General features: G+C 44.7%; 1 protein-coding gene and 1 pseudogene across 1 annotated transcript; one reads left to right on the top strand and one right to left on the bottom strand.

The window, feature by feature from the left end:
- The first annotated feature begins 19,719 nt into the window (after nucleotides 1–19,719).
- LOC130296197 (sperm protein associated with the nucleus on the X chromosome N2) lies at nucleotides 19,720–48,618 on the top strand. Its single transcript, XM_056547496.1, has 2 exons — nucleotides 19,720–20,122; nucleotides 48,324–48,618. Exons 1-2 carry the CDS (start codon nucleotides 20,118–20,120, stop codon nucleotides 48,616–48,618), a joined length of 300 nt encoding a protein of 99 aa, XP_056403471.1. The 5' UTR covers nucleotides 19,720–20,117.
- Nucleotides 48,619–54,032: 5,414 nt separating this feature from the next.
- Nucleotides 54,033–54,111, bottom strand: LOC130343145 (U2 spliceosomal RNA; annotated as a pseudogene).
- Nucleotides 54,112–72,089: the final 17,978 nt, after the last annotated feature.

Raw genomic sequence — 72,089 nt, forward strand, 5'->3', positions numbered from 1 at the left:
GCATGAGGAGACCATATAGCAGCACAATGAGAGAGCCTGGAGGTGGCAGCATCAGCATGAGGAGACCATATAGAGACACAATGAGAGAGCCTGGAGGTGGCAGCATCAGCATGAGGAGACCATATAGCAGCACAATGAGAGAGCCTGGAGGTGGCAGCATCAGCATGAGGAGACCATATGGCGGCACAATGACAGAGACTGGAGGTGGCAGCATCAGCATGAGGAGACCATATGGCGGCACAATGACAGAGACTGGAGGTGGCAGCATCAGCATGAGGAGACCATATGGCAGCACAATGAGAGAGCTTGGAGGGGGCAGCATAAGCATGAGGAGACCATATGGCAGCATGGGCTGTGCCGAGCTCCCAACCTTTTCAATTTTTTTTTTGCAGATTTTGTATTAGGGCGCAGGACCTGCATGTTTTGTCTTTCAAAAGAATTTTACTAATACCATTTTTGTTCCTGCTGCCCCCCGTTTAAACCTAAATAAAAATTCCATATTGTTTTTTAATGACCGGAATTGCTGACTGAAGTAATGAAAAGTAATGCAAATACAAGCCGTCAGTCATCACAATGAATCCCATAGGACTGACCAGGATTGATGGACGTAGCATTGCTCTTCCTATGGGCAGGTATTCAAATAAACTCTACTGGCCGGACTAAATACACAATAGCATTGCCAAAGCAAATGGGAAACATCTATCTCTCCATCTGTAGATATAATATATAGATAAAGGTATACAATAGTGTTACAGAACCTGACACTACCCACAGCATTGGGAGACGATCCTATTTCCCTGTAAACCCCGGGGTCATGTGTGGAATCTCCATCAATTCCAAACTTCTGTCCATTGTGTCCAGGTCTTTGAACTCCACCACCTGTCGGCTCTATGTGCCCGAGAGGACAGCGAGACGTGTGAGAGCTGACAAAGAAAATATTTTCATGGCAAGCGCACAGTAAGGGCAGCCATAACAGTAACCTGATCAGAGAGTCCGCTGACAGAAATACCGAGGCATGTCATAAATGTGAATGGATCCAAACTGTACTACAAAAAGATTTTGTAAACTGCCTTAATCTGTATGGGATACTGAAAGTTTTTTTTTTTTTTTTTTGCAAATATGTGAATTGCCTCTAATTCATTGCATACACTGAGGTCATAGATAGAAAAGGGTTAACATTTGTGCATTACTATATTACAGATGATTGATACCTTGGTCACGTGAGCCTCCCAGCCAATGGTTGTGGTAGAAGTCCCAAGTTCAGCCTCCCTCTCCCAGAAGAAGGAGTGGACCCAAAACCTGTAGGGACAGTTCTTATTTGGCCTTGGCCAGAGCAAAGTTGTAAGTACCCGAAAGGTTAAACATCCCTGAACTTTTGTTATTTTGGTTGCTGGGTTACGCCTAGCTGTCTGGCTGTTCAGCTGACCTTGTTTGCTTTGCACCTGTCTTGCTGGCTATATAAACCTGCAGTGTACGCTCAGACCTCGCCTGCGAAAGAGGTTGTCTCCAGTAGCTAATGTTTATATCTGGTATTCCTGATTTTTCAGCTTGGCTTTCTGACCTTTCTCTTGTATTTGTTATTTGGCACCTTTGACTTATCCTGGTAAAGACCGGCTAGCTGACCATGACTTATTGTGTGTGTTTGTTTTATATTATTTCTGTTAGTTTTAGTGCTTCCTACTATATCCCGACCTGTGTCCGTTTTTGTAGTTTATTTTGTTGACAGTCACTTCCTTCACTTATTTAGGAAGGGACTGTCACCATGGTTGTCAATCCGCTTGTGATAGCCTGGGGAATGTAGGGTATGGGGAGTGTAGCTGTGCGGTAACTAAAGGGTGCTTGTTAACCCTTGCTATTTGTGACACCAGGGTGAGGGCTCCTCAATAAAGCTTTTCCTACCGCCACCCTTCCCAAGAGCGATAGGGAGGTACATAAGAAGAATAGATTGTCCACAACCGGAGAGTTTCTGAAACAGCATTAATGTTTACTGAAGATTCTCTGCAAGCTTCAATATTACAACAGTCTCTGAGTATAACAACAGCGTTTCCTTGATGATTGACAAAGGATAGGACTTTAGCATTAAGAGTCTTTTAAGACTATGCGTTGCTCCACTGGATTTAGGGGTTAGTCCGGCATCCACGAAAGCAGCAACCCAAGAGAGCGATAATTGGATGCAGCTCCCTTATATGGGCAGGGGCTGGACTAATGCTAATTGGTCCATACTGATGTCAATCAGCATTACAGAGATTTGTGGGTAACACGTGACCCAAGGACCTCCAAAGGTCCTGCAACATACCATAGAGGTTACTAGCATGGTCACATGACTGAAGGTCCTGCGATGCTGAACAAGGTAAGTACTATACATTACTTATACATTACTATAGAATATATATAATTATTAAATATGTACATTTATTATTACTAAAGATAAACTTTAGGAGAGGCGACTAGGGGCTGTCCCACCTGAGGAACCCTACCTGAACGTAGCTACTCTGACTTTGGGGACCTCTACACTAGGTACTGTATGCAATACTTTACCGGGACACCACACGCTGTTTAGGGCAGATAGGCAAGTAGGCAGGGTCCGTGGGATTGGGTGAGAACAGGGTTGCACTCCTTTCCTACCCATATGTGACAAAAATTCCAGTTGCTTGGTAGCCCTATCAGTCAGTTCTAGGCCTGTCTTTTGCCAAAGAAACATCTTCTAGCCCCTGCTAGAAATACTTACACCTAGACGATATGTGTCTTACTAGGTGAAATCCTGTCTACATTCTAGTCTTTGTTCCTGTCCATGCTGTGAGGATAAAGTGATCAAGTTCCTAATCTCAAAGAAGAAAGTTTTTTATTTTCATCAGAGAGACTAAGGATGAACAAGGACCTCTCTGCAATACAATAATCTCTTCATTGGTCTCTGGTCGGTATTACTGCTTTTTGACTGTAACATCATGAAAGTTTTCCTGCTTAGGTCCCTACAAGTATCATGTTGCATATCTGAGTCGTCTGAGTAAAGAAAGTCTACATATTGCACCACAGTAAGCCAATCTGTAAAGATCCTCATCAGTCATTTCACTAAATTGGATTGAGACCATTAACATCTACATCTGCAACTACATTACTGATACATGTACACGTGCAAAAAATCCCCATAGATATTTTTTCTAAATTCAGTAAATCTGATTTAAAAGCTAAAGGGACAGTGACCAAACATCCATTCATCTGGTTAACAAGCTGTCACATTTCAACCTGTGCTGAAAGTATCTGTATTATGTTCTATTAGCAAAAGAAGTTCAGTCAAGTTCTTAAAGTTGTTTCATGGAATCCTAGCGTTTAGAGGTCTCTTTCCTGCACTATGTTTCTTGTACTATGGGAACAACTCAATTGACAAAAAAGTAGTTAGGTCAAAGGAAACATCAGGTAAGCTACGTTATACCACCCTGCCACATGCCATATTAGTTGAAGGCAGGAATGTTGCTAGAGCACAAAAAGATCAGGGGCGATTCTCGAATCTCAGGGGAGATTTACAACTGCAGTATCTCCTGATCCCATAGAGACCGCAGCAATATACAGATAGAGCTGTATAGGGAAGGGTATAACTACGGTATATCCTAATCCCATAAAGATAACAGCCATATACAGATATGGCTGGAGGGGAGGTGTATTACTATATCTATCCTGATCCCATAGAGATAGCAGCAGTATACAGATAGAGCCAGAGGGAAGGTGTATAACTACTATACATCTTGATCCCATATAGATAGCAGCAGTATACAGACAGAGCTGGAGGGGAGGTGTATAACTACTATATATCCTGATCCCACAGAGATAGCAGCAGTATACAGACAGAGCCAGAGGGAAGGTGTATAACTACTATATATCTTGATCCCATATAGATAGCAGCAGTATATAGAAAGAGCTGGAGGGGAGGTGTATAACTACTATATATCCTGATCTAATAGACATAGCAGCAGCGGTATACAGATAGAGCTAGGAGGGGAGGGATAAGGAAACTAGTAGAAGGGATCCAATAGGTGATGAGGTCAACCTTTAGTTCACAGAAAGTCAACTGACCAAGGACTGAAACACATGGATGAAGCTGCGGCTTTCTATCTAGGAATTTAGAGTTAGTGTGGTGACCACTGGTTGAATGGCGGGACCACGGATGTTGCGGTGAGAGTGGTGGGATCTGATGTTATTAACCCCGGGGGTCGGATGTTATTGACCCCTATGTGTTCGTGGCCCCAGTGTGGTTTTTTGGTTCCGGAACACCACACGCCCGGATTCTCCGCTATCCCACGGGCAAGTAGTGAATAAAGAGTCCACAACCCAGTTATGGTCAAACAGAGGCTTTACTGAGTAGAAGTCAGGTGTAATTATCTTCACAGCTGAGGCCAGAATTCCCAGAGAGGTGGTCAGGACCCAGAGGACCTCGCAGCTTGCTGGACCAATACTTGTAATAAACTTGACTTGTAATTAGACTTGACTTGTAATTAGACTTTACTTGTAATTAGACTTGACTTGTACTATGTGCAGGACTTGACTAGTTGTAGTGACACAATCATAGACTTGTAGACTTACTGGAGAATTGTAGCTTTGTGGCCTCCAGATGCTGAACACTTGTCCTGAGATCTCTGGTAGCTGCTTCAGCAAAGACTTAGATGTTACAGCTATGAGCACACAATTCAAAGAGAGTGAATTAAAGATGGCTGCTCCTTTATATGTGTGTGGGTGGGGGGGCTGGACTAAAGCCCATTGGTCAAGCTGTGGGTCATAGGTTAATGCTGGTGCTCTCTGGGAGTACATGTGACAACAAATCATGTAACTGGATAACATAACATGGGAACAACTTACAGACACAGGTCCTTGAGACCTCCACAGGTCCTGTATACTATCTAGACATAAGGATCATGTCTATGCTCTTAAAGAAACATACACCACATTGATTAAATTAACAGGAGAACAAGGGGAGTCCCTGCAGGGGAGATCCCAGGTCACTGAGGAACTAACCTGACAGGGCCTACAGGTAGCACAGGAACGTGTACTGTACTGGGACATCACATTAGTATAACTATAGGAGGTGTAGGTGCAGCTGTTCTATGCCCTATTGTAAGACACTGGTATTATGAGTGGCACATAGTAGGTTTGGAGACCAGGGACCTGGAAAACGAAAAAAGCCAACTCTGCAAATGTCCCTCCAGCAGCAGAGCGCGTCAAAAAGCCACAAAACATTGTAAAAACAAGCAGCTCCATCAGGTTTAAAAAGCAGGAAACACACGAGTTCCTGGTGACTGCAGCTCCATCTATGTAAAGAAAACACATTACTGACCCATCAGTGCACAGACCCCCACCACCGGGCGTCATCCATCTGCAAAACCATCAGCAAAACCAACAGATGCTATTTATCCAGAGACAACCGCATCCAGGTAAGAGCTTCTCCATCTGTGGTCACTCTGGCCTCCATCCCCTGGTGTCTTCCTGGGGACAATGGAAAATAGACAGTCTCCAGCCCTGAATGGGGTGAACCGGGTCAAAAGCATGAAATAACAAAAGATTAGTGCGGACAATACACACCAGGGAAAACCCCACAGCAAGCAGTGGAGGAACAACGGAAAATAATCGCTCCAGGAGAAGGGAACTCTGGGTAATGGTTCATGGAACAAAGCCACGGCCTAGGAAAACACTGTACGGTGATAAGGTGATAAGTATGGGCTTCTGGACCGGGCCCTATAGCAGATAATTCACTTTTCAGCCATAGTTAAAACATCCAGACCCAAAGTAGTTGTCTACACAACAAGTCTTCACAATACATTTTACAAGTTGGTTATCAATAACATCACATGAGGCTGAGGAGTAGGGGAACAGAGGCGAACACGTCCTTCCAATATTATATGTATGGAGGCAGCCATATTGGAGACACACCATTACTGCATTGTCTGTATAGGGCCAGTGGAAATATTGTATTATATATTTAGGGCTAGCCATTTTGGAGGCACTCACGTTCATCCTGCATTGCCTGTATAGGGGGCGGTCATATTGGAGACCCACACATCCTTCCTGTATTGACAGTTTAGGGTCAGCCATATTTGAGGTGTACACTTCTCTTCTGTATTTTCCATATAGGCTATGTGAAAATACACACTTCCTTCCAGTATTGTCTGTCTAAGGGTAGCCATACTAAAGGCGCTCACTTTCTTTCTGTATTGTCTGTATAGGGGTGGTCATATTGGAGACACACAAGTCCTTCCTGTATTTTTTTTGTATGGGAGTAGTACACTTACAGTATTGTCTGGATAGAGGCGGCCATATTGGAGGCACCCATTCTTCCGGTATTGTCTTGCCATATTGGAAGCATACACTTTCTGTGTCTGTATGAGAGTGGCCATTTTGAAGAAGCACACTTCCTGTATTGTCTGACCATATTGGAGATGCTTCTTTCTTGTCTTGTCTAGATAGAGGTGGCCATGTTGCAGGTGCACAGTACCCTCTTGTATTCGTTGCATTTTGGAGACACACTTTCCTCTTGTATTGTCTGTTAGCTGTAATGAATAGGAGCCAATTGACAAATGTACTATAGATGATCACAGTCTCGAGGTAGTGATGACGTACAGCCCCTCCCTTTAGAGGCCAGTTAGTGCCAGGGAAGCTGCCTACAGAGCCTTATCTATGTACAACTTGTTATTATCTTCCATTATATAGATCTCCAGCAGTAAAACAAAACTGTCAGCAACCCTCCTACCTTCTAATGAAAATGAGTTGACTCTGCTCATTCTGTGCCAGCCTATACAGCAAAACTGATACATGATCTGCAGGATAATGATGTAGTAGCCTATTATATGTAATAATGGCCAGTGTAAGGGCTGCAAGAGTATCAGCTAAAATAAAAAGTATCCAGAAATGTCAAGAAATTAATTGGATAAGAAAAGGCTGTTTTAAATACCGTATTTTTTGCCCTATAGGACGCACCAGCATATAAAGGTGCAAAATCTAGAAAAAAAAGATTCTGCACCCAACAGTGATCTTCAACCTGCGGACCTCCAGATGTTGCAAAACTACAACTCCCAGCATGCCCGGACAGCCGTTGGCTGTCCGGGCATGCTGGGAGTTGTAGTTTTGCAACATCTGGAGGTCTGCAGGTTGAAGACCACTGGTATAGGAGGTATTACTCATGTGTCCCTGCCGCTCCAGACCCGTCACCGCTGCCCTGGATGTTACTCCTTCGCTGTCGCCGCGTCCCCGTGGTGTCCTCCCCGACGCTCCGGACTTCTTCTTCCCCGGGATCCACGCTCTCCGTCGCCGTCATCACGTCGCTGTCATCACATCGCTACGAACACAGCTCCTATTGGATGACGGCGTGCGCGACGGCATGACGTCGAAGGAGAGCGCAGGGGATCCCGGCACGGAGAAGACACTGAGGAGGCAGGTAAGGTCCCTCCCGGTGTCCTGTAAGCTGTTCGGGACGCCGCGATTTCACCACGACAGTCCCGAACAGCCCGACTGAACAGCCGGGTTAGTATTATTTTCGCTTCAGACGCGGCGGTCAGCTTTCACTGTAAAAGTGAAGACAATGCTGGCCTGAAGGTGGAAGTGTGCGGAGTTAATGAAGGGGTGGTGGGATTTAACAGGAAGTGACCAGGGGTACACAACAGGAGTGTTTATCCTATTGTTCTTTTAGCAATTGTGTGGTGTACAACTGGGGTGATGCACAGTTCGTGATTCCAGGGTAGCGTTAACCACCCCGCTCCAAGGTTTAGATAGTTCTCCTGAGCCAAGCGCTGGGAACAATAATGACCACAGATGCAGGGTTACGAAAAACTATCTTTTACTGAGGCAGGAATGATGGTAAAATGGAGGGGCCAGCTGTGCATAACTAGCTTGCCCCCTGACTGGTGAGCAGTTAAGGGGTTAAGAAATGTACAGGAAAGGTTTTTAGCCCCCTCCGCCGCCTGTAAAAACTTGTTGGTAACTATAGTGGTATGTCCCATGGGTGGGGGGGAAGGAGTGCACCAATCAGGGGTTTAATCGTTTCCCGGGCTTTCAGGGGCCCTCCCCTCGGTATTTATAGCTGTGGTGCCTCCCTTCCCCCCTCAATCTGCCCAGGACCCGGAGTTTTGCCCTCCCTCCCTCCCTTTTTTGTATCTCTGTTTATTGTAAGTCACAGCTTGGCGGTAAGAAGACGGTGAAAGCGGGGTCAACCCGGGGTAGACCTCCACACAGGACAGTGTGGCAGCAAGAAGCCAATCGGTGTCTTTGTTGCAGTTAAATTGTTATTTATATAAGTAATTTTATAAATAAAGCTGTGGCCGATTCCCACCCATAAAAAAGTTGAATTGTTGTTGTGTCAGTTATTATTTAATTAATTATTGTAATAAGGGGGAGGGGTAGTTATAGCCTGCTAGGAGCTAATTGGGTCTCAACAGTCTTGTGGTGTTCCAGCACCAATGGCTGTCCTGTGACTTTGGACTGCTTTGGGCAGCTGTTGCAGCACAAAGTGTTGGGCCCACCAGAGACTTACTGTAATATCAATTATGGTTGCACTTTATTGAAAAGTAAAATATTTTCCTGATTAATTCCATTATTATTTGTATATATGTTATTCCTGTGATACTGTACCCTTAACCCCTTAACGACAATGGATGTAAATGTATGTCTTGGTGCAGTGGTACTTAACGCACCATGATGTACATTTACGCCCCGTGATGATCGCGACGACCGGACTGGTCATGCATGGCAGGTCCTGGCTGCAGCCAGGGACCCACCGGTAATGGTGGACATCAGCGATCAGGCTGATGTCTGCCATTAACCCCTCAGATGCTGTGATCATACAGATCACGGTATCTGCGGCAGTGCGGCACTTAAAATGGATGATCGGATCTCCCGCATCGCTGCCGCGGGGATCCGGTCATCCAGCATGGTGGCCGGAGGTCCCCTCACGTGCCTCTGCCCATCTCCAGGGGTCTTCTGCTCTGGTCTGAGATCGAGCAGACCAGAGCAGAAGATGACCGATAACACTGATCAGAGCTGTACCCTATGCATAGCACTGAACAGTATTAGCAATCAACTGACTGCTATAAATAGTCCCCTATGGGGGCATGAAAAGTGTGAAAAAATTGGAAAAATCCCCTCTCCCAATAAAAAATGAAAATTGTCCCTTTTTCCCATTTTACCCCCCCAAAAAGTGTAAAAAAATAATCAATAAACATATTTGGCATTGCCGCGTACGTAAATGTCCAAAATATCAAAGAATAATGTTAATTACCGTATATCGTATGGTGAACCGCCTAAACATAAAAAAGAAAAGTCCAAAATTGCAGCTTTTTTTTTATCACATTTTATTCCAAATTTTTTTTATAAAAAATGATTAAAAAGTTAAATATAAGCAAATGTGGTAACAATAAAAACTACAGCTCACGGCACTAAAAATTTGCCCTCATACCGCCACTTATACGGAAAAATGAGAAAGTTATAGGTGGTCAAAATAGGGCATTTTTAATCATACTTATTTTGTTAAAATAGTTTGGGATTTTTTTAAAGCGTACAATAATAGAAAAGCATATAACATGGGTATGATTTTAATCGTATTGACCCACAGAATAAAGAAAACATGTCGTTTTTTCCCTCAAAGTGTACAGCGTGAAAACAAAACCTTCCAATTGCGGTTTTCTTTTCAATTTCCCCACATAAATAATGTTTTTTGTTGTTGCGCCGTACATTTCATGTTAAATGAGTGATGTCATTACAAAGTAAAATTGATGACGCAAAAAACAAGCCCTCATATGTTATCCAACAGTTATCCGTAACCTGGCGTCGGTGTGTTCATTTACTTCTCGTGTTGGGCCCAGGAGAAGCTGTCTCCAACCTCGGACTGTTTATAGGATAACGGTGCCCTGGCGTCACAAAGTGATAAGGTATTTCTACTAACACCCCTGTGGCACCACAAAATCCTTTACAGTACAGATCAGAGTAAGGGAGATGCAGAGTAACCCTTGGGAGCCTGTTGCCTTGCTACACTACTTAAGGATTAAGAGGGGGGGAGGCATCCCATTGGGGCATTAAAATCCCATGGTTTACTCTGCATGACTTTACTAAGGTTACAGTAACACTGACATATGCATAACACAAGAACACATTGGGGAAGATTTATCAAAACTTGTGCAAAAGTTGCCCATAGCAACCAATCAGATCCCTTCTTTCATTTTGCAGAGGCCTTGTTGAAAATGAAAGAAGCGATCTGATTGGTTGCCATGGGCAACTGGACAACTTTTCCTTTGCACAGGTTTTGATAAATCTCCCCCCATTATAACGTAAAAAATATACCCTGGAGTAGTGGGCCCAGAACAGTGAAACTGGAAGTGCCTGAAGCAAATGTGGTATGGGATGTGAGATGTAGGGCAGGTGGAATTACCCTAGGGGCAGATGGCATTAACCCCATGTATTCGTGATGCCAGTGCGTGGTTTATCCTCAATACCACCCGAAGGTATACCGCTGGATCCTGTGTTAGGCACGGGGCAATAATGACTCCGACGCCAAGTTACGGACAACGGTAGCTTTACTGAGTTTAGACAGGTGGAAAAGTCTATACAGTTCAGCCAGGTCCACGGAGGTGACCAGTGACTTCAGAGACCTTAGGGCCTGCTGGGACTTGTAATGGACTGGGACAAGATTAATGCAGGCCATGCTGACTGAAGACAGATGACTTGGACTTGACTGACTTGAATGGGACTGACTATTCCCCATTTGTAGCTTACTTGTAGACTTGTGGCTGCAGGACTGACTTGAAGCCTCCTAGGACTCCAGACACACTCTTGGATGTGACCTTTCTGCAACTCAAAATAAGCAGGAAGAGAGTAAGACTGAGCTAGCTCCACCCATGGCTTATATGGGGGAGACTAGGAGGGGTCCCATAGGTCACCCTTAGGTCACATGGTCACTGATACCTCCTGGGTTACACTCACAGGACAACTGATGTTCACATGTTAACCTCTCTTAAAGTAATAACACTTTCTATGTTCATTATACAGTATAACACATGGCAAACAATATATACATAAGGGAACAGGTGTAAGGGGGGCCCAGGGGACACTGCATGGAGGCTGCCTGACAGGGCAGCAAGGGTACGGGGTAACAACTCCAATACTGGGCCACCACACAATGTTTACCTAACAGGACAACATCCTGTACTGAGTCACCACAATAGCACCCTCTACCCACAATGTAAACCCTATGTTATCAGTTACAGTTTGCAGATCTGTAAGGGGATTTTACATTGTCCCTTGTCAAAGCTGTCACAACATTGTAACACTGAGGGGAGGCGTCCAATGAACAACATTCACACGGGATGATGGATGGCGGTACGTTGTGTTTGGCAGAGGATTTTAGATTCCATGTCGCATTGTTGCCAAAAGATAGTTCAGTCCAAGGCCATAGGGAGAACAAACCGCTCGCCCGGCCCGCTGCCGCCCGCAGCCACTGCTGTTTTGTTGATGTTCTGGGTAAAATCTACCTCTTTTGTTTTGCAGACAGATGAACCTGACTGCTCGGCCGTGGGGTCAGCGCTGGGAAGAGATGCTGTATGAGACGTCTCCCTGGGCCGCCGGGCGCTGTATGAATGGCAATGCGGAATCTGAGAGGGATCACAGTCATATTTTTTTTGCTGCTTCAGTAAAGAACTATTCAGATAAAACACATAAAACACAACAACAAAAACATCTGCATGCTGGAGCGGTCACCATCATACAAAAAAATACAAAAAAACATTTAATCAAATAGTGCGTATGTACCATCCCACCGCGGTACAGTGACCACATAAGGATGGACCCCACACTATAGATCTGCCTTTCCTGGGCTAGCACAAAGCTTACAAATGGGCATGTAGGATCCAACATACGATGCTTTTGTATGTCGGGGCCATCGCATATACGGCTATCTGACAGCGCAGACTGCTTCAGCTGCCGCCGGATAGCCGTTTACGGTGCCCCGTGTGGTCCGCTGACGATCACTTACCTGTCCTCGGGGCTCCGGCGCCTCCTCTTCGTGATCCCCTGCATCGTCTGCACTCTCCATCGTCGTCATCACGCCGCTGCGCACGCCGTCCCGTCATCCAATAGGAGCGGCATGCAAAGCGACGTGATGCCGGCGACGGAGAGCGCGGATGCCGGGGAAGCAGAGGCCTTACCGGAGCGTCGGGGACACACCGGGGACACGGCGACAGCGATGGAGGGCGACATCCAGGGCAGCGGTAACGAGCGGTGACAGTCCGGAGCGGCCGGGACAGGTGAGTACAACTTCCTATACCAGTGGTCTACAACCTGCAGACCTCCAGATGTTGCAAAACTACAACACCCAGCATGCTCGGACAGCCAACGGCTGTCCGGGCATGCTGGGTGTTGTAGTTTTGCAACATCTGGTGGTCCGCAAGTTGTAGACCACTGTCCTATACTTTACATTGCACGGATCCCTCAACATGCGATGGTTTCAGATGGTCCGTTTGGAACGGATTACCATCATATGTTGAGGGATCACTGTATTGAGCAGCACAGGCAATTATTAGAAAATAATGAAGAGGTTATTGTGTACGCCTTGTGCTTACCTGTTTTAGCTGATGTGGCAGGCATTGCTTTGCACCCATATTAATTGCTATTTCCTCACTAAAATGATTTCCTAATGCTGCCTACATTTCCCATGAATGCTTTGGCTTTGCAGAGAGAGGGGGGTGGAGTCTTATTACTGCAACTGGTCATCTAATTAGGCTGTTGGTACTGGAGGTCATACAGGTGAACTGATTAGACTCATAAGTGGGTTAAAGTGGTACTCCACCCCTAGACATCTTCTCCCCTATTCAAAGGACAGGGGATAAGATGTCTGATCATGGGGGGGTCCCAACGGGGACCCGCTGCAATTTCCAGTGCGGCACCTCAGTCACCTGCTGCATGGAGCGGACTGTGTCGGATGACAGGCGACCACAGCCGTCACGCCCCCTCCATTCATGTCTATGGGAGGAGTTGTTATGCTATGTACTAGCCGTTACGCCCCATCCCATAGACATGACATGAATGGAGAGAGCATGGCGTGACGAGCTTGGAGCTTCCTTGTTCAGATCGCCGTGGCGCCGGCCCTGAGATCGTGGGGGGGTCCCAGCGGCCCGACCCACTGCGATCAGACATTTTATCCCCTATCCTATGGATAGGGAATAAGCTGTCTTGGGGCGGAGTACCCCTTTAAGTTCACATTATGTGCAGTTTTTATGCTTTTTCTTATTTAAAGTGCATTATTTTATTATAGAGAGATATTGCCATGAGGCGAAAGTGTCTAGACCTATGCTGTAAAAAAAATATTGTGCTGGGTTTTACTTAAAAAAATTGAGACAACTATTTTCATTACCTTTTTGAATAACTTCAACTAGACCGATTATTTGTTTAACTTAATTAGACTTCAGTCAATCTCCAGTAGTAGTGGATAGGGCATAAGTTAGTTTTTTTAAGTTAGTTTTTTGGCTGGAGTTCTCCTTTAGTTTGTATCAGTAAAAAAAAATGTGTAAATCAACTGGTGCCAGAAAGTAAAACAGATTTGTAAATTACTTCCATATAAAAATCTTAATCCTTCTAGTACTTATCAGCTGCTGTATGATCCACAGGAAGTTATTTTCTTTTTGAATTTCCTTTCTGTCTGACCACATTGCTCTTTGCTGACACCTCTGTCCATATCAGGAACTGTCCAGAGCAGGATAGGTTTACTATGGGGATTTGCTTCTACTCTGGACAGTTACTAAAATGGACAGAGGTGTCAGCAGAGAGCACTGTGGTCAGACAGAAAGGAAATTCAAAAAGAAAAGAACTTCCTGTGGAGCATATAACAGCTGATAAGTACTGGAAGGATTAAGATTTTTAAACAATTTACAAATCTGTTTAACTTTCTGACACCAGTTGATTTAGAATTTTTTTTTTCCGGTGGAGTACCCCTTTAAAAAATATTACGCCAACTGTTTTCATCACTTTAATTGATTATTTGACTTGATTAGACTTCAGTCAATTTCCATTGGACAGGGGATAAGTTCGTTTTGGCTGGAGTTCTCCTTTAATTTGTATCAGTAAAGTGTGTTTTAAGAACGAAAAATACAAGTAAAAGTACTCATCATATCAAAGTTAAAGGGGTTATCCAGGAAATAACTTTTATATACATATATATATATATATATATATATATATATATATATATATATATACCTTAACTGGATCCAGAAAGTTAACCCCTTAAGGACTAAGCATTTTTCTGCACTTTTTATCCTCATCACCCTTTAAAAATCATAACCCTAAAAATCCATATGAGGGATTATTTTTTGCGCCACCAATTCTGCTTTGTTATGAAATCAGTCATATTACCCAAAAATCTACGGCGAAACGGGGGAAAAAAATCATTGTGCGACAAAATTGAAGAAAAAAACACAATTTTGTAACTTTTGGGGGCTTCCGTTTCTACGTAGTACATTTTTCGGGATAAAAATGACACCTTATCTTTATTCTGTAGGTCCATATGATTAAAATGATCCCCTACTTATACAGGTTTGATTTTGTCGTACTTTTGAAAATAATCATAACTACATGCACGAAAATTAATACATTTAAATTTGTCATCTTCTGACCCCTATTACTTTTTTATTTTTCCGTGTACAGGTTAGTATGAGGGATCATTTTTTGCGCCGTGATCTGATGTTTTAATCGGTAACATTTTTGTTTTGATCTGACTTTTTGATCGCTTTTTATTTCTTTTTTTTATGGTATAAAAAGTGACCAAAAATACGCTCTTTTGGACTTTGGAATTTTTTTTATGTGTACGCCATTGACCGTGCGGTTTAATTTACAACATATTTTTTATAGTTCGGACATTTACGCATGCAGTGATACCACATATGTTTATTTTTATTATGTTTATATATTTTTTATACGGAATTTGGGAAAAGGCGGGTGATTTAAAATTTTAATAAGGAAGGGGTTAGTGTGTTTTTAAACTTTTTTTTAAACTTTTTTTTTTTATATTCTTAGCCCCCTTAGGGGACTTTTAGGAGGAATAATTTGATTCCAGATACAGATCAATGTGATTGTATAAAACTACATTGATCAGTGTGCTCTGCGCTCGATTGATAAAGCCTGGCCCTGCCAGGCTTTATCATTCTGAGCACCGGAGCCGCTGCAGCAGGAGAGGCCCTCAGGCCACCTCAGCAGTGGATTGCCCCCCCCCCCCACGCAATCCCGCTGCGGGGGTGGGGGGGGGTGGGGCGATCCACACCACTGGACCACCAGGGAGGGAATAAAGGCACCTTTAGACGTCGCTGTCAGCTTTGACAGCGGCGGTCTAAAGGGTTAAAGGGGTTATCCAGGAAAAACTCTTTTTTATATATCAACTGGCTCCAGAAAGTTAAACTGATTTGTAAATTACTTCTATTAAAAAATCTTAATCCTTTCAGTACTTATGAGCTTCTGAAGTTGAGTTGTTCTTTTCTGTCTAAGTGCTCTCTGATGAAACGTGTCTCTGGAACCGCCCAGTTTAGAAGCAAATCCCCATAGCAAACCTCTTCTAAACTGGGCGGTTCCCGAGACACGTGTCATCAGAGAGCACTTAGACAGAAAAGAACAACTCAACTTCAGAAGCTCATAAGTACTGAAAGGATTAAGATTTTTTAATAGAAACAATTAACAAATCTGTTAAAATTTCTGGAGCCAGTTGATATATAAAAAAAAGTTTTTTCCTGGATAACTCCTTTAATAGCCGCCCGCAGCAATCGCCGCATGTCGGCTATTAACGACCGACCCCCAGCTACATGAGTCAGCTGGGGGCCGGCCTGTATGACACGGGCTCGAGTCGGGAGCCCGCGTCATACCTGCTTAATGGCACGTTAAGGGGTTAAACAGATTTGTAAATTACTTCTATTAAAATATCTTAATCCTTTCAGTACTTATGAGCTGCTGAAGTTGAGTTGTTCCGTTCTGTCTAAGTTCTCTCTGATGACACGTGTCTCGGGAACTGTCCAGAGTAGAAGCAAATCCTCATAGCAAACCTCATCTACTCTGTGCAGTTCCCGAGACAAGCAGAGATGTCAGCAGAGAGCACTGTTGTCAGACAGAAAAGAACAACTCAGCTTCAGCAGCTGATAATTATTGGAAGGATTAAGATTTTTTTAATAGAAGTAATATACAAGCCTGTTTAACTTTCTGGAGCCAGTTGATATAAAAATAAATAAATAAAAAGGTTTTCCTGGAATACCCCTTTAATTACTAAAAATTTTAATTTGTTAAAATTACAGCCCAACAGAATACATTTTACCAGTGTATGATTGAATAAAACTATATTTCCATAGATCAGTGTGCCTCCAGCTGTTGCAAAACTACAACTCCCAGCATGCCCGGACAGCCTACGGCTGTCCGGGTCATGCTGGGAGTTGTAGTTTTGCAACAGCTGGAGGAACCCTGGTTGGGAAACACTGCCATGGGTGTTAGCAATGTGTAATTTAGCAGCACTTAGAGGGAAAAAAAACATTTCCTAGACTCTTCCTGGCACAATTCACAGGCCCCGTCCGCACCCATGATCTCCCAGACAGTCACAGGATTATCATGCCCCCCGGTCTTGTGATATCGGTTCTTCTCCTAATGGTGCAGACACATATGTATCTACACAACGGCTCCTATAGGCGACGTATCTCCTCCACCGCAGCTCCTCATATCTTATCAGAAAAACCCGCATTAAGGACTATAATGGGGAACAGATCGGCCGCAGTAAAGTGAACCGTCAGCGTTGGCCGTGGTGTTACTGACTGAGACATTGCAGGGATTTCCATTCATTACGCTTAGTCCTACGCCGAGCCCTTGGGTAACCTTATTTTTTCAGTCTTTGTCATGTGTATTGTACATTCCAAAAATTACGTCCAGGCGAAGGCAGCCCAGACAGATCTCAGTATTGAGGTTTTGCTGGGAGAAGCCAAAGCTATCCGTATCCTCTCCGCACATGTTAGCCATTATAGACTCTGAAGTGACCCTAAAATTTATGGGTTCAAGGGTGTTCTCCATAGGGGGCGCACCAGGGGAGGTAAGTGTTACAGAAATGTGGTGGCCCAGTACAGGAGTTGTCCTCCTGTACACCTGTCCGTCCAGTGTGTCGGATTCTCTGTCAGTATCTCCCGGGTCCACGCCCCTCTCATGGACTGTCAAGTGTTAATAATATCTTATGTTATATGCTGGTTATTCTTTTGAGGCATGTGTGCCTTTAAATATTGTTGTTAAGCCCCGTGTAACCAAGGAAGGTGTAAGTGACCAGGTGACGTGTTGGTGACCTAAGTCCCAGCAAGCCAACAAGCCTCCTGAAGTACACTGATCATCTCCTTGGGTCTGAACTGAGCTGTAAAGACTTTAACATCTGTCTGCCTCCGCAAAGTGCCGTTGTTCCGTAACCTTGCATCGGAGGGATTATTTGCCCCGAAATCATCGCCCTACCTCGGGTGGTGTAAAGGTCAGAGGATAACCACGCCCTGGCGTCACGAACGCTAAGGGTTAATACCATCTGCCCTAAGGGTTAAAAACATATGACCTTCCAACACCCTCACCACAACTTTTGGCCTTATACCAAAAATACCCCCCGGTCTGAACTGTGTCCAGTACAGTGGTCCCTCAACATATGATATTAATTGGTTCCAGGAGAACCATCATATGTTGAAACCATCATATGTCGAGTACATATGTCTATATAAAAATGGTAATTGGTTCTGGGGCCTCGGAACCATTGTATGTTGAATACATATCTCTATGGGAAACTGCTAATTGGTTCTGGGATGACCATTGTATGTGCAGTGTATGGGGAGTGTTTAACAAATCAGGGTGCCTCCAGCTGTTGCACAACTACAACTCCCAGCATGCATGTACAGCCATTGACTGTCTGGGCATGCTGGGAGTTATAGTTTTGCAACAGCTGGAGGCACACTGATAGGGAAACATTGATGTATGGGGTGTATAGTGTGTATATGTATTGTATGTGATGTGTGACATCTCATACAGTACTGTACAGTTCTTTAAATTCCTTCAGGGGGGACAGAATGTCCTCCATTACGATCCTGCCGACTACAGCTCTATAGGAAAGGAAGGGGAGGGCAGCCAGCAGCTGATTGGATGCCTGCAGGAAGATGCACCAGGCTATTGGCTATGGCTGCACTGGGGGGGCGGGGCTTACACGGAGCTCACAGTGGAAGCCTGTGTGAGTTAGCAGGACAGCATGTGAGTAACATGATGCAGAACGGGGCACACGGGGCACATTATACAACTATCTGTCAGTTGCTGAAGTTGTCAGCGCTGTCAGATAGCTGTTTGTACGATGGCCCCGACACACAGCAGCATCATATGTCGATGCTGCCTTCAACATACGATGGGCTCTGAGAGGCCATCATATGTTGAAATGATCATATGTCGGGGCCATCATAAGTCGGGGGGTCACTGTATTGTAGAAACCGCACATCCGTGCAACAAAAATTATATGGGACTTTGTCTGTAAAACTCCTATGTTGAGAGGCACTTGTGAAATAGAGGGGGAGGTGAAGAAACGTGTGATAGCCTGGGGGAGTTGGGTGTAGGGAGTGTAGCTGTGCGGTTACTAAAGGGTGTTTGGTCAACCCTTTCTATTCATGACGCCAGGGTGAGGGCTCCTCTGCGATGCTTGTCCTACCACCACCCTTCCCAAGAGCGATAGGGAGGTATAGAATAATTGAATGTCCACAACAGGAGAGTTTGCTGAAAACAGTTGGAACTTTTACTGAAGATTTTATGCAAGCTTCATAACCGGAACAGTCTCTGTACTTTTGACAGTCTCTTAGCGATTGACAGCGGTTGGGACCTTAAGCAATTTAGAGTCCGTAGACTGATATGCGCTGTTCCACTGGATTTAGGGGTTTTAGTTGCGGTCCAGTAGTCACGCAGGGATTAGTTTAGAACTCACGGTTTAGTTTAGGCTGAGGCCGGTAGGTTTTCAGGCCCAGCCTGTTTTGAAAGTTGCGCAGATCCATCCTGCTAGTCCAGCATCCACGAGAGCAGCAACCCAAGAGAGCGATAATTGGCTACAGCTCCCTTATATGGGCAGGGGCTGGACTAGAGCTAATTGGTCCAATACTTCTGTCAATCAATTTCACATAGAATTATGGGTAAAAATGTGACCCAAGAACCTCCAACACACCACAGAGGAATCAACATGGTCACATGATCGAAGGTCCTGCAACGCTAACAAGGTAAGTATCCTATACATTATATTAAATATACATGTTATTAAATATGTACATATAATCATCCTAGAATTAGAATAGAAGAGAGGCGACTAGGGGCTTTCCCACCTGGGGAACCCTACCTGAATGTAGTTACTCTGACTTTGGGGAACACAATACAAGGTACGCTATGGAATACGGTACCGGGACACCACAAACGTTTATTGTCTGCCATTGTGAAAAGTATTGAAGTTGTGCCAACCATATGTAAAATCCGTTTAGAAGCTATGCTGCGTTGCAAAGTGTTTGCCGTACCTGAAGGGGTTAAAGCTATGGAAGAAAAAAGCACAAAAAAGTCCCGCGCAGGTCAGCGACCCCCCCCCCCCCTCCCCCCCTGGGCGTTGAAATCAAGTTGCAGTCTCGAATCCGAAATAGAACCAGAAAGGTCCGCCCCTTGTTGCCGGGGGGTGTGTGTGTGTGTGTAAGTAAGGGACCTGCCGCTGACGTACTTCCTGTCGGCAGCCATCTTGCCGAAGTCCAGTATAAAAGGAGCAGCGCAGCTGGACCTCTTCAGTCTGCAGGAAGTTGGTGAGCAGAGCAAGATGGCGGAAGCACAGGAGAACACGAGGTCTGTGAGTCCCAAGATGGTACCCAGCGCCCGCAAAGTATCAGCGGCCGCAGCTCAGGTGTTCCAGGAGCTGGAGGACTGGCTGCAGAAGCTATCGTTAGGAGGCGAAGAGGCATGCTTGAAAGTCCCGCTGCCGGAAGACGACGAGCAGTGGCCAGCGACTCCTGAGGGCAGAACGCCCGCGTCATCCAGAGGAGCGCCGCCGGTGAGGCTGTCTCCACACCATCGGTCCTGGGGGTCCTGGGCAGAGTTACCGACAGAAGAGTATGATGTGAGTACTCCGGCGGAAGTAGTTTCTCTACCCTCTCTAGTCAGTCCAGCCCAGAGTCCACCCTCCAGGCCCAGAAGTCTCCAGTACGCCCTACTTCACCCCCACTTCCAGAGTGGGCATCCCCCTATTCCAACAGCAGTGTCCGAGAGGGTCAGGCAGGAGGCCCAGATAGCTGCAATTGTGGAAGAAATGAGGGGTGAATACGGCCCAAAGCAATTGGAGCGCCTGTATATCTGCATGTTGGGCCACCCCTTGAGAGGCAAAGATCCACAGTGGTCAAATTCGATAGAGTCCGGGGGTTTGGCACCTTAATGGACTGCTACCATGGGGGCACCGCCCTTGTCAAACGACGAGCAGTCAAGAGAGACTATCTCCCCCCACATTTGCACTCCTTGGAGAGCGGGAGATCGTGGAGTACACCCCAGTTCGCAGTGCACGAGGAGAATGGGCGGCAGCTGTTACCCGACCTAAGAGCCCCACACAGCTCCCCTTTGTCTGCTTTCCCTCTGAGGATTGGAAGTCGGATCCCTTTGGTCTACTGCCTCCACGAGTCAAAGGTCAAACAATGGAGGAGGAGTTCCTGCCCGAGGTGCCCGTCATGGCATCTTAGTACCATCCAGACCCAAGGAAGAAGTCAACAGATGTGCCCAGGCCTACTCCTGGCATTGAGGAGGTTTGACCTACTCAACTGGCACCAACTAAAATGCCTCGGCCTACTCCTGCTGAGGAGGAGGTTTTGCCGGCCCAACAGGCACCAACACTTTGTCCCCCAGTGGCGCAAGCTGCTTTGGTACAGATGGCACTATAGCTGGAGCAGAGTTCACAAAGGGGATGTATGATGTATTAGTGTCTTCAGAGGAGAGAGGAGATCACACAGTGCTGTATTAGTTTTTGCAGAGGAGTGAGGAGATCACACAGGTACTGTATTAGTGTGTACAGAGGAGAGAGGAGATCACACAGAGGTTGTATCAGTGTCTACGGAAGAGAGAGGAGATCACATAGGGGTTGTATTAGTGTGAACAGAGGAGAGAGGAGATCACACAGGGGTTGTATTAGTGTGTACAGAGGAGAGAGGAGATCACACAGGGGTTGTATCAGTGTCTACAGAAGAGAGAGGAGATCACATAGGGGTTGTATCAGTGTCTACAGAAGAGAGAGGAGATCACATAGGGATTGTATTAGTGTGAACAGAGGAGAGAGGAGATCACACAGGGGTTGTATCAGTGTCTACAGAAGAGAGAGGAGATCACATAGGGGTTGTATCAGTGTCTACAGAAGAGAGAGGAGATCACATAGGGATTGTATTAGTGTGTACAGAGGAGAGAGGAGATCACACAGGGGTTGTATCAGTGTCTACAGAAGAGAGAGGAGATCACATAGGGGTTGTATTAGTGTGAACAGAGGAGAGAGGAGATCACACAGGGGTTGTATTAGTGTGTACAGAGGAGAGAGGAGATCACACAGGGGTTGTATCAGTGTCTACAGAAGAGAGAGGAGATCACACAGGGGTTATATTAGTGTGTACAGAGGAGAGAGGAGATCACACAGGGGTTGTAGTAGTGTGTACAGAGGAGAGAGGAGATCACACAGGGGTTGTAGTAGTGTGTACAGAGGAGAGAGGAGATCACACAGGGGTTGTATCAGTGTCTACAGAAGAGAGAGGAGATCACACAGGGGTTATATTAGTGTGTACAGAGGAGAGAGGAGATCACACAGGGGTTGTAGTAGTGTGTACAGAGGAGAGAGGAGATCACACAGGGGTTGTATCAGTGTCTACAGAAGAGAGAGGAGATCACACAGGGGTTGTATCAGTGTCTACAGAAGAGAGAGGAGATCACACAGGGGTTGTATCAGTGTCTACAGAAGAGAGAGGAGATCACACAGGGGTTGTATCAGTGTCTACAGAGGAGAGAGGAGATCACACAGGGCTTTTTCTGTATCTACAGAGGATAGAGGCGATTACACAGAAGGTTAGTCAGTGTCTGTAGAGGAGAGAGGAGATTACACAGGGACTGTACCACTGCAGAGGAGAAAGGAGATCACACATGGGTTTTTTCAGTTTTTGCAAAGGGTTAAGGCAATGCAGCTATGGAGCTGTGCTGATACATACAACAAGAGTAGTAAAAAGAGCAGAATCCTGGATGAACGTCTGGAGCATTAGGGTCTCAATAAGTAATACATGAAATGTGTACGTAGTAATGTAAACACAGAAATCTCTTCAAAGATAGCCTGCTAATATTCTGATGACATTACGATGAATACAGCACTGGAGCGACTCGGATTCCCCTCCCCCGCCTTGTCCTGCACACAATACAACCTGGCACGATGCCTGGATTTCTGGTACCACGTTGCCATTAAACCAGCGTTTACCGTGTCAGTGTGATACGTGATAATCTCAGCAATGTTTACGTTTCATGAAAACATAGAACTGCACTAAACCATTGTATGTACTCGATATGTAGAAAAAGATAAAATCAGAAAAAGTGTGGTGTCCCGGTACCGGATTGCATGCATTACCATTACCTTGTGGTGAGGTGCCCAAAGTCAGAGTCCCTAGGTACCAGTGGGGTCCTCATCTATAGTTAGCCCCTTGTCACCCCTGTAATAGTTAAAATTATTCAAATCCAATGTGTAAATATGTAAATAAAGTGTACTTACCTTGTTGTAGTTTCGCAGGACCTGCGGGTCACGTGATGCGTTCCAAAACTCTATGGTTTTATGGTCCAAGGACCTTTGGAGGAAGTCAGGTGATCGCCCACCATGCATTGTAACGGTAAGTGACAGCTGACATGGACCAATCCAAAACGGCCCTGCCCCTGCCCATATAAGGGAGCGGCAGCCATTAATCTCTTGTCTCTTGTTCCTGTGCTGTCAAGCAAGCAGCATCTCTTTCCTCGTGGACTGCTGATAAAGGAGGATCTGCCCAGCTGTCATCAGCAGTGACTAGGCCCAAGCCTTGCGGCAACGGCCATCTTACAAAACTGTGAGTTATCTCAATCCCTCTTAAGTCTGCAAGATCACCGGACCTAAATACTCCCCTAAATCCGGACGGATCTCTGCATCACTCCTAATAACCTGTTGGATAAGCTAATGGTCCGCGGCATCTGTCAATCACTGCCGTACTACATAGAGACTGTATTGCTAAGACTGTTGCTGTTAATTGGAAGTACCTCAGTAAAGTTTATACAAGTTCAAGTTCATCCCTATTGTGGACCTTCATTCATTTAAACACGCACCTATCGTTTCTGGGAAGGGTGGCGAGAGGTCGAAGATTTACCTCAGCGTATTAACCCTCACCCTGGCGTCACAAGAGACAGGGGTTAAATTAACCCCTCATATACCGAAGCAACACCCCAACTACACTACACCCCCAAGGCCCTACGACAAAGCCACATAAAAAGTGTACAGGAAAAATGTGCATAATTCTTAACAGAATCAGTGCCGACACCGCCTTCACTGACCCTATCAGTAAAGTGGCCAGTACATAGAGCAGGTATATAGCTAGGGTTGCCACCTGGCCGGTATCTTACTAGCACAGACGGTATTTTGGACACCCTGACGGGATTTTTATATTGATCCAATGCTGGGAGTTGTAGTTTTCGTTTGGGGCAGCTGCTACGCCACAGGCTGTATCAGGGCATGCTGGCAGTTGTAGTTAGTAACTAACTGCAACTCCCGAATTTAATTAAAAAAAAAAATGATACTGGTACTGTTAAAGGGTTACTCGATTGGAAAACTTTTTTTTTTAATCAACTGGTGCCAGTAAGTTAAATTTAATTAATCTATTAAAAAAATGTTAATCCTTCCAGTACTGATCAGCTGCTGTATGATCCACAGGAAGTTCTTTTCTTTTTGAATTTCCTTTATGCCTGACCACAGTGCTCTCTGCTGACACCTTTATCCATTTTGGGAACTGTCCAGAGTAGGAGCAAATCCCCATAGAAAACCTATCCTGCTCTTTACAGTTTCTAAAATGGACAGAGGTGTCAGCAGAGAGCACTGTGGTCAGGCAGAAAGGAAATTCAAAAAGAAAAAGAACTTCCTGTGGATCATAACAGCAGCTGATAAGTACTGGAAGGATTAAGAATTTACAAGTCATTTACAAATCTGTTTAACTTTCTGTCACCAGTTGATAAAAAAAAATGTTTTCCAGTGGAGTACCCCTTTAAAAACTACAGATCGGGCTGTATAAAATGAGCCCTCATACAGGCCCATATAAGGAAAATTAAAAAGGTTATAGGGGTCAGAATAAGACTAAATTTCCCCCGCATATGTGTATCCTGTGATGTTACGCATTTATAATTAATTATGCAAATTAGCATTGCCGGTATTTTTGGCCAAGAAAGGTGGCAACCCTATATACAGCAGAACATAAGCACCAGGGAAGACATGATTTGTGTCTTCCCTGCATTGTGCTATATTCAGATTACAAGTAAAGGCCCCTAAACACACTCCGACTCCACACCTGGTGCTTCTGAAATAACAAAAAGTAGGGCAGGGTGCCAACAAATGCATTAGGACCACTATTGGCGGTAGCGATTTCTTAACCCCCCTCATCCGAAAAGTTTTAGGAGTTCTCATGCAACCTTCTCACGCTTTTCCGTGCAGCAGGGGGAGAACGCCTCTTTCATAGCAGATAGCAACTTTTATTATTCTGTCCATGTCCTCCTGCCAGGTTTGTTGCTAGGGTTGCCCCCTTTCTTGCAATAACAAAAAAAATACCGGCCATGCTAATTTGCATAATTAATTATATATGCGTGACATCACAGGATACACATATGCAGGGAAAATTTTGTCCTATTCTGACCCCTATAACTTTTTGATTTCTCCCTATACGGGCCTGTATGAGGGCTCCTTTTTTGCCCCCCCCCCCCCGATCTGTGGTTTTTAACAGTACCATTTTTGTTTTCGTGTGAGTTTTTGATCACTTTTTTTTTAATTAAAGGGGTATTCCAGGAAAAACTTTTTTCTATATATCAACTGGTTCCAGAAAGTTAAACAGATTTGTAAATTACTTCTATTAAAAAATCTTAATCCTTTCAGTACTTATGAGCTTCTGAAGTTAAGGTTGTTCTTTTCTGTCTAAGTAATCTCTGATGACACCTGTCTCGGGAAACGCCCAGTTTAGAAGCAGATCCCCATAGCAAACCTCTTCTAAACTGGGCGGTTCCCGAGACACGTGTCATCAGAGATTACTTAGACAGAAAAGAACAACCTAAACTTCAGAAGCTCATAAGTACTGAAAGGATTAAGATTTTTTAATAGAAGTAATTTACAAATCTGTTTAACTTTCTGGAGCCAGTTGATATATATATATATATATATATATAAAAAAAAAAAGTTTTTTCCTGGATAACCCCTTTAAATTCAGGAGTTGCAGTTAGTTACTACCTACAACTCCCAGCATGCCCTGATACAGCCTGTGGCTCAGTAGCTGCCCCAAAAGAAAACTACAACTCCCAGCATGTTGGACTATATAGTAGTGTATAGAATAGGTCAGTAATGATTTCCTCTCCAGTAACCTCGCTGAGTATTTCCAGTCATTCAGACTGGTATGTGGATTCCTGTACGGATATTTTTTTTAACCCTTGTTTTTCATTGACTTCTTCTTAGCTTGTCTTCTTACTGATAAAAGGATTATGCCAGGTTGTCATCTTAACATTTTTACAAATAAAACATAATATTTCGAGTCATCTAGACAAAGCTTTTAAAGGGATACTACACTGGAAAAAAAAATTTATTAAATCAACTGGTGCCAGAAAGTTAAACATATTTGTAAATTACTTCTATTTAAAAATATTAATCCTTCCAGTACTTATCAGTTGCTGTATGATTCACAGGAAGTTCTTTTCTTTTTGAATGTCTTTTCTGTCTGACCACACAGTTCTCTCTGCTGACACCTCTGTCCATGTCAGGAACTGTCCAGTGCAGGATAGGTTTGCTATGGGTATTTGCTCCTACTCTGGACAGTTCCTAAAATGAACAGAGATGTCAGCAGAGAGCACTGTGGTCAGGCAGAAAGGAAAAAGAAAAAGAAAAGAACTTCCTGTGGATCATACAGCAGCTGAAAAGTACTGGAAGGATTCAGATTTTTTTAATAGAAGTAATTTACAAATCTGTTTAACTTTCTGGCACCAGTTGATTTAAAAGAAAATGTTTTCCAGTGGAGTACCCCTAAAATCTTTCAGTACTTATTAGCTGCTAAATACTACAGAGGAAATGGTTTTCTTTTTGGAACATAGAGCTCTCTGCTGACATCTCTGTCCATTTTAAGAACTGTCCAGAGCAGCATATGGAGATTTCATGGGGATTTTCTTCTACTCTGGACAGTACTTAAAATGGACAGAGATGTCAGCAGAGAGCACTGTGGTCATGATGTCAGCAGAGAGCTCTATGTTCCAAAAAGAAAACCATTTCCTCTGTAGTATTTAGCAGCTAATAAGTACTGAAAGGATTAAGATTTTTTTATAGAAGTAATTTACAAATCTGTTCAACTTTCTAGCACCAGTTTATTTAAAAAAATAAAATAAAAGTTTTCCAAGGGAGTATCCCTTTAAGGGGTTAAAAATGAAAAAAGGGAGCTGATTGGTTGCTATGTGTCTGCAAATACTTTGAGTTGGCTTTACTTACAACTTCATGTTAAAAACATATAGGGGAAGAGTTATCAATCAGCCTGAAACCCTAATTGTCAGGTTTTTCCCATAACAACCAATCACAGCCCAGATTTTATTTCTTAACAAACTCTTGTAAAGTGAAAGTTGAGCTGTGATCAGTTATTATGGGAAAAAACAGACAATTAGGGGTTCAGGCTGATTAATAAATATGAACCATAAAGTCTAATTAGTCAGACAACGTAGGTTAAAGGGGTACTCCAGTGGGAGAAAAAAAATGTTTTAAATCAACTGGTGCCAGAAAGTTAAACAGATTTTTTAATTTCTTCAATAAAAAAAAATCTTAATCCTTCCAGTACTTATCAGCTGCTGTATGCTCCACAGGAAGTTGAATTGTTCTTTTCTGTCTGACCACAGTGCTCTCTGCTGACACCGCTGTCCATGTCAGGAACTGTTCAGAGCAGGATAGGTTTGCTATGGGGATTTGTTCCTGCTCTGGTCAGTTCCTGACATGGATAGAGATGTCGGCAGAGAGCACTGTGGTCAGACAGAAAGGAAATTCAAAAAGAAAAGAACTTCCTCTGTATTATACAGCAGCTGATAAGTACTGGAAGGATTAAGATTTTTTAATAGAAGTAATTTACAAATCTGTTTAATTTTCTGGCACCAGTTGATTTAAAAAAAAAATTATAATTCCACCGGAGTACCCCTTTAACCCCTTAAGGACCAAGGACGTACCGGTACGTCCTTGGTCCTGCTCTTTCGATATAACGCGGGGTTACACAGTAACCCCGCGTCATATCATGGCGGGCCCGGCGTCATAGTGAAGCCGGGACCCGCCTCTAATAGCGCGCAGCGCCGATCGCGGCGCCGCGCGCTATTAACCCTTTAGCCGCGCGCTCAAAGCTGAGCCGCGCGGCTAAAAGTGAAAGTGAAAGTTCCCGGCTAGCTCAGTCGGGCTGTTCGGGATAGCCGCGGCTAATCGCGGCATCCCGAACAGCTGACAGGACAGCGGGAGGGCCCCTACCTGCCTCCTCGCTGTCCGATCGCCGAATGACTGCTCAGTGCCTGAGATCCAGGCATGAGCAGTCATCCGGCAGAATCGTTGATCACTGGTTTCTTATGAGAAACCAGTGATCAACATAGAAGATCAGTGTGAGCAGTGTTATAGGTCCCTATGGGATAACAATGATCAGTGTGTGCAGTGTTATAGGTCCCTATGGGACCTATAACACTGCAAAAAAAAAGTGAAAAAAAAAAGTGAATAAAGATCATTTAACTCCTACCCTATTAAAAGTTTGAATCACCCCCCTTTTCCAATAAAAAAAAAAACACAGTGTAAATAAAAATAAAAATAAACATATATGGTATCACCGCGTGCGGAAATGTCCGAATTATAAAAATATATCATTAATTAAACCGCTCGGTCAATGGCGTGCGCGCAAAAAAATTCCAAAGTCCAAAATAGTGCATTTTTGGTCACTTTTTATATCATTTAAAAATGAATAAAAAGTGATCAATAAGTCCTATCAATGCAAAAATGGTACCGTTAAAAACTTCAGATCACGGCGCAAAAAATGAGCCCTCATACCGCCCCATACACGGAAAAATAAAAAAGTTATAGGGGTCAGAAGATGACAATTTTAAACGTATTAATTTTCCTGCATGTAGTTATGATTTTTTCCAGAAGTCCGACAAAATCAAACCTATATAAGTAGGGTATCATTTTAATCGTATGGACCTACAGAATACAAATCAGGTGTCATTTTTACCGAAAAATGTACTACGTAGAAACGGAAGCCCCCAAAAGTTACAAAACAGCGTTTTTTTTTTTCAATTTTGTCGCACAATGATTTTTTTTCCCGCTTCACCATAGATTTTTGGGCAAAATGACTGACGTCATTACAAAGTAGAATTGGTGGCGCAAAAAATAAGCCATCATATGGATTTTTAGGTGTAAATTTGAAAGAGTTATGATTTTTTAAAGGCAAGGAGCAAAAAACGAAAATGCAAAAACGGAAAAACCTCCGGTCCTTAAGGGGTTAAAGGGGTACTCCGCCCCTAGACATCTTATCCCCTGCTGGGGACCCCGGGGATCGCTGCTGCAGCACCCCGCTATCATTACTGCGCAGAGCGAGATCGCTCTGCACGTAATGACGGGCAATACAGGGGCCGGAGCATTGTTATGTCACGGCTCCGCCCCTCGTGACGTCACGGTCCGCCCATTTCAATACAAGTCTATGGGAGGGGGCGCGGCGGTCGTCACGCCCCCTGCCATAGACTTGCATTAAGGGGACGGGCCGTGATGTCATGAGGGGCGGAGCCGTGACGTCACGCTGCTCCGGCCCCTGTATCGCCTGTCATTACGCACAGAGCGAACTCGCTCTATGCAGTAATGATGGTGAGGTGCCGCAGTGGCGATCCCCGGGGTCCCCAGCAGTGGGACCGCGGCGATCTGACATCTTATCCCCTATCCTTTGGATAGGGGATAAGATGCCAGGGGAGGAGTACCCCTTTAAGTATTATTAACATAACACTATGGTCTGCAAGTTGACAACGTTTAATAAGACGAACTAAAAATTGGTTTAGTTTAAGTTAATTGAAAAGGTGATGAAAATAATTGAAGTAAACTCAGCCCAATAGTTTTTGCAGTGCAGATTACGGGCATTGCTTGTTTTTACCTGGGTCCTTGTTTATTCTGGATCATCTCCAAGACCTCAGGCCGAACCTGGATGACTGGTTGCCTAAAAGAGAACAATGCACAATTTATCATAGAAGTAAACTCACAAAACACCCGTTCTGTCTCCGTAGGCCATGGGATCCTCCAACAGCCAAGATAGCAGCACAGAAAGCTTCTTCTGGGAACTAAAGGGGTTATCTATGAATAGAAAAATACAAAGCTAACTTGACTCCATTCACTTCAGTGGAACTGAGCTGCAGAACCACACCCAACCTGGAGACAGTAAGGGAGCTTTTTTTTTTTATTTATTTTTTTTCACTTGTTTTTTTTATGGCAGTTTTTGGATATCTGCCACTGCAGTTTTTGAGCCAAAGTCAGAAGTGGATCCATAAGGGAGGAGAAGTGTAAGTCCTTCCTTTATATGTCCTATTCGTTTTGAATACACTTCTGGCTTTGGCTCAAAAACTGCAGTGGCAGATCTCCAAAAACTGCCACAAAAAAAAAACAAGTGGAGACTTAGCCTTACAGCATACCTGTCATAGTGCAAAAAAAAAAGAAAAAAGTGATATGTTACTCAGGACCCAATCCTGATCATGTGCATATCATTTTTAGGTGTCTGGGACCTATATATCCAGAGATATAAGCATTTATCTGCTGGTGAGTTACTTTTTCATTGTGCAGGCTGGAGGGGGCGTGTCAGTCTGTCTCCCTCACAGGAGCAAGCCTGTGCAGTCAGCCAATCAGTACTCTCTACTCTGTAACCCTTTCCTCTCTGGTTTTATGCTGTGTCAGAGGAAGATACTTGGAGCTTGCCTGCAGTAATCAGAAGACATTATGGTGAATTCATAACAGTAGTTTTGCATACACAATAGAAATCTCCTATATTGCATACGGTATGCTTTACGGCCGGTATCCAGCATGCTGTAAAATCTAGACTAGTCTGTCTGGCTAAAAGACAGGCGACCCCTAGTGGTGGCTATTTTGAGCATGAATTTCAGTTGAAAATTAAATTTTTTTTTAACAGGTGTATATTGTGAAATGTAATGAGTCCTGCAATATATGAAAAGTTTTTAACAATGACAGTGCCTCTTTAAAGAAAGTAGCTCTGTTTTCCTATTCCTGAATAGTACTGCACTGCACTGATACTTCAGTCTGGTAAGTTTACATATAGTTTACATTGTACACTCTTGCTCAGAATTTACTAAGGCTGTGCAAGTCCTTTGATAGATCTTGTGCAAATATAGAATCGCCCCCCCTCGCTCTACCGTACACTCCTTCTCTACCTCACAGGAAAAGTGAACGTAGGGATTTTGTTCTATTGCTTTGAGGCCAGGATACCATTGTGGTTTTTTGTCCATCTTAAAAACGCCAGAAAAACTGTCACAGATTTTTCCTGCATTTTGTCAGTTTTTCTTGCGTTTTTTTTCTTGCGTTTTTGCTGGTGTGTGGAAACAAAAAAATGTACTAAACTTTTTTTCTTCGAAATTTAGATACGTGAATGCAGAGGACTATGTCAGACTTTGTGGATTGCGACGATGAACAGCATATTTTTTTTTAACTGTCAATAAAAGGGTTAACGAGGGCTGTGGGGGGAGTGTTCTTTTAACAAAAATTTTTTTTCAATGTGTTGTGTTTTTTTATAATTGAATTTTCAGGCTTAGTAGTGGAAGGCGTCTTGTAGACATAATCTATTACTAGGCCGGGGCTTAGCGTTAGCCCCCAAAACAGCTAGCGCTAATCCCAATTATTACCCACCGCCACAGGGGTTCCAGGAAGAGCTGGTATCAACAGGCCCGGAGTGTCAAAAATGGCGCTTCTGGGCCTAAGCAGTGACAGGCTGGCATTATTTAGGCTGGGGAGGGCCAGTAACAAATGTCCTCGCCACCCTGGTAACATCAGGATGTTGCTGCTTGGTTGGCATATGGCAGATACTGAAAAAATTAGGGAACCACACACGTTTTTTATTTATAAAAAACAAACAAAAGAAAATGCATAGGGTTCCCCCTATTTTCAGTATCAGCCAGATAACAACCAAGCAGCAACAGCCTGACGTTACCAGGGTGGGGGAGGACCATTGTTACTGGCCCTCCCCAGCCTAAATAACGCCAGCCTGTCACCTCCTAGGCCCAGAAGCGCCATTTTTGACGCTCCGGGCCTGTTGGTACCGGCTCTTCCCGGCACCCCTGTGGCGGTGGGTACCGGGGTGATAATTGGCGGTTATCGCTAGCTGATTTTGGGGCAAACGCTAAGCCCCAGCTTAGTAAAGGATTCTGTCTATAAGACCGGCTTCCACTACTAAGCCTGAAAATTCAATTATAAAAAACAAGACACATTGAAAAAAAAATTTATTTAAAAAAAAACACTCCCCACAGCCCTCGTTAACCATTTTATTGATAAAAAAAAAAATGCTGGTCATCGTCGCAGTCCACCGAATCTGACATAGTCCACCGCATTCACGTATCTGAAATGAGAAGAAAAGAAAAACAAGAAATATGGTTTAGTACATTTCTTTTGCGCTCTCCCCTGGGAAGAGCGCACATAATGCAGCGTGTTCATAAATAGGGAGCCTCCAATTGTTGCTAAACTACAACTCCCATCATGGGGGCTGTAGTTAAGCAACAGCTGGAGTCTCCCTGTTTGGGAACTCACTTCCAGAAAGGCTCTGTTCCCATTATGCAAAACGTGTTTTATGAATTATGACAGTGTATATTGGGGCAGCGTAGTTTAGACACATGTAAGGCCGGTTTGTATAGTTAATAAATGCGGATCGCAACAGATCTCCAGAGAATGATCTGCTGCGGTCCACCTTTAAGTTAAAAAGCCGTCGATACCTGCAGCTACACTGCGCTCCTGTGCTCCTATATACACTGACATAATTCATAATCCCCGCCGGAACACGGGAGCTCTGATTGGTGGATAGCTATTGACCAATCAGAGCTCCCCTCTCCCAGCGGCGATTATGAATTATTACAGTGTATATAGGAGCGCAGTGTAGCCGCATGTACCGCCGGCTTTTTAACTTAAATGTGGATCGCAGCAGATCATTCTCTGTTGCAATACGCATTTATTAACTATACAAACCAGCGGTACATGCATCTCCACTGCGCTGCCGCCAGCTTGCATATACGTATATACACTGTAATAATTCATAATCCCCACCGGAACACGGGAGCTCTGATTGGTGGATAGCTATTGACCAATCAGAGCGCCCCTCTCCCGGCGGCGGGGATTATGAATTATGACAGTGTATATCTTAATAAATGCGGATCGCAGCGGGTCTCTGCAGAATGACCCGGTGCGATCTGCACATCAGCCCCTGGACTATAACTGCCATCATGAGCAGAGTCTGTCAATGATGGGAGTAGTAGTCCTAAAAGTTCCACAGCCGGCGGATGTGCAAGTGCCATCCCTCAGCAGCGCTGCGGTACTACAACTACTCCCATCATGAGACAGGCTCTGTCCCATCATGGGAGTAGTAGTCAAAGGGCAGAGGGGCAGATCTCAGCAGATCATTCTCCTGCGATCCAAATTTATAAACTATTCAAGCCGCCGGTACATGTGGCTACACTGCGCTGCCGCAGGCTCCAATATACAGCTCTTATAATTCATGCTCCCCACCGGGAGACGGGAGCTCTGATTGGTGGATAGTTATTGACCAATCAGAGCTCCCGTGTCCCGGCGACGGGGATTATGAATTATGACAGTGCATACAAGAGCCGGCGGCAGCGCAGTGTAGCCACATGTACCGCCGGCTTTTACAGTTAATAAATGCGGATCGCAGCGGGTCTCTGGATAATGACCTGCTGCGATCTGCACCTCAACCCCTGGACTACAACTCCCATCATAGGCAAAGTCTGTCCATGATGGGAGTTGCAGTCCTTACTGTGTGAAAATAGACACTTTGGTATGTGTCCTCCGAGGTGGTGTATATTTGCGAAAAAAATTAGACTTGCGTTCTTTTTGTGCGTCCAAAAAAAATGCAGTTGGTAAATCGATGTGTACGGGAAAAATGGCTCTACGGTACACTCGAAGGGTGACATTGTTAGAAAAAGTTCCACCAAAAAAACACACAAAAAGAACACAGAAAATATCATACACTTGAAAATGCTCTATATAGATTGATGAATCCCCACCCCCATAGTCTTTAAATTTAACATGAAAACGGGAACTGTCTACAATGAGGGAGTCGAAAGGGATTTTTATTTATTTTTTCATCTAAGAGCCGAGGAACGTGCTCTCGAATCACTCAAAGTGCAAGAAAAAGTGCAAACGTGTTACAAAGGATGCGGTCTATGCAAGCCCTTCTCGGACAGAAGAGAGGCCCCCAACAAACCTTACCCTTCACCTCCGGACCAAAAGGTACCTGTGAGGTTCCAGGTTCGATGTCCCTTTTTGCCGAAGCTACTAAGGAACCACAAATGCTCCCGGCTTCCCCCTTGGCATTGGCCAAGGTATCTGCCCGCAGAGCCGATAACGGTCGGTACCCTGCCCATGTAGGAGTACCCGGGGTTTTTGCAGGGAGGTGTGGAACCTAATGGCCACACACACCTCCCCTAGACCGCCAGGAGGACACCCAGAAGGGCTACCACATCCTAATAATCCTGTGGACACACAACACGCAAAAGGTGACACAGTGAACAATAATAAATAAGTGAATGTGCGCAGATATACTGCCCAGACATCCAGCCGGAGGCGAAAGGAATTGTGATACCAAAAATTACCAATCATCTGATCCCTTCTAACGCCCCAACAGGTGTGGACCCACAGGGCCACCTACAGGTTTGACTTAGGGCCAAACTTAGGAGTGTAAATCTAAGTATTCTCCTGGTTTTCAACCTTCATCCTGCTTCAGGATACATCAGCATGGTGGCTCAGTAGTTAGCATCAAAACCTTCCAAGGACAACATTTGCAACTAGTTTGCGTGTTCTCCCACACACCAAAAAACATACTGATAGTTGGATTTAGATTGTGAGACCCAATGGGGACAAGGACCAATTTGGGAATTTGTGTGAGTAGTGCTGGACTTGCAGGACTGCTGCAGGAGAGATACCAGGTCGCTCGCTACTGCAAGAGTGGTCTTGATTAGATGGCAGTTGGAAGGGCAGGTAAGAGTGCCCAGTGCCAAGCACCAGGGGTACAGGCAGGCGGAGTGAGCTGACTCTGTAGGTGGTAGTAGCACAGCAGTGTACAGAGCAGAAAAGTTGTTAATCAGTGCTGAGTCTGTAGCACAGCAGAGCTGAGAAGCTCACATGCAGCCAGGTGTTGCTGGCTTGATGACGGCGTGGTCGACAGTCCAGATCATACACTGGAGAATCAGCAAGGTACTGAGGAATCAGACAGAGGCAACTCCAGGAAAACAGGCAATTAAAGGGGTACTCCGCTGGTCAGCATTTGGAACAAACTGTTCCGAACGCTGGAGCCGTCGCCAGGAGCTTGTGACGTCATAGCCCCGCTCCCTCATGATGTCACACCCAGCCCCCACAATGCAAGTCTATGGGAGGGGGCGTGGCAGCTGTCACGCCCCCTCACATAGACTTGCATTGAGGGGGCGGGGTGTGATGTCATGAGGGGGCGGGGCTATGCCATCTCAAGCTTCCAGTATTCGGAACAGTTTGTTCCAAACGCTGAGCAGCGGAGTACCCCTTTAACTACACAATTGCTCAGGCAACAGTAGATTGGTGGAGAAGCATTATATATGTGGTGCTGGTATTGGTATTGGCGAGGGAAATTTTAAAGAACCACATAAGAACCCGTAAGGTTACAGCCAGTGCATGCATTCGGCCCCTAGAGGGCTTAGCAGGAACTGCAGCAGTGGTAGGAGCAGCAGCAGTGAGTTCAGAGGAGGAAGCCCAGGGGCTTCAGTGAAGATGTGGAGCAAAGAACCTGGCTTAGCGCCGGTGAGTGCCAGGACACACAGTATGCTGGTGGATGCCATCTACCGTTACATCCCATTTTCTTTTATTGAAAGCAGATAACATGTCAAAAGTTTTTTTTTAAATGATAGAGGGACACTTTAAGCATGGTATGGTGCTACAGGATACAGTGAAGCAGAATATGGTGAAGCAAAGTACAGTGCAGCAGAGTACACTACAGTACAGTGAAGCAGAGTACAGCACAGCAGCATATAGTGAAGCAGAGTACAGTACAGCAGAGTATAATACAGCAGAGTATAGTACAGCAGAATGCAGCACAGCAGAGTACACTACAGTACAGTGAAGCAGAGTACAGCACAGCAGCATATAGTGAAGCAGAGTACAGTACAGCAGAGTACACTACAGTACAGTGAAGCAGAGTACAGTACAGCAGCATATAGTGAAGCAGAGTACAGTACAGCAGAGTACACTACAGTACAGTGAAGCAGAGTACAGCACAGCAGCATATAGTGAAGCAGAGTACAGTACAGCAGAGTACAATGAAGCAGAGTACAGTACAGCAGAGTACAATGAAGCAGAATACAGTACAGAGGAGTACAATGAAGCAGAATACAGTACAGCACAGTACAGTGAAGCAGAGTACGGTACAGTACAGCAGAGAACAGCACAGTACAGTACAGCAGAGAAAAATTAAGCAGAGTGCAGTACAAGAGAGTACAGTGAAGCAGAGTGCAGTACAGTACAGTACAACAGAGAACAGCACAGTACAGTATAGTACAGCAGAGAACAGCACAGTACAGTATAGTACAGCAGAGTACAGTGAAGCAGAGTATAGTACCGCAGAATACAGTACAGCACAGTACAGTACAGCAGAGTACAGTGCAGCAGAGTACAGTGAAGCAGAATGCAGTGAAGCACAGTGCAGTACAGCACAGTACAGCAGAGTACAGTACAGCAGAGTACAGTAAAGCAGAGTATAGTACAGCACAGTACAGTATAGCAGAGTACAGTGAAGCAGAGTATAGTACAGCAGAGTACAGTACAGCACAGTACAGTGAAGCAGAGTGCAGTACAGCAAAGTACAGTACAGCAGAATACATTACAATGAAGCAGGGTTCAGTAAAGCAGAGTACAGTAGAGCAGAGTACAGTGAAGCAGGATACAGTACAGCAGAGTACAGTGAAGCAGGATACAGAAGAGCAGAGTACAGTGAAGCAGGATACAGAAGAGCAGAGTACAGTGAAGCAGGATACAGTAGCGCAGAGAACGGTGAAGCAGGATACAGTGACGCAGAGTACAGTAAAGCAGAATACATTACAATGAAGCAGGGTACAGCAAAGCAGGGTACAGTAGAGCAGAGTACAGTGAAGCAGGATACAGTAGAGCAGAGTACAGTGAAGCAGAGTACGATGAAGCAGGATACAATAGAGCAAAGAACAGTGAAGCAGGATACAGTAAAGCAGAGTACAGTAGAGCAGAGTACAGTAGAGCAGGGTACAGTAGAGCAGAGTACAGTGAAGCAGGATACAGTAGAGCAGAGTGGATTGAAGCAGAGTACATTACAGTGAAACAAGGTACAGTAAAGCAGAGTACAGTGAAGCAGAATACATTACAGTAGCGCAGAGTATAGTAGAGCAGAATACATTACAGTGAAGCAGGGTACAGTAGCGCAGAGTACAGTAGAGCAGAATACATTACAGTGAAGCAGAGTACAGTAGTGCAGAGTACAGTAGAGCAGAATACATTACAGTGAAGCAGGGTACAGTAGTGCAGAGTACAGTAGAGCAGAATACATTACAGTGAAGCAGGGTACAGTAAAGCAGAGTACAGTAGAGCAGAATACATTACAGTGAAGCAGAGTACAGTAGAGCAGAATACATTACAGTGAAGCAGAGTACAGTAGTGCAGAGTACAGTAGAGCAGAATACATTACAGTGAAGCAGAGTACAGTAGAGCAGAATACATTACAGTAAAGCAGAGTACAGTAGAGCAGAATACATTACAGTGAAGCAGAGTACAGTAGCACAGAATACATTACAGTGAAGCAGAGTACAGTAGCGCAGAGTACAGTAGAGCAGAATACATTACAGTGAAGAAGGGTACAGTAAAGCAGAGTACATTAGAGCAGAATACATTACAGTGAAGCAGGGTACAGTAGCGCAGAGTACAGTAAAGCAGAATACATTACAGTGAAGCAGGGTACAGTAGCGCAGAGTACAGTAGAGCAGAATACATTACAGTGAAGCAGCGTACAGTAGCGCAGAGTACAGTAGAGCAGAATACAATACAGTGAAGCAGGGTACAGTAGCGCAGAGTACAGTAGAGCAGAATACATTACAGTGAAGCAGAGTACAGTAGTGCAGAGTACAGTAGAGCAGAATACATTACAGTGAAGCAGGGTACAGTAGCGCAGAGTACAGTAGAGCAGAATACATTACAGTGAAGCAGGGTACAGTAGCGATGAGTACAGTAGAGCAGAATACATTACAGTGAAGCAGGGTACAGTAAAGCAGAGTACAGTAAAGCAGAATACATTACAGTGAAGCAGAGTACAGTAAAGCAGAGTACAGTAGAGCAGAATACATTACAGTGAAGCAGAGTACAGTAGTGCAGAGTACAGTAGAGCAGAACACATTACAGTAGTGCAGAGTACAGTAGAGCAGAATACATTACAGTGAAGCAGGGTACAGTAAAGCAGAGTACAGTAGAGCAGAATACATTACAGTGAAGCAGAGTACAGTAGCGCAGAGTACAGTAGAGCAGAATACATTACAGTGAAGCAGGGTACAGTAAAGCAGAGTACAGTAGAGCAGAATACATTACAGTGAAGCAGGGTACAGTAAAGCAGAGAACAGTAGAGCAGAATACATTACAGTGAAGCAGAGTACAGTAGCGCAGAGTACAGTAGAGCAGAATACATTACAGTGAAGCAGAGTACAGTAAAGCAGAGTACAGTAGAGCAGAATATATTACAGTGAAGCAGAGTACAGTAGTGCAGAGTACAGAAGAGCAGGGTACAGTAGCGCAGAGTACAGTAGAGGAAAGTTCATTACAGTGAAGCAGGATACAGTAGAGCAGAGTGCAGTAGCGCAGAGTACACTAGAGCAGAATACATTACAGTGAAGCAGAGTACAGTAAAGCAGAGTACAGTAGAGCAGAATACATTACAGTGAAGCAGAGTACAGTAAAGCAGAGTACAGTAGAGCAGAATACATTACAGTGAAGCAGAGTACAGTAGCGCAGAGTACAGTAGAGCAGAATACAGTACAGTGAAGCAGAGTACAGTAAAGCAGAGTACAGTAGAGCAGAATACATTACAGTGAAGCAGAGTACAGTAGTGCAGAGTACAGAAGAGCAGGGTACAGTAGCGCAGAGTACAGTAGAGGAAAGTTCATTACAGTGAAGCAGGATACAGTAGAGCAGAGTGCAGTAGCGCAGAGTACACTAGAGCAGAATACATTACAGTGAAGCAGAGTACAGTAAAGCAGAGTACAGTAGAGCAGAATACATTACAGTGAAGCAGAGTACAGTAGTGCAGAGTACAGAAGAGCAGGGTACAGTAGCGCAGAGTACAGTAGAGGAAAGTTCATTACAGTGAAGCAGGATACAGTAGAGCAGAGTGCAGTAGCGCAGAGTACACTAGAGCAGAATACATTACAGTGAAGCAGGGTACAGTAGAGCAGAGTACAGTAGCGCAGAGTACAGTAGAGGAAAGTTCATTACAGTGAAGCAGGATACAGTAGAGCAGAGTGCAGTAGCGCAGAGTACACTAGAGCAGAATACATTACAGTGAAGCAGGGTACAGTAGAGCAGAATACATTACAGTGAAGCAGAGTACAGAAGAGCAGGGTACAGTAGAGGAAAGTTCATTACAGTGAAGCAGGATACAGTAGAGCAGAGTGCAGTAGCGCAGAGTACACTAGAGCAGAATACATTACAGTGAAGCAGGGTACAGTAGAGCAGAGTACAGTAGCGCAGAGTACAGTAGAGGAAAGTTCATTACAGTGAAGCAGGATACAGTAGAGCAGAGTGCAGTAGCGCAGAGTACACTAGAGCAGAATACATTACAGTGAAGCAGGGTACAGTAGAGCAGAATACATTACAGTGAAGCAGGGTACAGTAGAGCAGAGTACACTAGAGCAGAGTACACTAGAGCAGAATACATTACAGTGAAGCAGGGTACAGTAGAGCAGAGTACAGTAGCGCAGAGTACAGTAGAGGAAAGTTCATTACAGTGAAGCAGGATACAGTAGAGCAGAGTGCAGTAGCGCAGAGTACACTAGAGCAGAATACATTACAGTGAAGCAGGGTACAGTAGAGCAGAGTACAGTAGAGCAGAGTACACTAGAGCAGAATACATTACAGTGAAGCAGGGTACAGTAGAGCAGAGTACAGTAGAGCAGAGTACACTAGAGCAAAATACATTACAGTGAAGCAGGGTACAGTAGAGCAGAGTACAGTAGAGCAGAGTACACTAGAGCAGAATACATTACAGTGAAGCAGGGTACAGTAGAGCAGAGTACAGTAGCGCAGAGTACAGTAGAGGAAAGTTCATTACAGTGAAGCAGGATACAGTAGAGCAGAGTGCAGTAGCGCAGAGTACACTAGAGCAGAATACATTACAGTGAAGCAGGGTACAGTAGAGCAGAATACATTACAGTGAAGCAGGGTACAGTAGAGCAGAGTACGGTAGAGCAGAGTACACTAGAGCAGAATACATTACAGTGAAGCAGGGTACAGTAGAGCAGAATACATTACAGTGAAGCAGAGTACAGAAGAGCAGGGTACAGTAGAGGAAAGTTCATTACAGTGAAGCAGGATACAGTAGAGCAGAGTGCAGTAGCGCAGAGTACACTAGAGCAGAATACATTACAGTGAAGCAGGGTACAGTAGAGCAGAGTACAGTAGCGCAGAGTACAGTAGAGGAAAGTTCATTACAGTGAAGCAGGATACAGTAGAGCAGAGTGCAGTAGCGCAGAGTACACTAGAGCAGAATACATTACAGTGAAGCAGGGTACAGTAGAGCAGAATACATTACAGTGAAGCAGGGTACAGTAGAGCAGAGTACACTAGAGCAGAGTACACTAGAGCAGAATACATTACAGTGAAGCAGGGTACAGTAGAGCAGAGTACAGTAGCGCAGAGTACAGTAGAGGAAAGTTCATTACAGTGAAGCAGGATACAGTAGAGCAGAGTGCAGTAGCGCAGAGTACACTAGAGCAGAATACATTACAGTGAAGCAGGGTACAGTAGAGCAAAATACATTACAGTGAAGCAGGGTACAGTAGAGCAGAGTACAGTAGAGCAGAGTACACTAGAGCAGAATACATTACAGTGAAGCAGGGTACAGTAGAGCAGAGTACAGTAGCGCAGAGTACAGTAGAGGAAAGTTCATTACAGTGAAGCAGGATACAGTAGAGCAGAGTGCAGTAGCGCAGAGTACACTAGAGCAGAATACATTACAGTGAAGCAGGGTACAGTAGAGCAGAATACATTACAGTGAAGCAGGGTACAGTAGAGCAGAGTACGGTAGAGCAGAGTACACTAGAGCAGAATACATTACAGTGAAGCAGGGTACAGTAGAGCAGAATACATTACAGTGAAGCAGAGTACAGAAGAGCAGGGTACAGTAGAGGAAAGTTCATTACAGTGAAGCAGGATACAGTAGAGCAGAGTGCAGTAGCGCAGAGTACACTAGAGCAGAATACATTACAGTGAAGCAGGGTACAGTAGAGCAGAGTACAGTAGAGCAGAGTACACTAGAGCAGAATACATTACAGTGAAGCAGGGTACAGTAGAGCAGAGTACAGTAGAGCAGAGTACACTAGAGCAGAATACATTACAGTGAAGCAGGGTACAGAAGAGCAGGGTACAGTAGAGGAAAGTTCATTACAGTGAAGCAGGATACAGTAGAGCAGAGTGCAGTAGCGCAGAGTACACTAGAGCAGAATACATTACAGTGAAGCAGGGTACAGAAGAGCAGAGTACAGTAGAGGAAAGTTCATTACAGTGAAGCAGGATACAGTAGAGCAGAGTGCAGTAGCGCAGAGTACACTAGAGCAGAATACATTACAGTGAAGCAGGGTACAGTAGAGCAAAATACATTACAGTGAAGCAGGGTACAGTAGAGCAGAGTACAGTAGAGCAGAGTACACTAGAGCAGAATACATTACAGTGAAGCAGGGTACAGTAGAGCAGAGTACAGTAGCGCAGAGTACAGTAGAGGAAAGTTCATTACAGTGAAGCAGGATACAGTAGAGCAGAGTGCAGTAGCGCAGAGTACACTAGAGCAGAATACATTACAGTGAAGCAGGGTACAGTAGAGCAGAATACATTACAGTGAAGCAGGGTACAGTAGAGCAGAGTACGGTAGAGCAGAGTACACTAGAGCAGAATACATTACAGTGAAGCAGGGTACAGTAGAGCAGAATACATTACAGTGAAGCAGAGTACAGAAGAGCAGGGTACAGTAGAGGAAAGTTCATTACAGTGAAGCAGGATACAGTAGAGCAGAGTGCAGTAGCGCAGAGTACACTAGAGCAGAATACATTACAGTGAAGCAGGGTACAGTAGAGCAGAGTACAGTAGAGCAGAGTACACTAGAGCAGAATACATTACAGTGAAGCAGGGTACAGTAGAGCAGAGTACAGTAGAGCAGAGTACACTAGAGCAGAATACATTACAGTGAAGCAGGGTACAGAAGAGCAGGGTACAGTAGAGGAAAGTTCATTACAGTGAAGCAGGATACAGTAGAGCAGAGTGCAGTAGCGCAGAGTACACTAGAGCAGAATACATTACAGTGAAGCAGGGTACAGTAGAGCAGAATACATTACAGTGAAGCAGGGTACAGAAGAGCAGGGTACAGTAGAGGAAAGTTCATTACAGTGAAGCAGGATACAGTAGAGCAGAGTGCAGTAGCGCAGAGTACACTAGAGCAGAATACATTACAGTGAAGCAGGGTACAGAAGAGCAGAGTACAGTAGAGCAGAGTACAGTAGAGGAAAGTTCATTACAGTGAAGCAGGATACAGTAGAGCAGAGTGCAGTAGCGCAGAGTACACTAGAGCAGAATACATTACAGTGAAGCAGGGTACAGTAGAGCAGAGTACAGTAGCGCAGAGTACAGTAGAGGAAAGTTCATTACAGTGAAGCAGGATACAGTAGAGCAGAGTGCAGTGCAGCAGAGTACAGTAAATCAAAGTAAAGTAAAGCAGTAGGCACGGTGCAGCCGCACATCACCCCTGTCAGTCAATACTAATATTATAATTTATAGGTGAATATTACAGCTGTCCAGATTTCACACCTCGGGTGGCAGGCGAGACAGAATGTCACACATATCCCTTTACTGCTGCTTCAAAGCCGTTCACCCTATACAGTGCAGACAAGGGGATTATTTCTCTCCATAGACTGAACAACAGACGCCTCCTCCTTACAGGGAATATATACATTATACTATACACACGAGTGACACACAGACAGCTGAGGACACAATATACAGTCTATGGAGCCTTTATCCTTAGCACTTCATGTCTCTGTAGTAAATCCGTCACATAGTGGCAGTGACATCCTATTCTACAATGTCTCTGTCTAGCTGCACATATGGTTTATCAGTCTTCCCACTAGATATGACACGGTGAGGCCTGGAGTTCTCCTTTAATAATCCCAGATCTCCCAACAAGCTGCCATTTTAGTCTGTATCGACCGATGGGCCCCGAGCTGGAAGACCAAGACTGTGGGAAGAAGAAAATGTGAGATTTTAAGGGATATTCTCCATAATTCTCCTCAGTGCGAACATTAGCCCACAAGATGGCCGACTCTGCCGCACGTAGCCGCCTGGCCCATTCTAAGGTCTTGTGCTGAAGTGGCCGTCTGTGATCATTGGGCTTTGTGTGAGCTCCTGGGGCCTTTGTGCGAGCTTTGTGCCTGTCTACAATGGAGCCTGGTCTGGGGGCAACCGGAGAAAAACACAGACGTCTCTCCAGACTCTTTTTTTCTTGCACCCGTGGCTTTTCTTCTCCTTTTCTCTGAGGCACGGTTTACCAAATCTTTAACCTGGGGTCAAGCTGTGTAATACAAGAGGGAGGCACGATCCCCTCTGTTTACAGCAGACTGACGGAGGGAGTGAGATGTGTCTGCCATGAAGACGAATGTCATCAGAGAAGACCCCCCCCCCCCCCCCCCCCGATCCAGGCATTGGCCATATACAAGACATCTCCAGATCAGCAAGAAGCCTGCACAGAACTGTACCTAAGGCTGGAAATATACAGGGACGTCAGATATCTTGTTATAGTAAAGGAGGCCGTATACAGGAAAGTGGCCATATATGTGTATCAGCAAAATCAGCAAGAAACCTGCAAAGAACGGAACACAGAGCTGCTTATATACAGGGAAGTGGCCATGTACAGGCATGTAGGATATATACAGGGAAGTGTCCATGTACAGGGATGTAGGATATATACAGGGAAGTGTCCATGTACAGGGATGTAGGATATATACAGGGAAGTTTCCATGTACAGGGATGTAGGATATATACAGGGAAGTGTCCATGTACAGGCATGTAGGATATATACAGGGAAGTGTCCATGTACAGGGATGTAGGATATATACAGGGAAGTGGCCATGTACAGGGATGTAGTATATATACAGGGAAGTGTCCATGTACAGGCATGTAGGATATATACAAGGAAGTGTCCATATAAAGGGATGTAGGATATGTGATGTCCCAGTACGGCATATGCTCCTACAGTCCTCTCTTGTTGAGTCCCGGTACGTCCCCCAGGTCTCACCTGCAGTGTTCCCCCGTAATGTGTATAAGTTATATATTAAAGGTAAAGGACCTTTGATATGGTGACATGATTGTTAGTCACATGATAAGGGTTGTCACATGTTCAAGTCACATGTTTTGTTACCCAGAGTGCACCAGGTGACCAGGTGACTCGCAGTTGGCCTATGGGCTCCTTGCTCAGCCCCCTTTATAAGAGGAGGTACTACAATCTCTCTATTGTGTTTCACTTTCTGCTGAGGTCAAGTCCAGTCCAGACGTCTCAGAGCCAGTGTCCAGCACCTCTGGAGGCCTCAAGCCTAAATTGAAGCCACAGATCTGTAAGTCAAGTCATCTTTGTCTGCTGTCACTATCTTCAGTCAACTCAAGTCAGTTATAGTCAGCGTGGCTGTGCTAGAGTCTGTCGAGTCACTGCAAGTCCCAGCAAGCTGCGAGGTCCCTCGTGTTACTGGTCACCTCTCTGGGAACCTTACTACCCTGTAAAGACTGTTAGACCTGTTCAACTTCAGTAATTAACCTTCAACTTGGCCTTGAACTATTATTTACCCCTGCCTAATCTAGGAGTAACAGGATTACCTTCTGGTGGTTACATAGGCAAACCATGCCCTGGTGTCACGAACACTTAGGGGTTAACACCATCTACCCCTGGGCAACACCATCTTCCCCTACACCTCACATCGCACCCCTGTGGCTCACCACAGAAATATACAGGGAAGTGGTCATACACAGGGATCAAGGATATACACAGTAAAGATTGCCATACACTCAGTTCCTCTCCGTAAAGGAGCTCACAGCATCCGATTTTTAGATTCACAGGAACCTAAAAATTTTGGACTGTGAGAAACACCCACAAGATCATAGGATGAACATTAAAAACATTACAAACTTCATGTTATCTCTATGGCCCTTTTTTGAGTAAAGTTGCTAAAGTAAAAACAAAAGAAACATCATACGTGATAACGTGATAGAGCAAATTCATGCTTGATAAGGGCACTCTGCCGAAACGTTGCACTTGTACACTTTATGGTGTGAAATTAATCTGAAGCCTTCTTCTATATCTGTGCGTTTTTACTGTGACTACAAGCTTTGTGGTATATATAGGGGGCAGCTATCTACAGGACGACCTCCCTACAGGTTGCACCGATCTACTTGGGGCACCTGTGTAATGGGGGAAACTATGTGAGGGGACCTGTCTACGTACTGGAGCAACCTAAGTACTTAGTGAGACAGAACTACCTACTCTTCTCCACCCCCCTTATCTACCAACTCTACCGTGGGGGACACCCAGGGGGTTATTATTACTGTTTGGAGCACTGTAGTTGCTAGAAAATTCCGTAGCCTAAAATGTTTGTGTGGCTGGTTCTGTGGAGACGAGTTTTGGCTGGATGAAATCGTCATGAAGGTCTGGGCCGGATGGAAAAGAAAAAGGAAAGCGAACGACTATAATTAGAGAACATGTCACCTGCAAGTCATCTGATCTAACTTTATGTAATTGCTTGGCCTGCAGGGCCTGTGTAGAGCTTATATTACCACTATATGGTAATTTTATGGGGGGGAATATTTCCTCCTTGTATATTGGTAACATTGCTGTCAGTATACAGGATTTGGTCATAACAGTATGATGGTAATAGATATGATGATAATATTTCTTCCTTGTATACTGGTATTATTGGTAATATTGGTCTCAGTATACAGGATTTGGTCAGTAACAGTATGATTGTAATGTGTACGGTGATAATATTTCCTCCTTGTATACTGGTATTATTGGTAATGTTGGTCTCAGTATACATGATTCTGTCAGTAACAGTATGATGATAATATGTATGGTGATCATATTTCTCCTGGTATACTGGTAAATTTTGGTAATATTGGTCCCAGTATACAGGATTTGGTCAGTAACAGTATGACGGTAATATGTATGGTGCCTTGTATACTGATATTATTGGTAATATTGGTCCCAGTATACAGGATTTGGTCAGTAACAGTATGATGATGATAATTTTTTTTACCCAAGTAACTTTTTCCTGTCATGTACCCTAGTATACACAACTATGATTGACATTTCTCCCCTCCCGTTTGTGGCCACACCCATGATGAAAATGGGCTGCTTAGTCTAAAATGCCCAATCCTGTTTTTGGTCCCAGTTCGGCCCTGGTCTGGATTAATTTAAGGGTCTGGTGGCTGAATTTTAGGGGTCAAGTCTGATGTCTGAAATAATTTTGGGGAATTGTCTGGAGTTTATTTAGATGGCTAATGTGAGGTATGAATGTATGTAACAGTCTGGTTTGAGGTCTGAATTTATTGAGGGGCTGGTTTAAGATTTGAATTAATTCAGGAGTTTGGTCTGGGGTCTGAATTAATTTTGTTGACTTGTCTGGGATCTAAATTTAAGGTACTGGGGTCTCAGTTTAATTGACAAGTCGTGTCTGGGGTCCCATTAATCTAGGGTGTCTGGTCTGAAGTCTGAATTAATGATTAGGTTCCATCTGGTGTCTACATTTACATAGATATCTTGTCTGGGCTTGCATTAGAGGATCTGGATTAATTTTGGGATCCAGTTTGGGGTCTAAAATTATTTAGGGGTTTGGGGTCTTAATTTTATAGATCCACTCTAAAGTCTGAAATCATTTTGGGGACTTGTATGGAGTCTGAGTTTATTAAGATGTCTGGTCGGGGTCTAAATGTATGTAAGAGTCTGGTTTGAGGTATGAAACAATTGAGGGTCTGGTTTAAGATCTGAATTAATTTTATTAACTGGTCTGGGATCTAAATTTAAGGTTCTGGGGTCTCAATTTATTTACAAGTCATGTCTGGAGTCTCAATATATATCTAGGAGGTCTGGCCTGAAATTACTATTTATGTCTGATCTGGGCTTGTATTAAAAGATCTGAATGTATTTAGAGGATCTGGATGAATTTTGGAGTCATGGGTCTGAATTAATTTAAGTAACTGGTTTGGGGCCTGAATTTATTCAAGGCTCTGGGGTCTCAATATTTGGGGGTTCCGTCTGCATCTGACATGATCAAAATTGTAATATTATATAAAAGTAGAATAAACTATGATGCTATTTTCTGTACATCACTCATTTTACCATATTAAGTTACAACTGCATGAACTTATTTTGGGGGGAAATGCCCAAAATAGAACTGTTAGTTTAGCAAAACTGGTTTAACATATGTAATACATTTCCTGCCACTCCAATGGGAAAAGTAAATCTAGACGAACTATAAAATAAATATCTATATAATTATAAAATATAGGCAACGTGCAGACACATCTGGTCTGTCTTGGATGATTTCTTTCAAGTTTCAGTGAGGAAGCATCTCCATATCCTTCTATGGAAGAAAATACAGCGGGGGTTGAGGTTTTGCCACCGCTCGCTGGCTCCACTGGGAGATTCGCCTCGACTGATTTCATAGTATGCGGCCATAAAACTTTCCACTGTTTTGTTTTATCTTTCTTTTATAAGTTTCTATTGTTTTATTTACAATTCTGTTTTTTAATTTTCGGATACAAACACAAGTTACAATCAAAAATAAAACAAAGGAAAGTCTTCCTGCAACAAGGATGAAGGACCACGCACCAAAGGGAAGGAACTGGGGATTTTAACCACTAAATCACTGTTTTGCATGGTGATTTAAAGTGGTACTCCGCCCAGAGACACCTTATCCCCTATCCAAAGGATAGAAGATAAGGTGTCTGATCGCTGGGGTACCGCCGCTGGGACCCCCTGTGATCTCCGTGCAGCACCCAGCATTCTAAACAGTATGTTTAGAACTCTGGGTTTCCGTGGCCAGAGACGTTTAGAATGCTGTGAGCTGCACGGAGATCACGGGGGGTCCCAGCCGTGGGACCCCCACGATCAGACATCGTATCCCCTATCCTTTGGATAGGAGATAAGATGTCTGTGGGCAGAGTACCCCTTTAATGGCTCTAATTTCTTTACTTGTTGCCCCAAAATAGTTTTTGCTTGTTTATACTCATTTATAGTAATATCTTTTGGACTAAAATAAACAAAACATAACAAAAATATCATATTTCTTTACTTTTCCATATTGCTAAATTACATGAAATAAAGAATTAGAAAGATTTCTCCTTTTTGTTTCAGTCTGTTTGATAGATATTGCATGTAAGTGTTAGGGACTGGAAATGGGTTCCATCTAACTTGGTGTGGGTGAAGTGTCATTTCTGCTTTACTTGACCATGTTACTCAACAGAGATCTGGATCCATTTGACCAACCATTTTTCTTTACAGAAACCTGGAGCCATCTCACTGGGCCATGTTTCTCCGCAGAGATCTGGATGCATCTGACCAGGCCGTGTTACTCAACAGAGATCTGGATGCATCTGACCAGGCCGTGTTACTCAACAGAGATCTGGATCCATCCGACCAAGCCATGTTACTCAACAGAGATCTGGATGCATCTGACCAGGCCGTGTTACTCAACAGAGATCTGGATCCATCCGACCAAGCCATGTTACTCAACAGAGATCTGGATCCATCCGACCAAGCCATGTTACTCAACAGAGATCTGGATCAATTTGACTGAGCCATGTTTTTCCACAGAGATCTGGATTCATCTGATCAGGACATGTTTCTTCACAGACATCTGAATCCATCTGACCAGGCCATGTTTCTCCACAGACATCTGAATCCATCTGACCAGGCCATGTTTCTCCACAGAGATCTGGATCCATCTGACCAGGTCATGTTTCTCCACAGAGATCTGGATCCATCTGACCAGGCCATATTACTAAACAGAGATCTGGATCCATCTGACCAGGCCATGTTACTCAACAGAGATCTGGATCCATCTGACCAGGCCATGTTACTCAACAGAGATCTGGATCCATCTGACCAGGCCACGTTTCTCCACAGACATCTGAATCCATCTGACCAGGCCATGTTTCTCCACAGAGATCTCGATCCATCTGACCAGGTCATGTTTTTCCACAGAGATCGGAATCCGTCTGATAGGGAAATGTTTTTTCCCAGAGACAGAGATCCGTTTGACTGGACAAATTTTTTTCCACAGAAATCTGGATCCGTCTGACATGACCATGTTTCTCCACAGAGATCTGGATCCATCTGACCAGCCATGTTTCTCCACAGAGATCAGGATCCATCTGACCACCAATGTTTCTCCACAGAGATCAGGATCCATCTGACCAGACCATGTTTTTCCACACACCAGGCCATGTTTTCTCTACATAGATTTGGATCCATCTGACCAGCCTTTTCTGTTTCCCTTTGACATATTTGTCCTGCAGTGGTGGGTACATTAATATTAGCTGAACACCAGCTTCAGTTTCCTGACTACGCTCCACCTGCTCATGAGAACAATTCCTGACATCCTCCTCTGACCCCATTCATCGTTCAAACCATTCACCTGGAGGCATTGACATTCTGGTCCTGGGTAGTCTAGCCCCAGTGATTAGACCACACTCAGATCAATGGATTTTACCATTTAATGTGGATTCACAACTAAACTGATCCACTAAGAACTGACATCAAAAGTTTTGGCTCTTATGTCTACGAATTTGTAAAGGCAAAATCATTCTTCTGAGAATCTCTAAAAGTACAGCTTCCAAATTACCATCAGCTTCTATTATTCTTGTTAGGCCCCATGCACACTAGACCAGGAACCTGCGCTTAATAGCAGAAAAAGTTGTTGGGTTGATGCTTCGCATTCTGCTGTGACTTCCCACTGTGCTAGAGGCCGAAAGAGCTGCTTCTTCCAATGTCTTGAATTAGCTAAAGGCAAAGGGCCCCCAGCTAAATTATTGCTGTGGCTCATTTTAGGATCTCTGCTGGATGTGATTGAATGGAAAACTCCATTACTTAAATCCTGGGGTTGTGATAAACAGACAGGTGCACACATTGTGTTCATTACATAACTTGGGGTACAGTCAAATGTCACCCACCCTGCAGCATCGGCATCCTATGTGGCCGTCTACTCTGTTTGCCCTCTCGTCCTGCTCCTGGATTGTTCCTCCACAAGCAGATAGCAGCTTATATATAGTCTACAAAAATACTATTTGATGCAAAACCTGACCATCCAGACACCGAACCCTTATAAAGTGTAATTTTTCTAAATAATCGATGATTCAGCTGCAGAATATATCTCAGTGTTTGCAGTTTGTTCTTGTAGATGTTGCTGTTTGCTAAATCTGGGCCTGACAAGCAGAAAAAGTGAAATCCAAGCCAGACCGACTGTTAGTAATGTGCTAATAACATGTGATTTATTCAGGTCACAATATTTCATTGCAATTTGTGATAAGTGATGGGATGAGGCCAGAGGGCCGAACAGGCTGACAGGCCACACAGCAAGGGGGTCACTTATTTTAGCTAAATTTACTGTACATGGTGAAATTCCAGTTACATAACCGTCTCATCCCAGATCCCAGCCGCACTGATAGAGACTCCGCACCGGGAGAGGGAACAGAATTGTAAATGTGTTAATAAAAAAAGTTCAATAGTTCACAGTTATATTTAGAAATAGCAGTCACCTCGTGATTTTATGCCACAACTAACACAAAACTATGGCAAACAATGTGTTACTGCTAAATCACTTCAAAAATTATACATTTTTGCCATTATTTCACGATAGACTGTTATTCGCTCCTCATCAGTCAGTAGAGTGGTATCAGCTCCGTATAAGCCAGAATAGTTGTATCAGCTAAATATCATTCCAGGATAAATATATTATCTCCATATGAGAGATTACATTTCTATGAGCTTCATAAAATGTGTGTGTGTGTATATATAGGGTAAGGGTAAGCCTGAAACTCAGCTGCCCAGTCCTACAACAAGTCATCCTGAACTCACAAACTGAGTTCGCGGACATACGTTTGCAGACATATTGAGATTTTCAGCTTACTCCAAGTAACACTGTGGAGCAGGACTTTGTTTTGGCCCCATATATTTAATGTGCACCAACTGAAGTTGCCAAACAGCCGCAAGGGAAAAAAAAAATAAGGAAGGGGGGGGGGGGTGCTGCAGGTTTGCTTGTGGGTGGGTGAGACCTATATACACATTTAATTTGTCAGATTATTTTGCTATACTATACCTTACTGATTGTTATGTTATGCATGGTTGTTTTCGTTTAAGCAATAGAAAATTAGTTCCGAGTTAGCGTTGTGGTAGAGGGGTGTGATGCAAAGGTCAGATGGAATTACCCTAGGGGCAGATGGCATTAACCCCTTGTATTCGTGATGCCAGGGTGTGGTTTATCCTCAATACCACCCGAAGGTATACCGCTGGATCCTGGGCTAGGCACGGGGGCAATAATGACTCCAACGCCAAGTTACGGACAAAAGTAGCTTTACTGAGGTTAGACAGGTGGAAAACTGAGGTTAGACAGTTCAGCCAGGGCCCACAGAGGTGACCAGTGACTCAGAGACCTTAAAGGGGTAGTCCAGTGGTGAAAAACTTATCCCCTATCCTAAGGATAGAGGCTAAGTTTGGGATTGCGGGGGGTCCGACCGCTGGGGCCCCCCACGATCTCTCTGTACGGGGGCCAGATAGCGTGTGTCGACCACCGCATGAAGTGGCGGCCGAGATGCCTCCTCAATACATCGCTATGGCAGAGCCGGAAATTGCCGAAGGCAGCACTCCGGCTCTGCCTTACTGCTTACTTGTAGCTGTTTGTGGCTGCAGACTGGACTTGAGGCCTCCTATGACTCTGGATACTCTCTAGGACTCGACTTGACCTCAGCAAAGACTTGTTAGGAAAGAGAGAGAGAGAGCTAGCGCCACCCAGGGCTTATATGGGGGAGACTAGCAGGGAGCCAATAGGTCACCCCTGGGATCACCTGGTCACTGGTACCTCCTGGGTAACAATCACATGAAAAGTCACATGGTAAACAGTCTTAAAGTGACGCTTCCTGAACACATTAAATGGTATATAATATATTAGAAACATATTTAATTGGGGGGGGGACAGATGCAAGGGGGCCCAGGGGACACTGTAGGAAGGCTTCCTGACAGGGAAGCAAGGGTACGGTGTAACACCTCCCATACTGGGCCATCACAAACTCCCCCTCTTGAATACAGCCATCCTTGGCACCAAGTCCTGGAGGGCGAATGACTAGAAGTGGCCACTGGGGCCTAGGGACAGTTCCTGGTTCATATTTGTATAAAATGCCCTTCACAGGTCTGGGTAGTTGATAACAACAGGGGATGAGTCCATGTAGAACTTTAGAAATGTCCATACATGCTCCTTTGGGAAATAAATTGGTAGACACACTCATTACACTCTAGACACAAACACATAAATTGCGGATTGGGCTGCCGAGGCTATTTATCCAATGCCTTATCTACTGGGGCCCTTCGGTACTAAAACACGTCTTCCCAGATCTCTATACATATTTTATACAACACACCATTGTTACCTCAATATACAGCATTTATGTCACTCTACGTGCTTTACTTAAGTTGCAGGGGAACCCTCTGACCAGGACAGCACCCTGTACACAGGGACAGGAAAAATGTTAGATACATATAAACATTTCGACAATATGGACTGGTAATGGACACGTTAGATACAGTCCTGACTAGACATTTTGACTAACTCATATATACATTATATAGATTGACTAAATCAATTGGACTATGTGCGATACTGTTTTTACTCCCTATATCTAGCGGGAAGCTGTCCTTGAGTAGACCTTTGGGATCTACGCAACACTATCTCGGGGGAAATTGCGTCTCCTGGAGCTCTTGGAACTTCCAAGGCCGCAGCTGGTTCCTCCTCAGCGAACTCAGGAGTTGGTATCAATTCAAGACTGGTAGTGCCCAGAATCGCTGGCATCTGCACTGGAGAGCCTGGAGACAGAGTTGGTTCTCTAGAAACTGGTGTATAGCCCGGAGCCAATGGTGACAAGACTGGGACTGGTGTAGAGACAAGAGTAGGTTGAACCAGCCCCGGTGGCTGGGTTGAAGAAAACATTCGGAAATCCATGGATGGGTGGATTTCCTCGCCTGGAACATACTCTCTCGCAGGTCTGACATCTGGAGGAGGTGGCACTGGGAGCACTGGTTGATCTTCTTTCAGACACAACTTGATTCGATTTCGGTGAAAAACTTGCACCCAATTGAAGGGGTTTGGCAGAGTCATGACAGTTATAATCCTCCTGTTTTTATTTATTTATTTTTTTTAAGAGCCGAGGCAAGTGCTCTCTATCACCCAAAGTGCAAGAAAAAGTGCACACGTGTCACACTAAAAAAATGTGCACAAAGGATGCGGTCTATCGCTAAGCCCTTCTCCAACAGGAGAGAGGCCCCCCAACAAACCTACCCTTCACCTCCGGGCCAAAAGGCACCTGCAAGGATCCAGGTTCGATGCCCCTTTTCGCCAAAGCTACTAAGGGGCTGAAAATGCTCCTGGCTCCTAGGCGTTAACCAAGGTATCAGCCAAGGAGCCGTATACTGATGGCATCTTGACAGAAGCCAAGATGCCCAGGGGTTGCAGGGAGATGAGGAACCTAATGGACACACACACCTCCCCTAGATAGCCAGGAGGGGCACCCAGAAGGGCTACCGCATCCTGACAATCCTGTGTACAAAAACAGACACATAAAAGTGGCACAGTGACAAACAAAAAAAAATAAAAAAAATAAGTGGACGAGTGCAGATATACTGCCCGGTCATCCGGCCGGATCTATAAAAATTTCCCTGATCCTAGCCAGAAGGCCAGGATACCAAGGGTGAGTGCCAAAGGTGAAGAGTAATGGTGCGGTGCTTTCACTCAGTGAGTTATAACACCCAGTGAGTTTCAGCACCTCAGGGTCACCACTCCCCGAGGCACAGACGTACCTCAGCTCTACACCCCCCAACCTCATGGCAAGACCCGGAGGAAACAGGTCACATCAGGACAGCCGTTGAGCTGGTTATGTGGCACCAGCCCCGGAACGCCCGGTACACCTTCTCCTCCATGCAGCATCCATCCCCACCAGCCCCACACTGGCGTGTCTCTCCACCAGCATGAAACTGATAAGAACAGATACTACACTTGATCTTAGCCAAAAGGCAGAGAAGCGATAAGTTATAATCCTCCTGTTGTCTCTGCTGAGCCTCGCCCATCTTCTTGCTGACAATTTCTTTGGCCTCTTGCATTCTTCTCTGGTGGTCAGAGACCCACTCCAGGGAGGCTTGCGGAGAGTTGTTGACCGGGGCTTGAAGCCCAAATGTTCGGTCTTTAGGCAGCTGCCAATGTCGCCCCATCATCAAGTACAAAGGGGTGTATCCCATAGAACAAGGGACTTTGTCATTATAGATCTCCAATAGTTCGGGCAGCAGTCGGGGCCACTCTTCTTGTCTTGACACAGAGGCCGCTCGCAACATGTGGATAAAGACTTGTTTGATGCGCTCAGAGAGTCCATTCCCCTGGGGGTGGTAAGCAGTAGTCCGGAGTTTCTTGGAGGCATGGAATTGACACAGCTTTTGAAAGAGTTGGGCCTCGAAGGCCGTTCCATGGTCCGTCAGGACAGACTCCGGACACGCAAGGGTTTGGTAGAACATCTGGGCCACTGTCTTGGCTGTGAGGTCTTTAAAGACAACCCCTTTAGAGTAGTCATCTACCATGGTGAGAGCATAAGTGTACCCGGACCAGGTAGGAGACAACTTGACATGGTCTAGAGTGACCAACTGGTTAGGCCTTTCACTCTGGATGGAATGGAGGGGAGCTCTTGCATCCTTGAGCACGTTCTTGGTGACATTACAGACAGCACATTCACTGCACCATTTCTCAATGTCCCTCTTCATTCCGATCCAATAGAATCTTCGCCTGACAGTAGCTTCGGTCTTGTAGACTCCAAAGTGTCCCGACTGATCATGGTATGCATTGAGCACCATCGCCGCATGTCTTCGGGGAACCAGAATGTGATGAAGTCGATCACCAGAGGCCGGATCCAAAGAATTTCGGTACAACAGCCCTTCCTCTGTTGCCACAGACATTTCAGCTCGTAGTCACACTGGGCCCGGCGTAGACAGGTTGGTACCTTTTTTGCCAGAAGTTAGTCCAACAGATCCCCCATGACTCGACTTTCGTCCTGAAGAGTCTTCCAGGTGTATAGGTCTTCTTTAAACTTTTCGGACCTGGGTTCACCATCCATGAGGGCGGTCACAACATTCTGGTTCACGAACTGTTCATAGAATGAGGGAATCTCCACGTCTTCTGACACGTCTTTAACAGGGGGTTCTTCACCGGGGGTCATCCTAGACAGTACGTCGGCACTGACATTTGACTTGCAGCTTCTGTACTTGATGGTAAAACTGTAATTGGCTAATCTTGAAGCCCAACGCTGCTCGATGGGACCCAACTTGGCAGTGTTCAGGTGGGCCAATGGGTTATTGTCCGTGTACACAGTATATGGCGTGGCAGCCAAATAGTCTTTGAACTTTTCGGTCACGGCTCACACCAGAGCGAGAAGTTCCAACTTGAATGAGTTGTAATCTGCATCGTTCTTCTCTGCTCTTAGCAGTTTACGACTGGCATAGGCAATTACTCGCTCTTGCCTTTCTGGACTTTGGACAGGACAACTCCCGGACCTTCAAAACTGCCATCAGTATACAGCCGGAACAGCTGACTGTAGCCTGGATATACGCCAAGATGGGTTGTTCTGTCAGCAGACTTTTGAGAGCTTGAAACGCTGTCTCTTGCTCTTCGGCCCATTCAACAGGTAGTCTTGCATTGTAGTTCTCCTTCGCCATGCCCCATAAGAGAGCTGTGAGGGGTTCTTCAATCTGGGCGAAGTGGGGAATGAAACGGTGGTAGTAGCCTGCAAACCCCAGGGAGCTCCTAACATCTTTCACTGTGCGCAGGGTTGGCCAGTTCTTGGCAACTTCCACCTTTTCAGGATTAGGCTGCACTCCCTCTGCGCTGACAACATGACCGTGGAACTGAGGTTTGAACAAGTGACGCTTTGATGGTTTGATCTTCAGCCCATGCTGGATCAGGACTTGGAAGACGTCTGACAGGTGGCTAAGGTGTTCCTGGTAGGACTTGGAATACACAATGACATAGTCTAGGTACAATAGGACACTTTGAAAATTCAAATGGTCCAGGCACCTTTCCATCAGACGCTGGAACATAGCAGGGGCATTGCACAGCCCAAACGGCATACTTTTAAACTTGAACACTCCCATGGGTGTCACGAAGGCTGTCTTCTCCCGATCCTCCACGGCCATGGGCACTTGTCAATATCCATTGGTTAAGTCCAGGGTGGAGAAGTAAGCAGCCGACCCAAGGGCGGTGAGTGTGTGACATTGTTCAATTTCCTGTCAACACAGAAGCAGATGGTTCCGCCCTTTTTCTTGACTAGGACAAGTGGGGCCACCCAGGGGCTCTGACTTTCCTGGATTACGTCTGCCTCTTTAATTTCGGCCAGCCTCTTCTTGACAGTCTGATACATGCAGGGCGCGACCGGACGGTGCCTTTCCTTGATAGGTGGGCTGTCACCTGTGAGGAATCGGTGCTGGATCATTAAAGTCTGCCCGAAGTCTGTGGGGTGCTTGCTGAAAGCCTCATGGTACTTATTGACAACATTGATGATTCCATTGACTTGGTCTCTTGGGGTAGCGTTGTCTCCAACCTGGAGTTGCGCTAACCAGGGCTCTGGAGGGCTCACACTGGATCCTTTGTCCACTTGAGCTGCACACTGTCGAGCCACCAGTCATTCTGCCACAATATCTTTTCGACTCTAGGAGGTACAGCTGGGCTACAGGAGTGTATTTGGGCAAGACAGTAGCAGAGTCAGACAGGTTTACTAACCGCTCTGGGACTCTCCTGTTGGTGACAGTGACAAGGCTTCTCGCAGCTCGAAGAAGTGGATGATCTTCCAATTGCATAGGTTCCAGCAGGGCTTCATAGTCCCTATTCGTGACGTGCATGACACCAGATGACTGTCTCCGTGTTGGGTTGTAAGGTCATCGACCTGATATCTTGAATTCGCACTCTGCAGATTTAACCTTGCTTGTTAGCAAACTTCTGCTCCGCCTGTAGAACTTTCAAGTGGTACTGCACAGCCCGCTGGTCTGAAGGGGACACATGGGGAAGAGAGGCATGCAAGGCATCTAACACTTCAGTGAAATAATTCTTCATAATGTTCATCCCCAATATAAACTCAGCAGACCCCTTATCTGTCACATTAGTTACAATCACTCCCTGCCTCTAAGTACATGCTCTGCCAACTGAATGGTTGGCTCCCAGTATCCATGAAGTTAACATCATCAGACTCACACAATAAACTAGCATCCCAATGCTGATAGAAAACACTTTTTGGTATAGTAGACACTTGTGACCCTGTATCTATCAACGCCTCCAACGCTACACCTTTTACAATAACTTTTACATAGGGGCAGGAGGTTACATAAAGTGAGAGCCCTGACTTAGGTCGTTCGGGGATTGGACCTGATGACTGTTTTCCTGAGGGCCGGTCCGCGACCTCAGGGGGAATCCGTTTAAATCCCAGCACTCCATTTTCCAATGTCCTGACTTATTACAGTAAGTGCAAAAGGGTCTTTGAGCCCCCAAGGGTCTGTTGGGCAGAGGATTGCGGTAATTGAAATTGCGGGGGCAGGTTTCCTAGGCAGGGGTGGTTCACGGTCAGGTAGAGCGGCCAGGGTGGCAAGCTCCTTCACAGCCTTAGTCAGTTGTTCAATGTCCTGCCTAACACTCTGTAAATCTGAGGCTATGCTGACTGGCAAAGTAGATGATACTGGGGCAGGGGCTGTTGACGGTTGTGGTATAGGTCTGGCTACCACCCCTAGTGGCTCTGGAACGGGAGTAACGGGTATACAAACTGCCTCTAACTCAGTCCCGGAGTAATGTGATTGGAATTGTGTGTATTTATTTTGAGCATTAAGTGATTTTTGTCATGCCTGAAGAATAAACGCGTAACGTGTAGCATGTTTTAATAAAATACGTTTTTATCATCACCCCTAAATTACCTTATTGGCAGCGCCTATTATTCTCCATGGAGTTTGGAGTGGTATTGGAATCTAACATTCTCAGCTGGGCTTTGTCCCATTTATTATGAGCCCCATCAATAAATCTGTCCATTAACACCTTATTGCCTTGCTCGGGAATTATACCATCTTATTTTTGGACAGTCTCTACGGCATTCTGTAGGGCTACGGTCTATGCTCTCAATGTCTGACCTGGCTTTTGTCGCCTTTCATACAGCCGGAGACATACCTCTGATGGAGAGTGTGACTCAAATACCTGGTACAATCCTTCAAAGATCTGCTCTACAGTCGCCTTCTTGGAGGCTGGTCAGGTGTGGACTTCCTCTAATGCTGGTCTTTGGAGTTGTCCTGTGAACAATTGCACCTGTTGGTTTGGAGGAAATGAGTAAAAGACAAACAAACTCTGGATCCTCTCTTTGAAATCTCTCAAGGTGAAGGGGTCTCCATTGTAGATATGGAGTACAGGGTTCCCCATGAATACCGGTGCAGATGCTGGAACACCAGGACTGTTGATGCTGACTGTAGGCAGGACTGGCAAGATCCTGGCTGCTGGGGCAGGTGGCACTGTCGCCTGGTTGATCTGGAGAGCTGGGTTCTGACATCCCATTGAATTTTGAGTGCGCTGTTGCTTTAAGGGAAATAAGGTGCGTTCTCCTTTAAGATCCTTACTGTAGCGCAGCAGCAGCTTTGACTTGACTGATATAATGGATGCTCGCCCTCTATTTTGCAGGCACCCGGTTGTAATCCGTCTTGTGACCAGACTTGCAGGCACTAACGGGTTAATATTAATAGCTGATGGCACCGGAGACTGGATACTGGCAATCATTGGTATTTGCAGAGTGTGCACTGCAGCGGATGCTTGACAGGTAACAACAGAGACGAGCGCAGCAGTCGGAGCTTTTAATATGGCTGCGCCCAACGACTTCCTGTTTTGGTCCGGTCGGCAAAATCTTCCCCTGTGCAACACAGGGTGGCTCTTTGGTAACTCCTCGCAGCACTGAAGAAGCATCAACACTGGGGACTGACAGGGCGGAGCTGCGACCGCTCGCGCTATAAACACCGGACCAAGTTAACCCTTTCAGGTACCGACTCCATACAGTTCACAGTAACAGATAACAGTCTTTTCTTCACCTCCCCCTCTATTTCACAAGCGCCTCAGGTATAACATTTTCCACCGATAAAGTCCCGTACACTTTTTGGCGCAAACTTTATGTGATTTTCTTACAATACTGGACGCAGTTCAGACTGGGGGAGGACTTGTGGCATAAGGCGCACACCCGTATCCTGTTTGTGATGCCAAAAGTTGTGGTAGAGGGGTGTGATACAAAGGGCAGATGGAATTACCCTAGGGGCAGATGCCATTAACCCCTTGTATTCGTGACACCGGGGTGTGGTTTATCCTCAAAACCACCCGAAGGTATACCGCTGGATCCTGGGCTAAGCACGGGGGCAATAATGACTTCGACGCCAAGTTACGGACAACAGTAGCTTTACTGAGGTTAGACCAGGTGGAAAAGTCTATACAGTTCAGCCAGGGCCCACAGAGGTGACCAGTGGCTCAGAGACCTTAAGGGCTTGCTGGGACTTGTAGTAGATATGGTCAATTTAATGCAGGCCACGTTGACTTGACAAATGGGGACTGTGACTGACTTGACTTGGTCACTGGTACCTCCTGGGTAACAATCAGATGACCAGTTACATGGTTAAAGTGACAACGCTTCCTGAACACATTACATTGTATAATACATTAGAAACATATTTAATTGGGGGGATAGATACAAGGGGGCCCAGGGGACACTGTAGGGAGGCAGCCTGACAGGGTAGCAAGGGTATGGGGTAACACTTCCCATACTGGGCCACCACAGCGTTGTGTTAGTTTCATTAATCTTTCAGAGACAATCCCAATGTAACCCCACATCCATACCCTGGATGATCCATTGGGAGGCACTGCCGCAGATATTTACCCCAGCTCCCAGGTAGTGGAGGCTCAGGATCGGCCTTCTGAGCACAGAGGGGTAACAAGGGTGAGGGAGCACAGGGATAAAGGTGGATGAATAAATGAACATATATTGGTAAATAAAGTTAGTTTACTACCTTTTAGTTTGTCTTCCATGTTTTTCTTATGCAAACTGCCTTCTCTGTTGTCTTTATCGCCATACTTCCTGTCTAATGTACGGCCTGTGTTTAGACTTCCTGTTTCTGCTGTACACCATAGCTTGGAATTCAGCCTGGTCTAGCTTCCTTCCACTATGTAGGAGGCTCAAGCGGGTGCAGTTGGTGGGGTTATAAAAGGTGTAGTAGGAGGGAAATACAGTTGGCTGAATTCCCAGCTACAGTGTACAGGAAGTCGGTTACAGGTTGTTGACAGAAGATGGGGAAATTAAATAACTTTATTCACTAATATATGTTCATTTATTTTATTATATATATATATATATATATATATATATATATATTTATATATATGAGTAGTTAGGAGTAGCCGTATTAGTCCAGTGATGCAAAAAGCAAAATCATCGGTAGTTGCAGTATCTTGTAATACCTTTTTTATTGGACTAACAAGATATTGTAGAGACAAGCTTTCGGGATTTCTCCCTTTATCAAGTCATAAGTCATAAGCATTTCTGAGCTCACAAGGAGAGAACGTGTGTTACATAGTTAGTATGGTTGAAAAAAGCCATACGTCCATCAAGTCCAACCAGGGGATTGAAGGGAAGGGTGTAAGGGGATAAGGGGAAGGGATGTTGTTTTATAATTCTGCATAAGGCTGGGTTCACACCACGTTTTTCAAATACGGTAACCGTATACGATTTTCCGCAAAAAAACGTATATGACCGTATCCGAAACCGTATGCATAGAGAATGCATTGTAAACAGTATTCCAAATGTTGTGTACGGTTGCATCCGTTTTGCCTCGGATACGGTTCTGCCGATTTTTCAACCGTAGGCAAAAACGCTGTTGACCACGTTTTTGCCTCCGGTTGGAAAACCGTATGCGGTTCTTTTAACATTGTTGTCTATGAGAACCGTACACAGAATTTCAGAATACGGCTGCACACGGTTTTTCTAGTCCATTTTTGGAGTTGACACATGTGCAGAAGGAATTTCAATAGAAGAATAATAACTTTATTAAATTGCTGGAAAACTAATTCCAACAAAATAGCAAAACCGTTGGCAAAAACTGATGCAAACGGATAGAACCGTACGGGGAAAAACCGTATACGTTTTAATTTGGAGTCATACGGTTGCATACGGTTTTTGCCATACGTTTTTTAGCTGAAAACCGTATACGGTAACCGTATTTGAAAAATGTGGTGTGAACCCAGCCTAAGCATTAATGTTATTTTGTTCCAGGAATGTATCTAACCCTGTTTTAAAGCTGTTAATTGTTCCTGCTGTGACCAGTTCCTGAGGTAGACCGTTCCATAAATTCACAGTCCTCACGGTAAAGAAGGCGTGTCGCCCCTTTAGACTAAACCTTTTCTTCTCCAGACGGAGGGAGTGCCCCCTCGTCCTTTGGGGGGGGGGTTTAACCTGGAACAGTTTTTCTCCATATTTTTTGTATGGGCCATTTATATACTTATATACGTTTATCATATCCCCCCTTAAACGTCTCTTCTCAAGACTAAACAATTGTAACTCCTTTGTGAGCTCAGAAATGCTTATGACTTGATAAAGGGAGGAATCCCGAAAACTTGTCTCTACAATATCTTGTTAGTCCAATAAAAAAGGTATTACAAGATACTGCAACTACCGATGATTTTGCTTTTTACATGTAGATATAATATAGTGTTCATTGTTAGGATATCCCCTTAAGCTTGACACTGATTGGCTGTAAGGAAATCGGCAGCATGTGTTTGACTCCTCTGCAGCGCCACCTTAGGGGTAATGAAGCATTACACAGCCTCTTCTATAGGGCATTCAACAATACATTTTCTAAGCCAGACAACCCCAGTAAGTGAATGTTTACCTCCTGGCTGTGACCTTTGTATTAAGTCAGACCGAGTGAAGTTGCTTCTGCCCTTTAATTCTTAAAACGTTTGATGTTTTCACCATTCGCTTTCTGCAGGAATTCATAAAGATAAGGTGGGAGAACAAAGACGCCTTTGTCGGCTGCATCACCACACCTGCGGGGACGACGTGCGAACCAGGCGGATTTCATCTCACAATTATATTTGATGAAACCTGTAAATTTAATTACTCTGAATTACTCTAAACTAGATTAAAAATTAAACACCAAAAAGGTAAATCCTGGAAAAATTGTCCCTTAAAAAAGAGTGCCTTAATTTTACATGCATGCAGTTTTCACATCTAAATGCCAAATTAATTTGTGTGTGTGTGTGGGGGGGGGGGGGGGGGTTAGTGAGGGGGTTAATACACTCTTTAACCCCTTAAGGACTCAGCCCATTTTGGCCTTAAGGACTCAGACAAATAAATTTTTACGTTTTCATTTTTTCCTCCTCGCCTTCTAAAAATCATAACTCTTTTATATTTTCATCCACAGACTAGTATGAGGGCTTGTTTTTTGCGCGACCAGTTGTCCTTTGTAATGACATCACTCATTATATCATAAAATGTATGGCGCAACCAAAAAACGAAAAACGCTATTTTGCTAATTTTGGAAGGTTTCGTTTTCACGCCGTACAATTTATGGTAAAAATGACGTGTGTTCTTTATTCTGAGGGTCAATACGATTAAAATGATACCCATTATTATATACTTTTATATTATTGTTGCGCTTAAAAAAAATCACAAACTTTTTAACCAAATTAGTACGTTTATAATCCCTTTATTTTGATGACCTCTAACTTTTTTATTTTTCCGTATAAGCGGCGGTATAGGGGCTCATTTTTTGTGCTATAATCTGTACTTTTTTTTTATACCACATTTGCATACAAAAAACTTTTAATACATTTTTAATAAATTTTTTTAAAGAAAATGTATTAAAAAAGTAGGAATTTTGAACTTTTTTTTTTTTCCGCTCACGCCGTTCACCGTACGGGATCATTAACATTTTATTTTAATAGTTCGGACATTTATGCACGCGGCGATACCAAATATGTCTCTAAAAAAAAAAATTTACGCTTTTTGGGGGTTTTCACCCTTTAGGTGTTTCACAGGAATAGAAGCAAAGTGAAGGAGAAAATTCACAATCTTCATTTTTTACACTGGCATGTTCTTGTAGACCCAATTTTTGAATTTTTACAAGGGGTAAAAGGAGAAAATGTATACTTATATTTGTAGCCCGATTTCTCTCGAGTAAGCACATACCTCATATGTCTATGTAAAGTGTTCGGCGGGCGCAGTAGAGGGCTCAGAAGCGAAGGAGCGACAAGGGGATTTTGGAGAGTACGTTTTTCTGAAATGGTTTTTGGGGGGCATGTTGCATTTAGGAAGCCCCTATGGTGCCAGAACAGCAAAAAACCCTCACATGGCATACCATTTTGGAAACTAGACCCCTTGAGGAACATAGCAAGGAATAAAGTGAGCCTTAATACCCCACAGGTGTTTCACGACTTTTGCATATGTAAAAAAAAAATATTTTTTTTCACTAAAATGTGTGTTTCCCCCCAAATTTCACATTTTTCCAAGGGTTAATAGCAGGAAATACCCCCCAATATTTGTAACCCCATCTCTTCTGAGTATGGAGGTATCCCATAAGTTGACCTGAAGTGCACTATGGGCGAACTACAATGCTCAGAAGAGAAGGAGTCATATTTGGCTTTTTGAGAGCAAATTTTGCTCGGGGGGGCATGTCGCATTTAGGAAACCCCTATGGTGCCAGAACAGCAAAACAAACCACATGGCATACCATTTTGGAAACTAGACCCCTTGAGGAATGTAATAAGGAATAAAGTGAGCCTTATTACCCCACAGGTGTTTCACGACTTTTGAATATGTAAAAAAAAAAAAAAAAAAAAAAAATTCCACTAAAATGTGTGTTTCCCCCCAAATTTCAAATTTTTGCAAGGGTTAATAGCAGGAAATACCCCCCAATATTTGTAACCCCTTCTCTTCTGAGTATGGAGGTACCCCATAAGTTGACCTGAAGTGCACTATGGGCGAACTACAATGCTCAGAAGAGAAGGAGTCATATTTGGCTTTTTGAGAGCAAATTTTGCTCGGGGGGCATATCGCATTTAGGAAGCCCCTATGGTGCCAGAACAGCAAAAAAAAAACACATGGCATACCATTTTGGAAACGAGACCCCTTGAGGAACGTAACAAGGGGTACAGTGAGCATTTGCCCCCCACTGGTGTCTGACAGATCTTTGGAACAATGGGCTGTACAAGTTTTCATTTTCACGGACCACTGTTCCAAAGATCCGTCAGACACCAGTGGGGTGTAAATTCTCACTGGACCCCTCATTACATTCCGTGAGGGGTGTCGTTTCCGAAATGGGGTCACATGTGGGGTTTTGTTTTTTTTGCGTTTGTCAAAACCGCTGTAACAATCAGCCACCCCTGTGCAAATCACCTCAAATGTACATGGTGCGCTCTCCCTTCTGGGCCTTGTTGTGCGCCCCCAGAGCACTTTGCGCTCACATATGGGGTATTACAAATTTTGGGGGGCTTTTTTCCCTTTTTCCCTGAAAATGTAAAATATAGGGCAACATCAGCATGTTAGTGTAAAAAATTTAAATTTAATTAAATTACATTTTTTTACACTAACATTCTGGTGTAGACCCCCAACATTGCCTTTTCATGAAGGGTTAAAGAAGAAAAAGCCCCCCAAACCTTGTAACGCAATTTCTCCCGAGTACGGCGATACCCCATATGTCGCCCAAAACTGTTGCCTTGAAATACGACAGGGCGCCGTGCGCGTTTGAGGCCTAAATTAGGGATTTGCATAGGGGTGGACATAGGGGTATTCTACGCCAGTGATTCCCAAACAGGGTGCCTCCAGCTGTTGCAAAACTCCCAGCATGCGTGGACAGTCAACGGCTGTCCGGCAATACTGGGAGTTGTTGTTTTTCAACAGCTGGAGGCTCTGCTTTGGAAACAGTGGTGTACCGGACGTTCTTATTGGGGGAGGGGGGCTGTGTAGGGGTATGTGTATATGTAGTGTTTTTTAACTTTTTATTTTATTTTGTGTTAGCGTAGTGTAGTGTTTTTAGGGTACAGTCACATGGGCGGGGGATTACAGCGAGTTTCCCAGCGCAAAATTTGCTGCATCTCAAGATGCGAGAAACCCACTGTAAAAGCCTCGCCCATGTGAATGTCCCCTGTACATTCACAGGGGGGGGGGGGGGGGGTGCACCAGCTGTTGCAAAACCACAACTCCCAGCATGCATGGTCTGTTAGTGCATGCTGGGAGTTATAGTTTTGCAACAGCTGGAGGCACACAGGTTAGGAAACACTGAGTTAGAAACAGACAATGTTTCCCAACCAGTGTGTCTCCAGTTGTTGCAAAACTACAACTCCCAGCATGCCCAGACAGCTGAAGGGCATGCTGGGAGTTGTAGTTCGGCAACATCTGAAGGGCCAGATGTTGCTGAACTAAAACTCCCAGCATGCCTGGACAGTCAGTGCATACTGGGAGTGGTAGTTTTGCAACAGCTGGAAAAGCACAGATTGGAGACCATTATACAATGGTCTCCAAACTGGGGCCCTCCAGATGTTGCAAAACTACAACTCCCAGCATGCATGGTCTGTTAGTGCATGCTGGGAGTTATAGTTTTGCAACAGCTGGAGGCACACAGGTTAGGAAACACTGAGTTAGAAACAATGTTTCCCAACCAGTGTGTCTCCAGTTGTTGCAAAACTACAACTCCCAGCATGCCCAGACAGCTGAAGGGCATGCTGGGAGTTGTAGTTCGGCAACATATGAAGGGCCAGATGTTGCTGAACTAAAACTCCCAGCATGCCTGGACAGTCAGTGCATGCTGGGAGTTGTAGTTTTGCAACAGCTGGAAGAGCACAAATTGGAGACCATTATACAATGGTCTCCAAACTGGGGCCCTCCAGATGTTGCAAAACTACAACCCCCAGCATGCCCAAACAGCCAAAGGCTGTCTAGGCATGCTGGGAGTTGTAGTTTTCAGACTCCTAGAAGCAGCAGTGAAGATCTTCGCTGCTTCTGAGGACCATATACTTACCTGCCGGTCCCGTCGCTGCTCGTCCACGTGGCCGGTCCTGCCGCTGCTCCTCGGTCCCGTCAGGTAAGGCCGCCGGTCCCCTGATGTTCCCCCCCTATGCCGCAGGTCCCCGCGAGCCCCCGCAGCCATCGTCCCCCGTTCTGCCCGACTTCCAGGGGCGGGCAGTGCGGGGGATCTGAACTTTCACCCCAGGTCACTGTGATTGGTCCACAGGGACCAATCACAGTGATCGCTGACCAGGACCATCAATGGATGGTCCTGGGGGTGAAGCAGAAGTTGTCCCCTGCTGGAAACAGCGGGACTTCTGCCAGTTAACCCGTGTGATGCTGCGCATCGCCGGGTTAACTGAATGTCATTTATAAACGCCGGGATGCGCGAACGCACTGCACAACCCGGCGTTTATATATGCCATTCTGCGGGAAGGGGTTAAAGATACAACACATTTTAGAATACAATACACTGCGGAACATATGTACAGGGGGGAAACAGATGCAGGTGGGGGCCCTGGGGACACTGAAGGAGGCTGCCTGACAGGACAGCAAGGGTACTGGGTAACACCTCCCGTACTGGGCCACCACACAAGGTTTGTTTGTAGTCTGTTACCATGGATTCATACAGATCTGCATAGGAAAAGTAGATATAAAATAGCTTTTTTTATGCCCATTGGAGAAAATGAAAAGGTAAAGGTGGCGCCATGGAGAAGAATTAGTCTCTATGGGGGAGATTTATCATAAACAGGAAAAATTGCCCAGTTGCTCGTAGCAACCAATCGGATTGCTTCTTTCTCTTTAAAAATGAAAGAAGCAAGCTGATTGGTTGCTATGGGCAACTGAGCAACTTTTCTGTGCACAGGTTTGGATAAATCTCCCCCCTTTGTGAAGATTGAACGTATACAGCAATGGTGTGGACCTCCAGCTGTTGCAAACCCACCACTCCCAGGATGCATACTGGGAGTTGTAGTTTTGCAACAATATACAGCAATATACAGAGCTCCAGAGTACGTTCTACTGGGGTCATTTATCATTGTCTTTAGAGCTGTGTGTAGATTTGTCTCTATTTAGGCGCAGCGCCGCCCGTCAGGCTATTTTTTGCGCCTTTTCGATTTACACCTTTTTTTTTTTTTTTTTTAAATAGCGTACAGGCCAGATGTTAAGGGTTAGTCTTGTGCATTGGTAATGAATTTATCAACTACAACTTTCGCAAAAAAGTCGCAAAACCCCCCCAATAAGGCGCAATTCAACAACAGCCCAGACGTAGCGTAGATTTTTGGTGTATGTGAAGAGCGAAATTTTAGAAAATGTGTATCCTCCACAAAATGTATCACATGCCCTGCGACCATGTAATAAATTTGGCGGAGTCACGGAAATAAACACCAAAAAAAAATAAAAATAAATGAACTAAATCCCACACATCTTAGTAAATGCCCCCCTACATCTGTAGAGCACAGTGATCTCCGTTATGACTGTACTTCTGCAGGGCTATGCTGGCACTGCGCCTGATTCCTAGCTGTGTTCCTTTTGTCGTGTCCTGACTTTGTGCTGTTTTGTATTCAATGCCGGTTATTGTCTTTTTGCATGAATTTAAATACATTACAGAAATAGGGCATAATAAAGGGCGAAAGTGACATACTGTATTAGAGTGTTCTCAGATATGTAACATAGCCCTAGAAGGAAGTGATGAGAAATCCAGGGCGTATAGTCATGGCCGTAAATGTTGGCACCCCTGAAATTTTTCACGAAAATGAAGTATTTCTTACAGAAAAGGATTGCAGTAACACATGTTTTGCTATACACATGTTTATTCCCTTTGTGTGTATTGGAACTAAACCAAAAAAGGGGGAGGACAGCGCCTCGTGTAATTCCGTGAGACTAGTGAGTCCCTAGGTACTAGGGTGGAATTGTGCTCACCTTAGGCGAACCTTGGGTTCATGCATATAACCCCTCCGTGTTGGGGTATAGATGTGCGATCTGGAGCTGCAGCCCGCTGGTCCGGCCGGTGTCCTCGAGGGGGTCGGCAATTGCAGTAGGGGTATATTGGAAGAAAAAATGCTTGCGATGACGCTGCTCGATCGGGTAAATACACAGGAGTCAAGTTTTATTGACACAAGATACAAAAGGACAACATATTACATAAAACAAGACGCGTTTGGGGACGAGCTTACTCCCGAAACGCGTCTTGTTTTATGTAATATTTTGTCCTTTTGTATTTCGTGTCAATAAAACTTGATACCCTTTACATCTGGACTCCTGTGAATTTTCCCGATCGAGCAGCACTATCGCAAGCCTTTTTTCTTCCAATTTTCTTTGTGTGTATTGGAACTAAACCAAAAAGTGGAGGAAAAAAAGCTAATTAGACATAATGGCCTACATTAATCATTGTCTTTTGACTGTTTTTTGTGTCTAGAATAGGCGCAAAAAAGGAGCAAGCAGGGTTTTTTGCGCCTTTTTTTGCCCCTTTTTGTTCACACATATCTGCTGATTTTGAGTTGAAATCCACTGATTTTGACAATACACACGATATGGAAGAGTTTTATCAACTGCGCCTTTTTGTGAAAAGGAGCAAAAAAAGCTGCAAAGACACTGAAAAATTTCTAAAACTACACAAGCCCAGACATGGTGTAGCTTTTTGGTGTATGTGAAGAGAGAGATTTCTGAAAATGTGACAAGATTTACCAAATGCTCTGCGACCATTTAATAGATTTGGTGCTTCTACACATTACCAGCACACAAAAAAAAAGGTGTAAAAAAAATGCTTCACTTACTACAATGATAAATGTGGGCTAATGTCACACCAAATTCCAAAAATGGGTTGGACAAAATTATTGGCTTAACTTAATATTTGGTTGCACATCCTTTGGAAAAAATAGCTGAAATCAGTCACTTCCTATAACCATCAATAAGCTTCTTACACCTCTCAGCCGGAATGTTGGACCACTCTTCCTTTACAAACTGCTCCAGGTCTCTCTTATTGGAAGGCGCCTTTTCCCAACAGTAATTTTAAGATCTCTCCACAGGTGTTCAATGGGATTTAGATCTGGACTCATTTCTGACACTTCAGATCTCTCCAGGGCTTTGTTGCCATCCATTTCTGGAGGCATTTTGACGTATGTTTGGGGTCATTGGGGGAGATTTATCAAATCCTGTCCAGAGGAAAAGTTGCTGAGTTGCCCATAGCAGCCAATAAGATTGCTGCTTTCATTTTTCACAGGAATTTTCAGAAATGAAAGAAGCGATCTGATTGGTTGCCATGAACAACTCAGCAACTTTTCCTCTGGACAGGTTTTGATGAATCTCCCCCATTGTCCTGCTGGAAGACCCAAGATCTCGGACGCAAACCCAGCTTTCTGACAATGGGCTGTACAGTGCGACCCAAAATCCGTTGGTAATCCTCAGATTTCATGATGCCTTGTACACATTCAAGGCACCCAGTGCCAGAGGCAGCAAAACAACCCCAAAACATCATTGCCCTCCACCATATTTCACTGTAGGTACTGTGTTCTTTTCTTTGTAGGCCTCATTCCATTTTCGGTAAACAGTAGAATGATGTGCTTTACCAAAAAGCTCTATCTTGGTCTCATCTGTCCACAAGATGTTTTCCCAGAAGGATTTTGGTTACTCAAGTTCATTTTGTCAAAATGTAGTGTTGCTTATTTATGTCTCTGTGTCAGCAGTGGGGTCCTCCAGCGTTTCATTTCATTTAAAAGTTAGACGGATAGTTCCCGATGACACTGATGCTCCCTGAGCCTGCAGGACAACTTAAATATCTTTGGAACTTGTTTGGGGCTGCTTATCCACCATCCAGACTATCCTGCGTTGACACCTTTCATCAATTTTTCTCGTCCGTCCACACCCAGGGAGATTAACTACAGTGCCATGGGTTGCAAGCTTCTTCATAATGTTGCGCACTGTGGACAAAGGCAAATCTAGATCTCTGGAGATGGACTTGTAACCTTGAGATTGTTGATATTTTTCCACAATTTTTTTTCTCAAGTCCTCAGACAGTTCATTTCTCTTTCTGTTGTCCATGCTTAGTGTGGCACACACAGACACACAATGGAAAAACTAAGTGAACTTCTCTCCTTTTAATCTGCTTTCAGTGTGATTTTTATATTGCCTACACCTGTTTCTTGCCCCAGGTGAGTTTAAAGAGAATCACATACTTGAAACAATCTTATTTTTCCTCAATTTTGAAAGGGTGCCAATAATTTTGTCCAGCCCATTTTTGGAGTTTGGTGACATTATGTCCAATTTGCTTTTTTTCCTCCCTTTTTTGGTTTAGTTCCAATACACACAAAGGGAATAAACATGTGTATAGCAAAACATGTGTTACTGCAATAATTTTCTAGAAAAATTTCAGGGGTGCCAACATTTTAGGCCATGACTATATATGTAGCCACAATGCATTGTGCTTACTGCTCATATCTTGTATTGTCGGGAGGACACCTTCTCTTTGATGTCTCATTTGTCTATAACATTGTGTATTGGGTGTATATATATACCAAGCAAATTGTCATTCTATTACAAGCCACCCCACAAACATTGCTTCCGGCATTCGCCTGGATGGCAACCCAACTATCAGCCAAGGAGCACAAAAACTGTTTGGCACCTGCAAGGGTCCGGAATCGATCAGCCCTTTTCAAGTATCAAGTATCAGCCAAGGAGCATAACATCTTGTTGGCACCTGCAAGGGTTTGTGATCGATGACCCCCTTGGGAAGCTTAGGGATGACAAACATTGCTTCTGGCATCCACCTGTTCAGACACCCAAGTACCAGCCAAGGAGCACAAGTGGTTTGTACCTGCAAGGGTCTGGGATCGATGACCCTCTTGCAAAGCTCAGGGAGGACTAACATTGCTCCCAGCATCCACCAAAGTATTAGCCAAGGAGCACAACAACTGGTTGGCACTTGCAAGGGTATGGGATCAATGACTCCCTTGCAAAGCTCAGAAAAGACCAACATTGTTCCTGGCATCCGCTTGGGCAGTCACCCACGTATCAACCAAGGAGCACAACAACTGGTTAACACCTGCAAGGATCTTGGATTGATGACCCCCTTGCGAAGCTTAGGGAGGACCAAAATTGCTCCCAGCATCCACCAAAATATCAGCCAACGACCACAACTGGTTGGCACCTGCAAGGGTCCGGGATCGATGACCCACCTTGTGCAGATCAGGGATGATCAACATTGCCCCTGACATACACCCATGTATTAGCCAAGGAGCACAGCAACTGGTTGGCACCTGCAAGGGTCCGGAATCGATGACCCCATTGGGAAGCTTAGGGAGGACCAACATTGCTTCAGCAACTGCCTGGGCAGCCACCCAAGGAGCACAACTACTGGTTGGCACCTGCAAGGGTCCAGAATCGATGATCTCCTTGTGAAGCTTAGGGAGGACCTCCTGGGCAGTCACCCAAGCATCAGCCAAGGAGCACAACAACTGGTTAACACTTGCAAGGATCTTGGATCGATGACCCGCTTGCGAAGCTTAGGGAGGACCAACATTGCTCTCAGAATCCACCAAAGTATCAGCCAATGAGCACAACAACTGGTTGGCACCTGCAAGGCTCCGGGATCGATGACCCACCTTGTGCAGCACAGGGAGGACCACCATTGCTCCCAGCATACACCTATGTATCAGCCAAGGAGTACAACAACTGGTTGGCACCTGCAAGGCTCCGGGATCGATGACCCACCTTGTGCAGCACAGGGAGGACCACCATTGCTCCCAGCATACACCTATGTATCAGCCAAGGAGTACAACAACTGGTTGGCACCTGCAAGGGTCCGGAATCGATGACCCCCTTTTGAAGCTTAGGGAGGACCTCCTGGGCAGTCACCCAAGTATCAGCCAAGGAACTCAAACCATTTGGCATCCCTTAAAAAAAAGGACATAGGTTGTAGGGAGGTAAGGAACCTGATGGCCACACACACCTCCCATAGACCTCCAGGTGGGAC

This window comes from Hyla sarda, chromosome 1 (assembly GCF_029499605.1).
Source record: "Hyla sarda isolate aHylSar1 chromosome 1, aHylSar1.hap1, whole genome shotgun sequence".
Classification (NCBI taxonomy): domain Eukaryota; kingdom Metazoa; phylum Chordata; class Amphibia; order Anura; family Hylidae; genus Hyla; species Hyla sarda.